The 61,330-nt window shown below is 33.2% G+C and overlaps 2 protein-coding genes and 1 long non-coding RNA gene across 3 annotated transcripts; 1 reads left to right on the top strand and 2 right to left on the bottom strand.

Moving 5' to 3' along the window:
* The first annotated feature begins 6,646 nt into the window (after nucleotides 1–6,646).
* On the top strand, nucleotides 6,647–7,402 carry LOC127711879 (uncharacterized). Its single transcript, XM_052218042.1, has one exon. It carries the CDS (start codon nucleotides 6,647–6,649, stop codon nucleotides 7,400–7,402), a length of 756 nt encoding a protein of 251 aa, XP_052074002.1.
* Nucleotides 7,403–15,372: 7,970 nt separating this feature from the next.
* LOC127711880 (fat-like cadherin-related tumor suppressor homolog) lies at nucleotides 15,373–26,349 on the bottom strand. Its single transcript, XM_052218043.1, has 8 exons — nucleotides 26,196–26,349; nucleotides 22,435–22,575; nucleotides 21,601–21,723; nucleotides 20,971–21,153; nucleotides 19,036–19,223; nucleotides 17,923–18,289; nucleotides 16,895–17,250; nucleotides 15,373–15,555 (listed from the first exon to the last, which is right to left on the bottom strand). The coding sequence occupies exons 1-8, from the start codon at nucleotides 26,221–26,223 to the stop codon at nucleotides 15,505–15,507; spliced, it is 1,437 nt and encodes a 478-aa protein (XP_052074003.1). The 5' UTR covers nucleotides 26,224–26,349; the 3' UTR covers nucleotides 15,373–15,504.
* A 17,101-nt stretch (nucleotides 26,350–43,450) lies between these two features.
* On the bottom strand, nucleotides 43,451–53,625 carry LOC127712101 (uncharacterized). The gene is made up of 3 exons (XR_007986938.1): nucleotides 53,465–53,625; nucleotides 51,088–51,163; nucleotides 43,451–43,594 (listed from the first exon to the last, which is right to left on the bottom strand). It is a non-coding gene; the product is annotated as an uncharacterized LOC127712101 (long non-coding RNA).
* Nucleotides 53,626–61,330: the final 7,705 nt, after the last annotated feature.

Below are 61,330 nucleotides of genomic sequence, written 5' to 3' on the forward strand. Positions count from 1 at the left end.
AAAACCCAATTGAAACACCTGATAAAAGTCACACCTGAGCGAATCTGAAATTTACACTCCGTATAATTTAACTATGCAATAATATAATACTACAGTATTAATTATAATATCTTCTGAAATAATAAAGTTAGATTAAAAATATAGAAATAATCAAACTTAAATATAAAATACAAATATCCTAAAATACCACTTTACCACACACTCCCCCCAGCTGTAAAATGACGTCCCGTCATTTCCAGCTAGTGGTGGTTGACAATGTCTAATATGGTCCTTGCTGCATCTCTCTCTAATCCAGTTGCTTTAAATAATGGCGTCTGGGCCAAAGACGAGATGTAATCAGCTTTCTGTCGCCATTCTGGAATACTAGTTGATCTAGCAACAGCCATACTTGTCTCGAACTGTCCGGATTTATTCAAACATAGTTTTGTAATTAGACTTGAACATTTTGTGTTCGTTGTGATCCCATACACCTGTATCCCTACCCCCCGGGAAAGGTCATAGAGGTCAACCGGAAGTACTAGTTATTGACATCTTTGTTTACATTAGTAACTACATGTCAGTAGTTAGTAGTAAGATACACTGATTTAAAATTTACTTTTGGTTTTTGTGCATACACACATACACTTAGTTGTACATTGAAAATAGTTTACAAATTTATTTGTCCTACTTGGATTTAGTAAAATTACCAGTGAGATATCAACATACACTGATTGATTTATAGTTACATAGTTATACACATAGTCCATTCCACCTTGACTTAGTATTTCACATTGTAATTTATATTGTTTATTTTTGTACATTGTCATGTGTATGTTTATTGTTTGTGTATTGTAATTGACATTGTTCATTGTTATTTACATTGTCATATGTATGTTTGCTGTGTATATGTATTGTGAAATTGATTTGTTTGCGTACAATTGTCATTGATATTTGTTACATTTAACATTTGATAAAGTAGTTAAACTTTTCTAGAGACTAAATTTTGAATTAAAAGTTTAAACTTTAAAAGTTTAATTGAGATCAGTGAGCTTGAGTAGTACAATAAACACTTGATTATTTAACCTTCATACTTACCATCCTTACTTATCCACCATAGTACACCATACCTAGGAAAAGGCACTTATACTATATTTAACTTTGCTATTACTATTTCTTGGACTTAGTGTTTAGTGGAGAGATATTTAGGTTGGTTTAGGTTAGCTTGGTATAGTTTGTTGTTAGTTTAGTTGTATTTTGACTTGAGTAGATTGGAACAGTGATACAGTAGATTCATCTTGTGATTATCTTGTCCTAGTTGTATATATATAGTTGTCTGTTTATTATTTTGTGTATATTTAACTTGCATATTTATTTACATATTATTTTTTTTTCTTTGATTTGATATTATACTTGTCTGACATGGGTTTGTAGACGTACAAGCTTTGCAACCCATACACAAGTTAAGGTGTTTTGCATATAGTTGGTAAGTCATTGTGTTTACATATATATATTCCTTCTATTGATTTGTGTTATTCTCTTGAGTATTGTTTATATATATAGTGATTATCTTGAATTGCTTTTCATTTATTAATACATTAATTTTCTTTGTAGTTATTAATATCTTTATTTTTTTTATTTTCAGCTATTCATACTTTGATTTTTTTATTAGGAATTTCTGATTGTCATTGGTACATTTAGTGATTGATATTTAGCATTACACTATACTTTAAATTTTGTATTTCAGATAGTGTACACTAGTAAGCAGATTTGATTTTTGATTGGTATATTACCTGATTAATTTTTTGTTTTTCTCCAGCAGATTATATTTTCTTTGGTGATATTTGAGATTATTTAGTTGATATTTTGTATTCATATCTGATATACTATTTTTGTTTAGAGCCTTTACTGTGTGATTTTGATTGACTTATACTTTATTCAGTTTCAGAAATATATTTATTTACTTGTATTTTCTTTTGTATTTATTGTTTATTGCTATTTACATTTGACTTCTTTGGATTAATTTATACATTTTCTTTTCAGATAATTTGAATTTTGATTTTCATATTCTTTACTTAAGCACTTATTAGTGAATTTACTTAAGCACTTATCAGTGAAACTTATTTAGTCACTTCTTAGTGAAAATTATCTTAGTTTATTCTTCATTATTTACATTTTGGTTATTGCTTACTTTACTTATCATTTTCTTTTCAGAATATTTAGTTTATTATTATCACCTTTGAGTAAAACTTTATTTCATTTTCTCACTATTGAGTAAATTTTTGTTTTCCTATATCACTTTTGAGTGAAATTTTGTTTTCTTTATTCATTTTTTAGTGAAATTTTGTTTTCTTTATTCATTTTTTAGTGAATTTTTATTTATAAATCACTTATAAGTGAAACACATATCAACATGGCGGAACCAGAAGCAATTGCACCTGAAGATATTGCTCTGTTGAAATTATTGAAGAAAGAGGTGGGAGAACACCCAGAAGATATTAAAGAATGGATGATGAAATGTTTGGCTGCAAAAGGTGAGGAGGCTAAAGCTAAAGTGAAAGATGAACCATCCAAACATACCAAGTACACAGATCCACCCAGGATATCCAACTTCTCTGGAAACAACACCAAAGGTGAAACCAGCTATGAACTTTGGAGATATGAAGTTACTGGATTGATGGCTGATAAATTGTACGACCAAGAGAACATCAATTATGCTGTTAGACGATCACTGAAAGGAGATGCAGGAATGGTTGCCATGCACCTTGGAGCAAAAGCCAGCATACCAGATATCTTGCACAAGCTTGACAGTATATATGGAGATGTGGAGAAAAAGGAAGATTTACAAGCTCAATTCTACAGAGCCAGACAAGATGATACTGAGACAGTTTCTAAATGGAGTTGTAGATTGGAAAACATCATTGGTCGAGTAGTAGATAGAGGATTAGAACAACAAAAAGAAAGAAATGGCATGCTACATTCTATGCTATGGACTGGTTTGAAGACAAAATTAAAGGATATATCAGGCCACAAGTTTGACACCATAAAGGATTTTGATGAGCTCAGAGTTGTACTCAGACAGATAGAAACAGATCATGAGGAGAGGAAGTTATCAGCTCATAAGCCACAACCAACCAAGGCAACTGCAATTTCTGATACCACAATGCAGGAATCACAGATGAATGAATTTAGAGGATTGATTAATCAACTTACTACCAGGATGGATAGATGGGAAACAGATTTTAGAGGAAGAGGATCAGGTAGAGGTCGAGGTTATAGGAACAATAGAGGATATTTCAACAGAAACCAAGGACAGAACAACAGAGGAGGAGGATAAGGACAACAACAGGGATATCATGATTCATCTACACCACAAGCTACTTCAGATTATCAACACAAGGAAGAAAAGAAATGCTTTAGATGTGGATTACCAGGACACTATAAGATTGGTTGTACAGCAATACTAGATGGAAAGAAGAATTTAAACTACAAGAAGTCTATGGGTCAGGACCACCATTAGGCTTATGTGAGTCAACTACGACAGGTCCCACAACACAAGTACCACCAGGATTATTTGGAAGCCCTACAGAAACTGAGGTTATACTACATGGTAAAACAGTTAGAGTCTTCTTGACACTGGATCAACAGTTTCAACAGTCAGCCACACATATTACAACAACAACTTGATTGATTTGCCACTTCAACAGCTTAACACCTTATTAGACATAGAGTGTGCAGATGGACAGCAACTGTCATATGAAGGATATATAGAAACAGAACTTCAGCTACTACTTCAGACTGAAAAATATCCATGCATTATATTGGTTGTTCCAGATAGTAGCTACAACATCCACGTACCACTACTTATTGGCACCAACATCCTTCAACACATCATGAACTTATTACAACACCAACATGGCAACAGGTATTTACAGACATCTAAACTCAGCACTTCATGGTACCTTACCTTTAGAACTATCACACTAAGAGAAAAGGAACTTCAACGTCACAACAACACATTGGCTGTTATCAAGAATGCTATTGGCAAACCAGTTACCATCAATCCAAATTCAACGGTTCAGATACCCGGTTACATCGATAAAGAACTACCATATAGTACAACACCAGCTATGCTCCTCCCATCAACTTTACAACCCAACTGCAACGATCTTGAAGTAGAACCATCACTTATAGAATTCAAGTACAGAAGTAATGGACAGATAGACGTACAACTTGCCAATGTAACATCACGCACCATTATTATTCAACCAAGAGCAGTATTATGCGAAATACAACCAGTCTGTATTGAACACCAAACAGAAGATACTGAAGCAAAGATACCCATTATTGATCAAGTGGAAATCAACACCATTGACTTAACAGAAGAGCATTTGAAGATAGGGAAAGATTTTATAGAGTCATATGCAGACATCTTTGCTAAGAATGATCAAGACATCGGCAACACTTCAGTGAAACATCGAATATACTTTTTAGAGGAACACCCGTTTAAACAACGATACAGGCGTATACCACCAGCCATGTATGATGAAGTGAAGGCACATCTCAAACAGTTATTAGGTAACGGAACTATCAGACCATCACATAACCCTTATGCTTCGAATGTAGTTCTGGTAAGAAAGAAGAATGGCAAGCTGCGCCTATGTACAGAGTCTCGTCAACTTAACAGAATCACGAAAAAAGACAGCTATGTTTTGCCTAGGATAGAAGATCTCTTTGATGCTCTTGCAGGCAGTTCATACTTTACATGCGTTGATATGAAGAGCGGGTATCACCAAGTCGAGATCCTAGAGCAGCATAAAGAAAGAACCGCCTTCACAGTGGGTCCACTCGGGTTCTAAGAGTACAACAGAATGCCGTTTGGTTTGGCCAATTCGCCAGCAACCTACAAAAGAATGATTGAGGAATGTTTATCAGATTTGCACCTTAAGATCTGCTGCATTTTTATAGACGACGTCATCATCTTTGGCAGAACATATGAAGAACATTTGGACAATCTCCGCCTAGTATTTGACAGGATCCGAAAACACAACATGAAGCTTGCACCAGACAAGTGAAGTACGTCGGCCATGTTGTTTCAGCGGAAGGTGTAGAGGTTGACCCAGACAAGACAGATAAGGTTGTGAATTGGTCAAAGCCCACCAGTCCTGAAGATGTAAGACGATTTCTTGGATTCGTCGGATATTATCGTCGCTTCATTCGACACTTCAGCAAGATCAGTAAGCCACTTACAGAATTGATGCCGAATCCAATGAAGAAGAAAGTAAAGAAGCACGAACAGAAACCATAGCACTGGGGTCCAGACCAAGAAAAAGCGTTTGAAGCACTGAAGGAACGGCTTGTGTCAGCACCTATATGCCATTAGCAATCTTCCATACGAGCTACATACAGATGCATCAGGATTTGCACTTGGAGCTGTATTGTACCAGAAGCAGGGAGAGCATTTGAGGGTTGTCAGCTACGCCAGCAGAAGCTTATCTAAATCTGAGAAGAGATATCCACCACACAAGTTGGAATTCCTCGCTTTGAAGTGGGCTGTTTGTGAGAAGTTCAGGGATTACCTCTTAGGCAGCAACTTTACAGTCATGACAGACAACAACCCCATGACATATGTTTTGACCACAGCTAAACTCGATGCCACCGGTCACAGATGGTTGAACAGCCTTGCAGACTTCAACTTCAATATCTTGTACCGACCTGGAAAGAAAAATGGAGACGCAGATGGACTCAGCCGAATTCCAGATGCACAAAGTACAGAATCCGATAGTGGAGGAATCATATTGATAGAGTCCGTACAGGCTATCTGTAACTCACAGCTTCCGAACACATTCATCGAGAGTTTAGCTGTTAACCCAGATGTTGTGCAATCTGATGATGATGAAGATGAATACAAAGATGAAGATATCATCGATTGGAAACAAGCACAAGCCATGGATTCACAGATAGCGCCGTTTGTGAGATATGTTAGAGAAGGAAGGAAACCTACAACAGCAGATGTCGGATCATCACTACTCTTGCGACGGTTTCAACACCTTATTCTCAAAGATGGCGTTTTATACAGAGACGTGGTGATTAATGATGACAGGAAATCACAGCTGGTATTACCATCTGCCCATATAAAGATCGTCCTTGAGGCACTGCATGATGATATGGGCCATCCAGGCAAGGATAGAACACTATCACTACTGCGTGACAGATTCTACTGGCCAGGAATGGACAAGGCAGTTGATGATTGGATAGGACAGTGCAGTAGATGGTTAAAAAAGGAACACCAGCTAGCAGTCAAGTTGCACCCTTGGTCAGCATTACTACTAAATTTCCACTAGAGCTAGTTTGCATTGATTTCCTGAAACTTGAGCGTTCTAAAGGAGGATACGAAGATGTACTTATTATCATAGACCACTTTACTAGATACGCCCAGGCTATACCAACGCGGAATCAAACAGCTAGAACTACTGCCCAAGCACTCTTTGACAACTACATCGTTCACTATGGAATTCCGCTACGTATCCACTCTGACAGAGGAGCGAATTCTGAAAGCAAAGTGATCAAAGAGTTATGTACCTTGACTGGGATGAAGAAATCCAGAACAACGCCGTACCATCCTATGAGAAATGGTATGCCAGAGAGGTTTAATCGCACCTTGATGGGGATGCTTGGTACATTAGACCGACAGCAGAAGTCTAATTGTAAAGCTTACGTTGCACCCATGGTTCACCCCTACAACTGCACTCGTCACGAGTCAACAGGAGTTGCACCGTATTTCCTCATGTTTGGACGACAGCCACGTCTTCCGATTGATTTAGCTTTTGGACTTCACAAAGACACCAAGATGCCAGCCACAAAGTACATCCAAGGTCTTCGTGATAGACTTGCCTGTGCCTACCAACTGGCAACAGAAGCATCCAAGAAAGCACAAGCAACTCAGAAGGAAGCATACGATCTTCGAGTCAGAGGAGCCTCTATACAGAAGGGTGACCGTGTGTTGGTGAAGATCGTATACTTCGATGGCAGACACAAGTTGGCTGAAAAATGGAAAGATGTACCATACGATTTATTGGATCAGCCAAATCAAGACATTCCTGTATTTACCGTCATCCGTGAAGATGGAGAGGGAAAAATAAAGAAATTCCATAGAAATCTACTTCTTCCAGTTGGCTACATCAGAGACCAGGAACCAGTAGAGTTACAAACTACCAAACAGAGACCAACTCCACGCCCACGTGCTAGTAAACAACAGAAAATACCAGTGGTTCAGGCAACCAAGGAGGATTCAGCTGATGACACAGCATCAACTATTTCAGAGGACTGCGAGGTTGGATTTGTGTTGACAGTGGACAGCGAATCATCTCTTGCTGAAGACTCCAATGCCAACATAGATATCATTGATGAGGATACCGGTCTGTGACGTAGAATTATCGATGACGCGCACACATGTAAAACACAGGTGACATCAGCTGATTTGATCTGTGACAAAATACTACGTTGGGCGCCAAACATGTAATCTTGTTTCTGGGCAATAAACACACAAGAAACAATCTAAAGGGTTACGGATTCTTTATTTCGTAGTTGATACTATAATCCAAAATAAATACCCTGTAATAACAATACATTATATTAATGGATGTAATATAATTAAGTAACTATATAAAAGCTTTAAAACATTATGTTAACAATTATGAACAAGGAAACTGTTTACTTTTCCAAGCATTTCAATAATAAAAGAATACTAGTATATAATTTCATTAAGTCAAAAATAGTGATCTCCAATTCTATTGTCTCATAAACACATCTAAATACCAAATCTAATCATAATGTCGGTGCATTAGTAACACATTATAACAGTAATGCAATGAACTGTTAAATACCAAATTTAAATAAGCATATTTAAAAAAACATATACATGCAAAGCAAGAACATACGTGCAAACAAAGCATAAATCACTTTCTAAAGCAGACAATACAATAAGCATAACGCACATAGATTCAACATAACATAACCTACCTCACAGGTATTTGTGAAGGCTTGAAATACAATATTCAAATCACATCAGGTTGATGCCAATATGGTGCATCATCAATATGGTAGATACCTGCAGTACAAATATTAAATTCATAACTAACCTTTTCTGCATATCAAAATGAGATAGTTAATATCCTAATGAATTTATGACTTTATTTAATATCTGAAATTATTATAAAACATTCATTCTATAAGATTCAATAGTTTAATCCCATTTACTGAAATTTAGCTGTTTTATGTAATTTACCGTATTTAACCATAAAAGCACAATTATTAAAGAGATTTAAAGTTCTTTTAAGTTTTCTATAATTACACTTACATATCACATCTACACATCATTCAAACATGCATTTCTTCATAACATTCATAAATCATGCATACATATAATTATAAGTATAGATAATTAATATATATTAGTATAAGAAGAATAACTGACCTTAGAAATATGAAAACCAAACTCCAAACAGAATATAATCAGAATTTACTGAACACAGAAAATGGTGTCCATCACACAAAGTGACCATATAGAAATGTAAAACTTCCCGCTAAAGAATTGAAAATTAATCAATACAAATAAAACCCAATTGAAACACCTGATAAAAGTCACACCTGAGCGAATCTGAAATTTACACTCTGTATGAATTTACTATGCAATAATATAATACTACAGTATTAATTATAATATCTTCTGAAATAATAAAGTTAGATGATTAAAAATATAGAAATAATCAAACTTAAATATAAAATACAAATATCCTAAAATACCACTTTACCACAAGACAATAACCTGAGTTTAAGTGTATGAATCTCTTTCAAACTGTACCACAAGGTTCCATACTACAAAATGAAGTTTGGGATTGATTTTTGAGGTTATTGTCTGAACTGTTTAGGAACTAGGGACCAAAAAGGGACTAAAACAAGAATTTTTCTTGTTTCATGACAATCGATTGTGTATGGATCTCTATGAAATTGTACAGCGAGGTTCAATACCAAAAAAGAGGGATCAATTTTGGGGGTTATGGACTTAGCTATTAAGGAATTAGGAGCCAAAAACAGTACTTTTCTATTACTCTACAAATTGCTTATTTCTTCACCAATTTTAATGGGGTTTAATTCAAAGTCTTGAACTGTTGGGGTCCTTTAATATGCTAAATCTAACCGTGTAAATAGATTGTTGATTTTGGGCCCCGTTGGGATCGAATTTGAGGTCCAAAGGGTCCAAAATTAATCTTTGAAAATGAAATATTTGGGTTCTTTGATATGCCGTTTAATCGTGTATTTATTTTTTTTTTATTTTGACCCCCGTTTTGAAAAAGGTCTACATTATGGTTCAAAGGGTCATAATTAAACATTGTTTGATTTCATCAAAAATTTAATTATTCTGGTTCTTTGATATACCGAATATAACCGTGTATTTAGATTTTTTTATTTTGGGCCTGGTTTTCAAATTGGTTCACGTTTTGAAAAAGGTCCTCATTAATGTCAAAAAGGTTCAAATTAAACTTTATTTAATTTCAACAAAAAATGAATTCTTGTGGTTTTTTGATATGCTGAATCTAACCATATATCTACATTTCGGATATTGGACCATTTAAAAGGTAAATGTCCAATTTCAACTTTTTAATATCTTAGAACACATTCGTTCTGTGTCAGAAACCTATGATGTTTCAAGTATTTAATCATAACAAAATGCAGAGCTGTATCAAGCCTGAATGGTGTCCATATTTGCCCCAGCTGTTCATAGTTCGACCCTCATCCTACACTCCCCCAACAGTAAAAAAATAGTTTTGACTCGAAAGACATAATTTATTTACGCCTCGCTCAACTCGCCTCAATTGTTTAAACCTAAATCCTAAGTTTCAGCATGTTCTTCCAGCAGAATATTTTTCATCTGAAGGTAATTTTGAATGAAGGTGGGGTAAATATCAATGAAACCATAACCGACATATCCAAATTAATTTCCCTGAAGTCTCAAACAACTTCCACACTTGAGGTTCTAGATCCACTACTGACGCCTTATTTTAAACTTATAATAGCAATAGAAAATTAATGCAGTTTTTTTGTAATTACGAATAAAGGTATTGAAGAAAAGTGTGTGTTTGTGGTGGTTGTTGGGTGTGTGTGTGTGTGTGAAATGTTTATGTCTATGGAAAGGGTGGTCTTAGATTTAATTTCCTTCTTCAAGGTGGGAACTTACCCATGTTTCCTCCTACGTCCACGTCCACCATCCCAATGAAAGATAATGATCCTTAGAAGTTGATTGATAATTTCAGTCACGTTTAATTATTTATATTTTAATCTGTTCTTGTCTATACCATTTTGCAAGGAAAGGTTTCTCTATAAATATGTTATCAAGATGATAGGCAATAAAACAACAAAACTGATAATAGCACAACTTGCCCAAATGAGACCTTTACTATAGAGCATATTCAGACTATTCTCATTGCACTATTCTTTTTGTTTAATCTATTGTAGTTCTAAAGATAAACACGAAACATTAAAAGCTGCCGCCGCAAACTAAATCTTCCCGACCTGAACCTTAATCGGAAAAAAAATTATTCAAGGGTTCACAATTTTAGAATGCTTGGAGGGACAAATATTTACAAAACATTATTTTTTACTTGAACAAATGTGTTAAAATTTAAAATAAGATACTTGGGTCCATATCCAAAATCGATATGAAAGGTAGGGCTAACTATTTGGACATTGCTCTAGATTGTGCATTGCTCACCATTAGAACTGTTTCTACTCAAAAACTATTATTTAAATAAATTTGGAGGATAAAGAAAGAAAGTTCATGTAGGTATAGATCTTGACATTTTGCACAAATTTTTAATGAAAAAGTTGTTTAATAATACTATTTCCCGTGGTTTTTCAATGGAAACTATGTGCCACTGTGACCAGTATCAGCAACCTATCAATAGTAAATGGTAATCGTTGAAAGGGGCTACTGAACTGTCAAATTCAAAGATTAACTCTGGTGGTATTATTTTTTACCAATCGGGAACTAAATAAAGGTCTTTTGTAAAAGACTTTCAATACATTATTCTTGCAAAGATTTATTGCAATTGGCTGTGTAGTTTCAATAAGAAGGTGAAAATATGAAAGTTTACAGACAACGTATGCTTAAATAATCAATCCTCAATCTTTAATAATTCTGGAGCCTTGTTGGTCTTGAGATGTAAAGGACACATAATCTACAGCGCTGGACATTATATATACAGCGCTTGACTTTAAAACTTTCGCGATTGATTTTACTTCTGCAGCGCTTCATTTAAAAAAAAACTACTCGCTATCTGTATGAGACTAACAGGCCTTAGTAAACAATAAATTAATGCAGGTTTGTTTATGTTCATTTAGACACCAATCGGATTAAAATACAGATATTGTGTATCCAACCTTTGCTTACAAGGATACGAAAACACTTCATTCTATTTTCTGTTTTAAAGATCGTTTGGGATTCTCTGGTTTTGTCGGATTGATACACACCTTCAAAAAATTAAAGGCTGAAATTTCATTTGCTGATGTAATAATTACCAGAAAAGAAAGTAAAATGGAGTGGTGTCAGATCCTTGTAACCAAAGCTTGGACACAGGAACTGTATCTTAATCAAATTGGATTCATCATTTGAGGGCAGGATCATGTTTATTTCCTTGAGCTCAGGACAAACGTATTTTTCGACTTTGATTAAAAATAAACTTTTTATTTCAATAACATGGTTAATTTTTTCAATTTCATTATTGGTTTATTTTTTCCCTAAATGTCCCCCGCGTAAATCGTTGCTGGGGACATGAAAATACCAGGCGTCCGTCCGGTCTTGTTAGCGCTCTCACAGGTACAATTCTTGCCAGATTTATATAAAACTTATACAATAAGTTAATATCAGAAATATCTCGAACAAGTTTTATAATGGTGGCCGATCGACTTTTTAAAAAAGAGTTATGCCCGTTGGAAATATTAAATGTATGGAAAATGGCCTCGTTAGTGCTCTCACGGGTACAATTCTTGCCTGATTTTTATAAAACTTGTACTATAAGTTAATATCAGCAATATCTCGGACAAGTTCTATAACGGTGGCCGATCGACTTTTTTAAAAGAGTTATGACCCTTGGAAATATTTAATTTATGAAAAATGACCTCGTTAGCGCTTACATGGGTACAATTCTTGCCAGATTTTTATAAAACTTATTCTATAGGTTAATATCAGCAATATCTCGGACAAGTTCTATAATGGTGGCCGATCGACTTTTTTCTTGGAAATATAAAATATGTGCAACGCGGGGGACATTGAAAATCTGTTCTTTTATTTTCATAGAAACAAACTATTTTTTCGCTTCCTTTTTTCAAGAAATTTGGAATCAAACATTTATAGAAAAACAAGCCCCCATTAAAAAAAAAGATCAATTGTCGATACCTTAGCCATGTTTCCTTGAGTCTGGAGGTGTATATATATGAGCGGCTTCCAACGAAACCTTTTATATAGCGGGTTACTGTCTAGTTGAAGCACCGCCTCGGTGGTTTCTTGGTAACGTATACACCTCGAGTGCGGGAGGTCATTGGTTCGAACCCGGCCAGGTCAAACCAAAGACTTTAAAATTGGTATTTGCTGCTTCCCAGCTAAGCAGGCGGCAGTAACCCCTTCACGTCCCCGTCGGTACTCTGGTACCGATGGGCTAAGTTTTCGGGCAATTAGTTTGCGCTAAGTCTTGAATCTTTGACATTTTCTTTTACGTAAAACAGTGGTTGAGGGCTCAAATTAATACACAACTTTGGGATTCATTGTGCCTCAAACTTCTATCAAGTACTGTTTGATATCAAATGCCTCTTACTGACAAGATTTTCTCCCGTGAAAATCTTTTTTTTTTAAAATAATTTGAACACAGTATTTCCATAGAGTATGGGAAAGTATACTATTGATTTCGGGGGCAATATGACTTTTTTTATTGACTGTGCCATATATTTTGGAAGGATACTATTAAAATTATGATTAAAACTTGTACAGAAGTTAAATAAGTGATCCAAAGTGTACCAACGTAATCATAACTTGAAATGCACTCAAAATCTGTGGTCATTTTTTGTCAAATGTATTGAAAAAGAGACAAAATCCCCCAAAAATTTAATGATTTTTTTTTTTGGCAAAGTTGAAAAAGATTTAACAAAACATTATTTTAAAGTTGTAATTTTCAATTTCCAAAAACAGTTAAACTTACATTCTGTTGATGTGAATGAGCTTTTGATTTTGCCATTTGATAAGGGACTTTCCGATTTGAATTTTCCTTGGAGTTCGGTATTTTTGTTATTTTACTTTTTACATTGAATTTAAAATTAAGTTTTAATTTTACACACGAAAAAAGAATACCATTATTTGTCCGTTTATATATAGATATAAGAATATGTGGTATGATTGCCAATGAGACAACTCTCCATCCAAGTCAAAATTTATAAAAGTAAACCATTATAGGTCAAAGTACGGTCTTCAATACGGAGCCTTGGCTCACACCGAACAGTAAGCTATAAAGGGCCCCAAAGTTACTAGTGTAAAACCATTCAAACGGGAAAACCAACGGTCTAATCTATATAAAAAACGAGAAACGAGAAACAAACGACAACATCAGATTCCTGACTCATGACAAGTGCAAACAATTGCAGCGGGTTTAAACGTATTAATGGTACCAAACCTTCACCCTTATCTGAAACAATAGTGTAACATCACAACATAGAAAGACACACTGTAAAATATCAATTGAAATTGTTTAACTCAATCAAAAGACATATTAACACCAGTGAACATACACTGAACAAATAAATTTGATCTATGATACAATGTAAATACAAAATAAATAAACTAAGGAAGAATAATTAAAGTAACATGTTATACCGCTGTGAAATGTTAAACAATTTATGAAAAACAATATGCTTGAACAAAAATATCAGCCATTTGCAATGAAAGAACCTTAGTGAGCGCGCTCACATACCCCACGTCCCCACATTGTCATTGGAGAAATAAAATAAGTGTAAGAAAAAAAACTTGTATGAGAAAAAAAAATTGAATCATAATTTCCTGTCAATATGCACATCTACATAGTATATCCTTATTATCTACACAGTTTCATGAAATTCTGTTGTGTGGTTTGATACGAGTTGCGATGACAAAAGGTTGCAGTAGTACATTAAAGTAAATAAGTTGAAAGGGGCGTAACTCCTAGAAAAAGAATTGAATCGTAATTTCCTGTTGATATGCACGCACAACTACATAGTATGTCCTTATTATCCTAAAAGGTTTCGTGAAATTCTGTTGTGTGGTTTGAGAGGAGTTGCGATGACAAGAAACAGGACTGACGGACTGACGGACGGACGGACGGACGGACGGACGGGTCAAAAACATTATACCCTCCGCAACTCGTTGCGTGGGGTATAATTACTTTAAACACAGGTAAATGAAAATAATTTTGTTGTTAGGTATACATATACCTGGACTTGTGATATATTTATTGTCATAGATGTGCTAACATCAAGTTTTACAGAAGTTTGTATCACAGTTTGAAACCTGATCAGCTTAGTAGAAAAGTTAATGAATATATTTGTTATCAAATGAATCAGAATTGCAGTTTTCGAATTATTTCCAAATTTGAATTTTTGTTGACAGGCGGATGCTTACTTGAATTATTTCACATCACATTTAGTTTTTATATACTCGGATTCTTTAGCAGATAACTTTTAACATGAAACTAGCTCATCGCAAAATACCCTTTTCTTATAAAACAAGAGAACAATTTCTCCCGTCTAAGATACCTATGGATTATAATAATATGTACATATCTCTATTCTAAAATAGATGTTCCAGACTTTATACTATATGTGTATATTAAGAGGTTCCTTGATAATCTGAAAAATCACTAAACTATCGTTTTCTCTCAACTTTAGATATCAATGTAAACAAAAATAATTTTGATGTTTTTTATGAAGTGAAAAACGAGACAACATGTCAATAATCAATAGGCTGTTATCCTGTACAAGTGACTAATAGACAAAATCTTTTATTGCATGCATACATGTATAATATTCATTTAAACACTTAATATTTTTAGATACTCTTAATATTTCTTGTGTATTACCTGTGAGTTATTTCAGAATCGTGTAAAGGCAAGAATGGGGTAATATATTTTTGCTTTGCTTATTGGTAGAGCACAATACCGTGTGACAATTTAGTATTCATCTTTATGACAAGTGGTATTTGGGATTATGAAAATGAAGAAAATATTACACAACGTGTCACAGATTACATTTATAATTTAACAATACCTTCCCATTGAGGTGCAATAGTTATCAATATAACTGATATACAATAGACGAAAACACTCAAAGTATTTTTAATGAACGCCTCTTTCCGTCTTACTAAAACATAGAGTATTCATGAATACATATTGTTCATTCAATATTTTATAATGATGTCATTGGTAATAAAACATAGATATTGTCTTTGTTCATTTAATATTTTATAATGATCTCATTGGTCTTTTCCGTTTCGTCTTGCTTATGCTACAAAAGAGAAATACTAGACATATTTTAGGTAATCACTGGGTTTCCTTATAACAATTATATTTACAATGGTAAGTTAATATCCAAACAGTTTTAAATGACACCACACAGCGGGACATCCTTGCAAACTTGACCTTTAAAATGCCGTGTGAAAAAAAAATCTGTGTCTGCTAGCCCTGCATTAATTTATCATTAATCGAAATTGTTGTCAGTGTAAAACAAGACCTGCTCTCATAATACAACTTCGGCTTTGAATATATAAAACGTGTTGTTTTCAGTTTTTTCATGAATGACTATGAATAGAAATTCCAAATTGAATGTCTTTGCAAGTATTATGATGCAACAATAAAAGTTTTATATCTGTTGATATACAATCAGCATATTCTACATTAATTTATATATCTCATGCATGTTTAAACGAAGTATTATAAATCTTTCAAATAACCTCGTTCAGATGTTCAGTCTTTCGGATACCAGTATCTATATTTTTCTATTTTGTCTCACATATTAGCATTAAGGCTTCAAACTTCTTACATTTATTGCAAAACAGCAAATAAACTACCAAAATAGTCTCATTTTGATATCTTTCATAAATGTTTCGATATGAGCAACAGCTTTACCAACAAAGCTACAAAATGTATTTTACAAAGATGTTAATGTTTTAAATATCTTTTTGGGTAAATTTGTTGGAAATAACTTAAAATTAAAGACAAGATATCAAAATGAGGATATACTTAGTAATCAAAGGTACCAGGATTATAATTTAATACGCCAGACGCGCGTTTCGTCTACATAAGACTCATCAGTGACGCTCAGATCAAAATAGATACTGCCAGATTATTTGACCCAAAAACTATGGATGAAGTTGCAATTTAGGTCCAATACGTAGATTTGGACATCTTACCGACGTTATAGTGACATCACAAGTAACATGTCTGAATTAAATTGTCCAGATCATATTAATTTAATTTGTTCATTTATGAATAAAATTAACATAATTTTGAAAGGTTTGAAAAAGTTTCAATTTCAGGGGCTAAAAAATGGCTCTTATCATACCTTCTCTTTAATCGTATGACAACAAACAGTTTTATCACGGATGAGCATATGATAAGCCTGTCAGATTATTCTAATGAAATTAACGAAGGAAAGATAAAAAAAGTAAACAAAAACAAATAGTAAAGTAATACAATCAAAAAGTATGTTTGAAATCATTGCCAGATTCTATTCCATGTGGTTAAACATTTTCAGAGTTATCACATAAAGCTAATTTGACTTATTGACAGAAATGTTTATGGTCATACGGAGACTATGAAGTGGATATAGAAAACGTATTACTTACTTTTTTCAAATTTGTACAGTTAGTTGTGTATATTGTGTTTGTAACAACACAGACGGTGACGAAAAGCACAAACATTAAAGGAACAAACCAAGCCATATTTGGAGAATATCGGAAGAATGTTAAGTACTGTATATCATTTCCTTGGGGAACACGAGTTACATAACTTGTTGGAAATACAATATCAACCAACGTTGAAGCCTGTCTGCTTCCAATATCCACAGCATAAATCGTTAGATTTAAAACGGAGCCTTCGGTATACTGAGTCAAACTTTTGCTGACAAATATCGAACCATTTTCGTCTACACGAAATAAACCATAGTTGAAGTCTGTAAGCGCAATATGGTAAAAGATATTTCCTGAAATTAAATAAACAATGCATTACATTAATTCATTTATTGGTGCATGCCAAACAACAAATATGTCATGCCAAACTAGGACTTTAATTTGCAGTGAGAGTGGCATTTTTCAAACAGGACAATTATCGACAGCTCCAGGGTTTTCAGGCTAAAACACTGAGGGTTTTTTACCCCAGGCATGCTGCCTTACTCGTGTTTCAGAATTTTCAGTTCTTAATCCACTTCAACTTCAACTTCGTTTTGATTTTGCTTTCAAACTGGTTTTATGGAGTGCCACTGATGAGTCTTAAGTAGACTAATCGGGAGATAAGGCAAGACAGCGCTAGCTCTATGTGTGAGCTATTTGAAATAACAACAAGAACTGTATGATTGTTAACTGACACATACAGTGCAGTTAATATAGAAATAAGAAGGTGTAAAGTGCAATGTACTTTTTAGACTAATGACAAATTAAAAATGCATGCCTGTATGTAACATTGCAATACGACTGAAATACTAAGCTCGGATAAACAGAACGCGAGATCGTTTTGAAATAGAAAACTTTGTTTTTTTTTTTATCAGTTGATATATAAAGATGAGAAAATGTTTAGTTAAACAAGACAAATACACACAGGAAAAGAAGAATTTAACCCAAAACATATTCATATTACGTCTGGTAATCATCAAACTTACCATAACTTCCAATGTCATTATCAATTGCTTGTACCTGTCCGACAAATGACCCAACACTTGAAGTAACTGGTATATAGAACGTGTATCTACTATAGGTAAATACTGGTGCATTGTCATTGTCATTCGATATAGTTATATTAATGTAGGCCATATCTGTATATTCATTATCACTGATAGAAACATTACAGTTCACCTGAGATGCTGTACCGACCATGTCCAGATCATAGTCTGCTGAATACGACAGGAGACCTGTGGAAGAATCAATATCAAATCGGCCTGTGTCAACACCACAGTCAAGGGAAAATTTTACAGCGTCACCATCTTCTTCTGTATACTGATAAAACGGACCATAAAGAGCGGTACCATCCTAATTAAACAAACAGAACTTTAACATTTTTTAAAAGTTATCGCCTTTGTAAAACCTGCTATTAATATCATAAATGGGAGTAACATAGTAAAACAAAAACAGTTCTAGCTGTACAATTATGCTTCCTAGCGACAATTTACCTACCTATAGGTTCAAACATTTTTTGTATTCCATTGCTTTAAAAATAATCAAACATGGTGTTAAAAAATCATAAGGTCGAATATTTATAAAAGGAATGATAGTTAGGCGCTTGCAGATTAAGGCAAAACCGAGACAAAAGAAAAAAAAAAGAAACTCGAGACAGACGTACAATTAATACATCGGAAAAAAAATTGGAACGTGTTTCTGGGTAAAACCCCGAAATATAAATTGATAAAACGTTATTTTAAGCCAATTTAAAACATAGTCTTACATTTCATTCGGTGTATGACAGGAATCATTAAACGACGTTAAAATTCATTCCCCAATTCCACCATTTTTTAAATCTTTTTTTCAAGAATCTGATTGAATAATGAAGGTTTTATAAAGCATATTGGAAGCTTATTATAAAATTGTTGCATCACTATTTTAAACTATAAACATTAAAAGGAGACACATCTTACCAATTGACAGTCATGCCAATTAATGGACCTTTCACCATTATGGTTCTGAAATGCCTTGCAGGATCTGGTACGATATTTGAAATACAAATTTTGAATAAAATTAAAACAAGCTTGCGCTGGTCGTTGGTTTAATTATTAACTTACAGTGTTTTCTGAAGGTGTAAGTGAGTAATTCGTCTTTGTAAACACTGGAGGCTCGTTGACGTTCTGTATATTCAAAGTTATGTTGGTAGTATCTTCCAACAACGAATCGGAACCACTAATTATCAACAAAAATGACTTGAATGAAATCGTCTCGTAATCAATGTCATATACAGATCTTATTAATCCGGCTGAAATATAATAAATAACATTTACCATACAGCTAATCCACTTCAACAGAAGCATTAATAGAGAGGAGCTGTTTATCGGAAAGGACAAAACAATAGCCAAATAGTTATCAAAGGTACCAGGATTATAATTGTATACGCCAGACGCGCGTTTCGTCTACATAAGACTCATCAGTGACCTCAGATCAAGATAATTATAAAGCCAAACAAGTACAAAGTTGAAGAGCATTGAGGATCCAAAATTCCAAAAAGTTGTGCCAAATACAGTCACCCTTAATTGATTTCATTTTACTAATTCTGTTACCACAACAACAAGTTGAACAAAAACAATTTCAAATAAAATAAATATCAGGTGATTTGTCAAGCTGCTCTATGATATATTAGTTTGATTGTCACATTTGTAAGAATATTGAATCTAAAGAAATGTACATTGACATTTTTTTTTAAGTAGTGCCAATTTAGTCAGAATTTATTTCTAAAAAGGCTATTCTATGAAGGTTTTAAAATCTTACTAAAATACACAGCTTTATATAACCAATTATATACTTTGATTTTTAAAAACAATGCTTTGAACATGTGACCACATTACAAATACCTAAAGGTAGCCCAAAACTGAATTTTGTGTATTTTCAGTTAAAAAGAATAATCAGGTAATTCATAATAAAACCAATAATTCGAATACCGGTATTGAAAGTAAAGCTATGTATTGCACTTTAGATACAAATTGTTTTTAAGATTTATCTTGTCTGTCGATGCAAGCTTTTACCGAAGCGTGTAAGATTTGCATTCTAGGACTAGGAGAAGGGCTAAATAGCATCTTGATTTTATGGATATATTTAAAATTAAAATGAAAAGCTTTTAAATACAATATATAATATATATACTCTTTGATATTGAAGTTCTATTGGATTTCCACTGAAGGTCAAACAAATACATATTTTGAAACAACATATAATTTATGTGTGGTACAATACTTTATGTTCATGCCAGAACGGAATTTGTTTCCACAAAATTAACAAATTGCAGATGTTTAGAAGCAATAGTATTCTTCAAAAAGGTTGATAACATCGACGAGGCTTAACACGATAAAAGTACAGTTCGAGATATAAATTTTGTTCGGAGGCAGTCATTTTCATATAAAGATGGATGTTTCGTCCCCGATTGTACCAACAGCCTAGTAGTTAGCACTTCTGTCCTGACATGAAATATCATAGATGGGACAATTATTTTTAAAAATCCACTGTCAACCTGGTAAAACACATGAAACACTACGATTTTTAAAACTAGGTTTTATCAACTTTTGATAGTACAATCGGCGGAGAGGATGAATTTTCCTCCCTTTCATTTATAGGAACAATCTTTTCATTTGTAGGGAAAATCTTAAGCAATTCATGCTAACGATGAATGACATGAGCAACACGACGGGTGCTACATGGGAAGCAGGATCTGCTTACCCTTCCGGAAACATTAGATCAGCCCCAGTTTTTGGTAGGTTTCGTGTTGCTCAGTCTTTGTGTTTTGTGTACTGTTGTTTGTCTGTTGGTCTTTTTTTCTTTTTTTGCCATGGCGTTATCAGTTTGTTTTTAATTTATGAGTTTGAATGTCCCTTTGGTACCCTTCGCCTTTCTTTTTCAGAAAATGAAGTCACAGTATGTTGAATAACACAGATATTGATCCCTTGAGGATATAATATAACATACCAATTGTATTCATGAATTGGAAAAATAAAAATCATAGAATACTATCTTACTTGATTTATCAACATTAAAATAAACAGCGCCCTCTGGTGGAGAATATATGACAGAAAACGTGTGATTGTCCAACAAGTCTTCATCTGTAATTGTCGGTTGAAATATGGACGATCCAGAATGTATACCTTCGAAGACAGTTATTATCTGCGATGGAGCTTGGAATGAAGGAGGAAAATTAATATCTACAAATAGAAGAAACAAGTCCTGAGACCAAATATGATACAATTGTAAGCCAGAACGCTATCCAACGAAGATCATGCAAAAGTATTTGATAGCAAATTAGACAAAATAGCAAACAAAAATAAATCGTACAAAATCGTAGAATTTGTGTTGTCAAATTGAAAGCAAAAATATTCATTTCTTTTAAATAATTTTATTCATTTTTGACAAGTAGATCTTGATTGTTTCAGTAACAAACTTTAAAAAAAGTACCGGAATGTATTTCTATTATAACGAATACTTGAATTATATTTCATTATTGAATTTAAATGAAAATCACATATAAGCAGAAAAGCGCTGCGGATGAACGAAATTTATAAAGTGATTAATTCATCAACTACGTGTTATTAATTTAGTACAAAGAATTATACGTTTTATCTCTCATATTATTGAACAATTTAATAACTTACCTGTAATACGAACTGTTAATGATCGAGCAGCAACCATATTTCGTCCATCTGATACACTTATGTACAAATCATATCCTGCTACAAGTTCAGTATTTATAGAGCGTGTAAGAGATATCTCACCAGCTGAAATATCAGTCATAGAATCATAAGAATGTAATAAAAGGAGCAGACCATAAATACACATAATACAAAATACTTCGATTTAACAATGAATGCATATGGAAGAAAAGTATTTAAGACAAATTACGATGACAGTTTGTATCAATCAACAAGTTTGTTCAGTTTAATGTCGAGTTCGAAAATCAACACAAATCCTGTATGTAATCTGCCTAAAAATGAAAATATCACTTAATATTTCCAAATTAACCTTGCGAATGGCATCCACTGGAAATCGTTGCAATTGTTCCGTCACTGCAATACATATTTTGATAAGCAATGCTAGATACGTATAGCGTTTTGCCAATCTTTTCGGTATTATATTCGGAGTGTTTCATTATATTATTGGAGAAACACGTTCTGCCACTCTGTCTCCTTAATTGTGATGTTCATCGACAATAGCTCATAGTTGTAATCTATAAGTTAGTTATAAAGTTTAATTATAATCACGAGGCGACAAAAGCAGTTTTCAACTTAAAGATCGTCGCAGTTGTCTTGGAAAAATCAAGGTAGTTAGAAATAGTTCAATTTGCACATATTCTACATTTTAACATCTCGAGTGAATGAAGTATTAAAACAAATTAGTGTGGTATAATCGATATGTATTTGCATATAGACATAGGGACTACAACAATTATAAATAGTAGTTGGGCGAAACCACATACATATATTACTTACTATTTTGATCGATTGTAAAAGGCGTATTTGTAGTGTTAGATGACCAAGAATATTGTACATTATCACTCTCTGGATCCACACTTTGTACAGTATAAATGATCTGACCAGCAGCTGATGTCTGTGACGAAACAGTAGTTTTATCTATAGTCATACAAAAACATCATCAAATGAAGATGCATACTCGTAGATAAATAAAAGAAGATGTTGGTAAAACGTCCATAAGACAGCAACCAAACAATACCAAAATGAAAAAAACACTTTTGTTTGAATATTATTATATTATTTTAAGAAGTCTTTTTGTGTTCTACCGAATATCAAGTATATCTCTTCGTCTCAATTAATTCAACTAAAATAATTCAGTGTGTTTTTGTGTTCGTTTCTAATTTGTATATAGGATTAACGAAGGCATAGTTTACTTCATATCTGATTGATGTTATGCTTATTTTCTACATTGGGTCTTCACAGATATATGACTTCTAGACTGTGGTATCTAGTCAAATGCGTTTTGCTAAAATATACTTTTTCACTCATTTGGTCTTTTGAAAAATGTTGTTTGTGCTGTATTTAGACCCCTCTACCAAGAAATTTGTTTTGCATGCACACGTAAAAATGCGGTTTTTATCCAACACAATCAAAGGTATGAACGTTGATTTCAATTTAGAATTGTTTATATTTTTTCGTTTGGGCTTGTATTATATTTGTCTTCGGGTTAATATGATCCGTTCATCCTATTTTGACTCTTCAAATTTCAATTGAACGTTGTTTTCAATTTAGACTTCTACATAAATATATATATATATATGTATATAAACAAGGCATATATAATACAAGCCCAAACGAAAAAATATAAACAATTCTAAATTGAAAACAACGTTCAAACCTATAATTGCGTTGGATAAAAACCGCAATTTTTATACGTGTGCATGCCAAACAAATTTCTTGGTAGAGGGGTTTAAATACAGCACAAACAACATTGTCCAAAAGACCAAAAAAGAGAAAAAGTATATTTTAACAAAACGCATTTGACTAGCAGGTCGAACAACGGATGTTCTTAAACCCTGCTGACTGCCATGGCGATTGCCAAATAAACAGATCACCAGATCTAACAAAATGGATCTTTATTATTAATTTAATACCAAACAGAAAACAATAAACTTGCGGAAAAGATGGTATACCGCAAACATGAGGTGCAAAAATTTGTACACCATATCCGGATTTCGACAATTAATGTCTCTTCAGGGATGTTAGGAATCGAAACGGTATTTAGAAGGCCATATAATTTATCTCAATCTAGGATTGACTCTTGAATTTTGAAGAGTCGAAATAGGATGAACGGATTATTTAAACCCGAAGACAAATATAATACAAGCCCAAACGAAAAAATATAAACAAGTCTAAATTGAAAACAACGTTCAAACCTATGATTGCGTTGGATAAAAATCGCAATTTTTATACGTGTGCATGCAAAACAAGTTTCTTAGTAGAGGGGTTTAAATACAGCACAAAAAACATTTTCTAAAAGACCAAAAGAGTGAAAAAGTATATTTTAACAAAACGCATTTGACTAGCAGGTCGAACAACGGATGTTCTTAAACCCTGCTGACTGCCATTGGCGATTGCCAAATAAACGGATCACAGATTTAACAAAATGGATCTTTATTAATTTAATACCAAACAGAAAACAATAAAATTGCAGAAAAGATGGTATATCGCAAACATGAGGTGCAAAAATGTGTACTGCTTCATACCTGATCTTTTCCTCAATATTGACACAGATGGACGACTTCACACGAAAATCTATGATAAACGAGACGATTTCAACTTCCCAATTATCAATTTCCCATTTCTCAGCAGTAACATACCCTCTGCCCCTTCGTATGGTGTTTACATATCTCAATTGATACGTTATTCTCGTGCTTGTTCACACTATACGGACTTCATATACAGGAGTGTGCTCCTTGCGCAGAAACTGCTCCAACAAAGTTATGAGGAGGACAGATTAAAAATGACACTCCGTAAATTTTACGGACACCATCACCAATTGGTTGATCCATACGATGTGTCTTTGTCAAAACTAACTATGGACATTTTTACCACGTGTTAGATTGTGGTTTGTCATTACGTCGTCTGATCTTCTAATTACCGAACGTGACTTATTCCCGATTGTGACTGTTTTGCTGAGTGTGAAACCGCATTGCTATAAGACGTGTCACGGTACCTTTCTATCCCAAATTCATGTATTTAATTTTGATGTTATATTTGTTGTTCTCGTCGGATTTTGTCAAATGTCTAAACGTATTTTCTGTTATATTCGTGTGTTATGGTATAGATAATTAATCACCCCCTTCATTTATTAGATTTTAGTTTGGTTCAAAGAAATTTATACGATATATTTGGTTTACAGTTTGATTCAGAAGAAACACCGACATAGCTAGATAATACAATTAATTATCTAATTACTACCACAATTTGATATTAATAAGTATTGTAATTTTCATTGTTATTAATAAATGTAATGGCAGTATTACAAATCTAATCTTGAATCAATCCTAATCCTATCTTATTTTTGGGAAATATTTTTACAAATTCATATGTGACGTCACTTTGTGTGTTTTTTTAGAATTTCAAATGTGACGTCACTTTGTGCGTTGAGGCTTTAGCTAACTCGGCTGTGTATTTTTATATGTTGGATTAAGTTGTTTTATGTAATGTATCCGTTTTTATTCTGTAGTTAGTCCCCACTTTGGTTTTATCATGTATATCTATCATATAGTCATTTTATAAAATTTACTGTTTGCAAAATTATAAATTATTCTAAATAATAAGGATGTTCTTGTCCAAGGCAGAAAATCCTGGCCGTGTTAGGCGCAACTTTTTGGAAGTTTTGGTCCTCGGTGCTCTTCAGCTTTGTACTTGTTTTGATTTCAAACTTTTTTTATCTGAGCGTCACTGGTTGGTCTTGTGTGGACGAGACGCACGTCTGGCGTATTGAATTTTAAGCCTAGTACCTTCTGCTAGCTATTATTCGTGTGTTTTTTTTGTCCTATATGTTCTCCCATTTATTTGTATTGTGGTCCTGTCATGTGATGTTGTCGTTTTGGTGTTGTGTTTGACGTTGCCATAAAAGCGGGAGGTTTGGCATGCCACAAAACAAGGTTCAACGCACCATTTTTTTCTTAAAATGTCCTGTACCAAGTCAGGAAAATGGCCATTGTTATATTATAGTTCGTTTCTGTGTGTGTTACATTTTAATGTTGTGTTTTTGTTGTGTCGTTGTTCTCCTCTTATATTTGATGCGTTTCCCTCAGTTTTAGTTTGTAACCCGGATTTGTTTTTATCTCTATGGATTTATGAGTTTCGAACAGAGGTATACTATTGTTGCCTTTATTTATGTACACCATATCCGGATTTAGACAATTAATGTCTCTTCAGTGATGTTAGGAATCGAAACGGTATTAGGAAGGCCATATAATTTGGATATGTATATGTATACAAAAGATTTTAGTGCCAACTGCATATATCAATACAAAATTAACATTCCATGTCCTCATATTGAAAATGTATATGATTAGAAAACCAAAGTCTGTATACACTCCGATATTTTGCTCAATATATGATGTATGGCTGTTAAACAGTTAGATAAAATTCATACTGTCCTAAGGACATTAAGAATTATTTTCTTACATAATTATTTGGTTATTTGAATTGTTGACCGATAACTGGACACCGAATGTTCAAACTAATGACTACAATACAGTTACCTTGAAGATTAGAGAAGTATGGAGGCATGTTTCGAAGAATGTAAACGTAAAACTCTCCCGAATCACTTCTTCGCTGGTCAGCACACTCTATGTTTAACGTATATTGTCTTTGAGTGTCGTAAACAAATCCTTGATTACCTAGGACCCATATCTCAGTTTCTGTAAATAAAAATTTTAATTGTTTAAAAATGACATAAACTTATTATCTAAAAAATTTTTATAAATCGAAGGTATAAAACTCACAAAAGATATTATGTCTATAATAAGAACACTTGACGTGCACTTCGTCTACATAAAACTCATCAGTGGCGCTCAAATCAATACAGTTGGAAGACAAATCGATAATGATATTGTAGTTGTGTTTTGTTAACATGGTTTGTCTTTTCAACGTCTTTTGCTTTTTTGTCATGATGTTATCAATTTCTCATCACTTTATGGGTCTTGAATGTCCCCTTTGTATATTCCGCCTCCTTTGTTGTATCGCAAAAAAGAAGTCACAAAAACATTGTTCCAAATTTAGCAAGAAAATTCTTTGCCTGGGGTAGTGTTTCGAACGATTTGTTTTGTTTTTTTTAACACTAAATTCACAAAACAAATTATAAATAATTGTTTCTAAATACCAAAATTATAAGACATTATAATAGATCACACCCAACAACAAAACACGATTACTCCAAAAAATAGACATATCCTAAAGATTTCTCTTTGTATTTTTTGTCGCTGGGTTGATGTCTCATTAACGTATACTCACATACCTTTTGGGTCATAAAGACAAACTATAATGAATTACCAATGATTTAGAAGACCTTACTGGGTATATACTGGCACACAATGTACGTGCATACCGGAGCTCCCTTTTTGCCAATTTAGCAAATATGTCGTAAAAGTAAATCATATTTAAAGAAAAACTGCCAAATGCAGCTACCATCATGAGACCACTATTTTGAACAAGGAAATAAAAGACGGCACATCATTCGGAAAGCAGGGTTATAATGTGCTCACTAATAAAAGAAGTTAGCTTAGACGGTCATCGCGATTGATTCGTTTGATATGTTTGAGCTTTTGATTTTGCCATTTGATTAGGGACTTTCCGTTTTGAATTTTCCTCGGAGTTCGGTATTTTTATGATTTTACTTTGTTTTTGAATAATGACACCTAGTATCATTACATGATTGGTTGGAGTTTTTTATTGCATTTTTATATTTAGATATAACCGTTTATGCCTATACATCTATCTCGTTGGTTTGATCGGTCTGGTTTTGTCTCGTTAGTTTTGATTAGTTGTCTTCGTTTTGTTCATAATGAGCATTTTTATTCTCATTGAGTTCATCTCAGTTTTTTTTATGGTTCGTGTCGCTCGATCTTTAGTTTTCTATTAAGTGCTTTGGGAAACTTGTTCGTCCTATCGTCGTTATTCGTTTTTTGCCATGACGTTGTCAGTTTTGATTCGACTTATGAGTTTTGAAAGTTCACTTGTTATCTTCCACCTCTTTTTGTTTTAGGTAGTTGTTTGATATCTTCTACCTATTAGATGGTGTCTCAGATTGGATTTTACAGCACAAACAATATGACCAATGACCACCCGCCTCCTCCACAATAAATACATAAACATTCAAACAAAATCAAAAGCTACATATACAAAGCTGCAATTTTTACTTCCTGATTACACCAGGCATATAATGCCTAAGACATTTTTGGTTGTTTTTTCAATTTCAATGCACTTCAACTTCTTCATATTGGTTTTGCCTGTCAGGTGTTGTGATTCGATTCCAGCTGATGAGTCTTGTGTAGACGAAACTAGCGTCTGGCGTTAAATATATACGCCAGGTATACTAGGTGAGTTTTTACAACCACTAGATGGATGATAAAATTGAGAATGGAAATGGGGAATGTGTCAAAGAGACAACAACTCGACCATAGAGCAGACAACAGCCGAAGGCTATCAATGGGTCTTCAGTGCAGCGAGAAACTCCCGCACCCGGAGGCGTCCTTCAGCTGGCCCCTAAACAAATATGTATACTAGTTCAGTGATAATGGACGTCATACTAAACTCCAAATTATACACAAGAAACTAAAATTAAAAATTATACAAGACTAACAAAGGCCAGAGGCTCCTGACTTGGGACAGCCGTTTGAGATCACAACCCTCCCCCTATACCTCTAGCCAATGTAGAAAAAACAAACGTACAACAGTACGCACGGTAAAACTCAGTTTAAGAGAAGTCCGAGTCCGATGTCAGAATAGGAAACAAAAGAAAATAAACAAAATGACAATAATACATAAATGAACAAAGGACTACTAGCAGTTACTGACATGCCAGCTCCAGACCTCAATTAAACTGATTGAAAGATTATGTCTTCATCATATGAAAATCAAGTACAATCCCTCCCGTTAGGGGTTTAGTATCATACCATCATAAAATATATGAGAAGAACATAACCCGTATCATGCCAACAACTGGTTTTAGAATTAATGTGTTTAATTCCGATGCAAAGACCCTCTAAGTGAATCAATATTAAAGCCAAAATATGCAATCTTTAATGACCTGACAACAGTATCGTAACTATATCCCTTCTTAATAAGTCTGTTTAAAGGTTTTGTTAGCTTTTGAGGTGAATACTGACATTTTTTGACACTGTTTGTGGAAGATTCTTCTCCAAATGAATCACTAGCCCAGTAGTCATCACTTCTCTGTTGACATGAACTATCAATCATACAATCAATTTCTCTATAATTTATAATTAAGAAATTTTGTATGATTCGAAACAATTATCTTTTAATCCCAGGCGTAGATTGCAAAGCCACATTTAGCACAATGTTTCAGTATTTTTGGGTTTCCACGGTCTTCAATGACTACTTGGCCTTTTATCTGATTCGAGCGTCACTGATGAGTATAACATAGATAAAACGCGCGTATGGCTTAAAAACAATATTAGTCTGATATCTTTGATGAGTTTTAGCATCTACTGGTTGGAAGCAACTGCTGGTGGAAGTTGTGTCCTCGGAGGTATCAGCCAGTAGTCAGCACTTCAGCATTGACCATAAATATCAATGCTAAGCTTCTTTTCTGTAAATATTCTGTTAACGAAATTTTAAATTTTTCGAATCACTCAACTTTTTCTACTCCTATGCATGATGGTCTATGCTGTTATTCGCACAGTTTTGCGGTATTTTTGGTTTTCAACGCTATTTAACTTCGTATTTTGTGTGGGTTTTCAACTGTTTTGATATGAGCGACAATGACTTGACTTGTGTAGACGAAACACGCGTTTAGAGTAACAAAATTATATGCCTAGTATATTTGATTAGTTTTTACATCAGCCTTCTATGTGTGTTCTTCTAAATCATTCTATAGGCTCATTTGGCAGCTCTGAGGCAATCTGTTGAATTTTCATAAAAACTCATTATGTATAAAATTTGGTTAAAAGGAACAAAAAGATACACATGAAAACATGTATAAAACAAACACTGAAGTTGCTATCCTAAACAAGTTCATAAATTTTTTAAGCACTTTATATATTTGAACATGATAAAAACAATGCATTTCAAAATTGAACACTTAAATGATTATGATAAAAAAAACAAGCACATTTGCAAAGTGACAATTAAGATCCTAAACTTCTTGAAGGGTTCAAAAAACCTTGTTCAAAATGGTTTTTTTAAATAATGATAATAAATATTGAGTTAGATACTTTTTTGTTAAATCACACGCATGTACACATCATACCATAAGTTAACCATTACTACTTGAAATTACGTGTAACATTATCTATCTTGATCTATTCTTGATTTGTTTTTATTGTTAAATTGTTTATATTTTTTGTATATATATTTGTGTTGTCAACGGTTAACCAGTTAACCGGTTAACCGTCGAAAGGACCGTATATCGAATACCAAAAAAAACGCTAACCGGTTAACCGGACTTTTTTTCAATTTTAATAGATTTGATATAAATGTGTATTGAAATTATTAAATTAAATCAATTCTATTTAAAAATTATCGTCGTGGTAATTAATTTGACAGATCAATTGTCCAGTATATCGATTGCTATTATATTGTTAATCCAAAAAACATAAAATTAATTAGAACTTAGACAACTTGTCTATCAGCTCGGGGCAAGGTCTTAAGTAAACATAATTTGTATTCATATTTTTTTAAACAGTAACTTTAAATCAGTAATCCGATTAAATTTTACGATTTACTTCTTTATTGTATTTTTGATCTAATATTGCGTAGACCAACATCTGAATGTGCAACCTCCATCGTGCAAGGCTTTGTCATACTTTAAACGAAATGCCAACTCACAAATTGTGAAATGCAATTCAACATGAATGTTATTAATGTATACTTGATTGTACGAGTAACAGGCTTAATCATTTCAAATTGAAACAATCCACATTATTTTCTAAGATATCAAGAGAAAATGAAAGAATCTTCGGTTTCAGACATTTTAGAGATAACTGTATTGTATTTGAAGCTTCTCGGACGTCCATCGGTAGTTTTACTATCTCAAATTTAGTTTACCTGGCGACGCTTAGCGGAGACAGGTAAACGGATATTTGCGACAGTAAAACTACCGATGGACGTCCGCAAAGCTTCAAATACGATACAGTTATCTCTATTCTAATGCAAAATAAACAAATCATTCAATTTTAGTCATTATTTTAGTGTTAACTTTCATTAAACAAAAATTCCGCGAAATTGGCGCCTTAATTAGGTGACGTCATAGGTATGCTTCCGGCATCAAACGTAAACACCGGGTGTTTTCTGGCTTCTTGTCCGCTTCAGAATGTAATAAAATTTGATAAAAAGAAGATTTCTTGGTGCAAAATGTAAGTTGTTTTGCTTATCATTGGAGAAATTACTTGTCAATACATTCCGGAATTCAAAATGTCGGCTTCCTTAGTTACAGACAGGGAGATTGAGAATATTACGCTGATTGTTATCCAATCAGAACCATTGATACAAAATAATTGCATTAGAATTTCAATTCGACGAGATCAAGAAGGTTTTTATATTTTCAATCTGAAGTTATTACAAACGCCATAGTAGATACGGTGTAATGGATTATTAACAGTCAAATTCGCCAGAAATCCTCACAGACAACCCTTATAATGCCATAGGACAAACTTAAATTCATCGTATTGTAAAAACGTACATTTGTATGTTACTATAGATAAGGCCTTCAAACATCAACTTAAACTACCGGTTAACCGGTAAATCGGTCGAACGATTATCCGATTAACCGGTTGGGCAAAATTGTACGATTTGACAACACTAGTATATATACTACTAGTTATTGACAAAGGTTATACCAGAACTATCTAATCGATTCTAGGTCAAATAGGTAAAAAAGCAACGACGAATTGCATTTCATTAAAGAAAAACACAGGTTTTCACACAACACTAAGCTATACCAAATTGTACTGATCCAGGCTGAAGGTAGTATATAGTAGATGGAATTGTTAGAGCACATGTAACTGTATCATTGGTTGGATCTGTCACTGATATGGTATACAATAAACTCTCTGCAGTTAAACTTTCCGGTATCTCTGAACTCATTGGTAGGTTAACAATTGTAGGTGGCTGAAGCAAATAACACAGATGTTACCATATCATACAAGTTAATATATACTTACTGTATTTAAACTTTTTTCATTCTGTTTTCAAAATCTTAAAGTGCCTGACTGTGCAGTCAGAGTGAATAACTTTATGACATCAATTTTTCCTGTTGCACTTCGTTTCAAACAAGGCTGTGTTTCATCGCCGACTTTATTTTCAATCTTTGTAAATGATTTAGTTTCAGATATTAAAGAAGCAAATTGTGCTATTCAAATCGATGACATAATGGTTTCAATATTATTATGCGCTGAGGACATTGCGCTGATAACACATGATGCAGAGAAAATACAAAAACAGTTGGATATTTAAAACAAGTGGTGTGAAAAGTTGAGATTTACTTAAAATAAAAACAAAACCAAAATTCAAAATTGTTCATTTTAGTACTAAATCTATGCAAAGAATAAATTTTTCGTTTAAATGTGTTGAATTGATTTTGCATCTTTTTACTTTATCTTGGTTTTACTTTTGAATGAATTTTCTGATTATTCAATAACTGCCAAAGAATTGTATGAATCAGCTAATAGAGCTCTTTGTGTTATTAAAGCAATATTTTGTAAAACTGGTGGTATGAATTCTTATGTATTTACAAAACTGTATGTCTCTTTAGTAAAACTCATTTTACTTATGATTCTGGTGTATGGGAAATCAATATACACAATTGTATAAATAGTTTGCAAAGCAATGCTTGTAAATTTTTCTTAGGCTTAAGCAAGAGAAGCAGCAATTTAGCTCCTAGAGTTGACATGGGTTTTTTATCAGGTGATGCTCTATTAAAAGTTGAAGTTTTTGAATTATGGCATTGTCTTTAATGTGACAATACCAGTATAATATGTAAAAAAGGTTCATACCTGGGCGATTTGAAGAAAATCGTCATGGGATTTAACAGTGTTACAGTTAGCTCATTAATATAAGTTGATTGAAAATGTAGAAGATGACATCAATACGAGTAATTTTTCAAATTCTATACAAACTTTTGAAAAAAAGAATCTTGGATTCAGGAGTTAAGGAATGATAACAGTAATGTCAATGGTAATAAATTAAGATTTTATAGATTGTTTAAAACTTGTATTGGTACGGAGGCTCATGTAATGTTTGTTTATAATAGATGCCACCGACGTATTTTGTCTCTATTCATAGCTGATTCGTTATAATTAAAAGTTGAAACAGGTCAATATACTAGACAACCAGAACCTCTATAAGATCGTTTGTGTCATTTATGGAATAGTGGCCAAATTGAAGATAAGAAGTACTTTCTTTTTAACTATTGTTTTTACTCTGATGTCAGACATGAATTATATGCCAAAGCCTGTCTTTTAAATGTTGATTTTGATTATTTATGCGATATTGAAAACTTCATTATTTTGTGTGTAATGAGAAAGTAGGTCCTCTTTTAGCTAGATCCCTTTATTCTATGTTTTTGTTGCAGTTCAGTGTTTCTGTTAGTTTCCTCTTCTAGTTTGTGTTTCCCTCGGTTTTAAATTGTAACCCAGATTTGTTTTTTTTTTACTGTGATAATTGATTTAGTGGTCTAAAGATTTGTTTTCTCTTTATCGATTTATGACTTTTGAACTGTTGTCTTTATTTACCGACGAAAACATGTTGTATTAAAAAATCAATGTATTTTTTGTTTTATCTTCAAAATATTTTTTACATGTAAAAAGGTTGTCTTTTTATGCAGGTATTTAATGTTTTTCTTAATGATAGTGACCTATAAGTCGTTTTCAGCTTGCAGCCTTATACCAAATGTTAGGTTCTTATGACTTTGTGTGTATATTTATAGATTTTTTAAAATATACTTTTTCACTTTTTTGGTCTTTTGGAAAATGTTGTTTATGCTGTACTTAGACCCCTCTACTAAGAAATTTGTTTTGCATGCACACGTATAAAAATTACGGTTTTTATCCAACGCAATCATAGGTTTGAACGTTGTTTTCAATTTAGACTTGTTTATATTTTTTCGTTTGGGCTTGTTTTATATATGACTTCGGGTTTATATGATCCGTTCATCCTATTTCGACTCTATTAAATTTAAGAGTCTATCCTAAATTGAGGTAAATTATATGGCCTTCCAAATACCGTTTCGATTCCTAACATCACTGAAGAGACATTAATTGTCGAAATCCGGATATGGTGTACTAATTTTTGCACCTTTTGTTTGCGGTATACTATCTTTTCCGCAAGTTTATTGTTTTCTTTTTGGTATTAAATTATTAGATAAGATCCATTTTGTTACATCTGGTGATCCGTTTATTTGGCAATCGCCAATGGCAGTCAGCAGGGTTTAAGAACATCCGTTGTTCGACCTGCTAGTCAAATTCGTTTTGTTAAAATAGACTTTTTCACTTTTTTGGTCTTTTGGAAAATGTTGTTTGTATTGTATTTAGACCCCTCTACCAAGAAATTTGTTTTGCATGCACACGTATAAAAATTGCGGTTTTACCCAACGCAATCATAGGTTTGAACGTTGTTTTCAATTTAGACTTGTTTATAGATATATAGATAAATGGTGACACTTTAATGAAATATGTTACTAGTATCTTAAATCATCTTACTTAGAATTCGTTCGGATTAGATAGAATGTATTCTTATAGAAAATGTTGGGAAAACCTTTTGGTATTGTTAGCCTTAAATGCTCTTCAACAACGTATTTATTTTGGTCTAAATCAGAATAACATCACTTCACTCCATAAGATATAAATGTTTAGGGTTATATATTTGCCTCATTTTGAATCAGGTTTATTGTCAACACAGCTTCCACTTTATCATGTCCGTCGTCACATTCTACTGTAACTGTATATGAAGCAGTGGTATCCGAGTTGAGTAAGACTCCTGCGTCCTTATATACTCCATAATCTTCAAAAGAAAAGAATAAACATTTCTAATAGAAAAAAAGTTCCTTCCAATAAACCTTCTAGGAACTTTATGTTTTCGCTTTCCTGAATCAACACCAGTCGTCAGTCTAGATGTATAGCAAAGGAGCAGGTTCACGAAAGGCTATGATTCACCCTAAGATTCTAATTAGGGTTTTTTTCCAAAAAGAAATATTTAAGATATTACTATTAAAACAAAATTACTTGTTTTTAGGGACATCCCATTATAAATCACGAAGTTACAGTCCTTAACATGAGGTCAATGTTTTCCGTACGCAATTAAATGCGAACAAAAGCAAAACAGAATTAATGATGGTATTTTGACAACATCACTAAAATGTACTGACATTGGTGCCTGTTATGTACTCTTTTGAAAAGATTTGTGCTACCTAATAGACTTTTTTCAACAATTGTCTACATCTACAGTTGAGAACGACTACGACAGGTGAAATATGAGGGGTCGTCTCAAAAATAAAATCGATAACATTTATTATTGATTGCATATGATTAGTACATTTTGATTTTGATGACGTGTATTTAAGCAATTGTTTGTACCGTACCTTATTTTTTTTTATTATGTCTTTGCTTATTAAAATTGAACTTATTTGTGAATTGACTACACGAAGGTCATTTTACAGGAACAGGGAAAGGAATCTCATGAATCTACGACAAAGGGACAAGGTATGTTGTCTTTCGGGACACGGACAATCTATAAGGGTCAATCAGTTCAGCACTGTCCAAAAAGACACTGCAATGACATTAGTTCTGTTGAGATATAAATATCATACGCAGGTACTGCAGGATTATTGTCAAATATTGTCAAATATTTTGGTCTCGAGCATCACTGAAGAGACATTAATTGTTAAAATGCGCTTGTGGTTCAGAAAAAAGTGTCGTTGATGTTTCCAGTTCATTAGGGAAACATCTCAACTTTTATTGTATCTTGAAGCAGAGTAGTCCCTCGTAACTCAATTATCGATGTGCCCTTTCCCTTTGACCTTAAAAACCCCTTCAAAAATTTAATGTGTACAATAAATGACATGAAGATCGGTTGAGAAACTCAAACTCTACCGGACGGCTACAGTACTGTTACAATGTTCCTTCCGCTAATTTCATTAGCAGCATAACAAAAACGAATTAATCGCTATTGGCATGTGGCACAATCTACGGTGACACACTCTCTTATCTAAATACTCATAATCATAAGATTTGAAAAGAAAAAAAGCAAATTACGATGTGAAATGATTGCAGTAATTATTAACTTGAAGGTTTAATAAATTCAACTTGAATGTCGTAAAAATACATGTAATCAGAATGTTATATAAAAGAGAGAGATATTCATATTTGTTTGAAATATGTTCTTTTGTAAAAATAGTGTAAAATGGATAAATCGAAGGTGTGAACGTAATACTATTCATGGATGATGTTTAATTTTGAGACGATCCCTTCATTTAACCTGTAAACTATAGGTGTCATTAGTCGGTGTTGATAGTTGTTAAAAAGGTCTATTATGAACTAAGTTGTGGCCTTCATTTGATAAAGTTGAAATTCATTGATTCTTGTTTTTCAGGCAACAATAGTTTATCGATGATGACAAAATATCATAAATAGATTCATATGAATATCAACTCCGCATTAAATAATGTTTACCCGTTGAAGAGGGTATTTGGGCGACAGAAAATGGCACAGTTCCCCCTCCTTTCTTTGAGCAAGATACCGGGTCTGTTACTGTATCTGTGGCATCAATTGTAAATATCAAAGTATTGTCTGCAGTATCCTCTGATATTGATACAGAATCGGGAAGGTTATTGATAACAGGAAGCTGAAAAGATATTCAGTTTTAGTATACAATGTCAGCTAGGTGCAACTTTAAGTTTGGTAAGATTAGCAACATTTATCAGTTAATGAATTTATCAAAATGTATGTCATAAATCATAGTAAATATGATTATGATGATACATTTAGGAACCAACAGTCCAACATAAATCAATTCGCAAAAACTGGTCGTTTATAATTCAAAATTTGTTAATTCACGAATAGGAATTTTTTTCCCCTAATGTGTTTTATACGGACAATCAACTGTTTTGAAAATAAGTTTCTTTAATAAAACGAAATAAATCAATGTATGTGAGATGTAGATAACTTAAATAGGTGATTCGCTAGTGCGGGGTTTGTTTTTTTGTGTTTTGTTTTGCTAAGGCAGTGACTTTATTAAGAAATTATCAATATATACTTTTTAATTCTTAAATAATGAATTGGAAACTTATTCTTCTAAAACTACTATAAGTCTTATTTTCTTATAGAACAACTATCAAATAATAGAAATTTGTATAACTAATATAACATTTATATCTAAAAGATTATCAAAGTTACAAATTATACAATGTATGAAATTGTATATCAATGAAAGTCAAGTGTAATTATGCTAGACCAAGACAATTGAATAGGGATTATCAACAATTGCTTAAACAACACAACGATCAGAGAATTTTTACATCAGAAAACAACATCCTAAGGCTTGGTCAATATAACCCGTCCATTAAAAAAAAGAATAACATTTAACGTTCAAGTTGTAACACAAGTAATTCGGTCCTTGTCTTAAAGAACATACCGGAAAGTAGTATATATTTAAAACAAAATAGTTCCTACGCATAAAAAGTGAAATAACAAAAATACCGAACTCCATGTAAAATTCAAAACGGAAAGTCCCTTATCTGTCACATTCATGACTTGGTACAGACATTTTTTCATGTAGAAGATAGTGGATTCAATCTGCATAAGTGTAACTTTCAAAATACGTTGAATATGTTGATTTATTTCAGTACAGGACATCATTAGTTGTTGCTTTGACATGCAATGATTGTCACTTTATTAAACTTAAAACAAATAAGCTGTGATTGCTTGAAATTGAGGAATTTAACATAGAAATCAATTGGGCGAAGAAATAGTGGTGTTCCACTTGAAGACGCGTAAGCATTACAACCCTCGTATAACCACTATAGCAATTAGATAATTCAGTACTATTATCTACGATAAAAATGTCAAAATTGGTTGTAAAATGATATCACAGGGACCCCAAAAAGAAAGGAAATCAGCTGCGTTGACAGGATTGCAAAATATCGTTTATAATAGGGATGATTTTCGTGATAATCCTTCTCTACTAATGTTTATATTTATAACATGTACTTCTTGTATTAAGTCATTTATTGAGGGTTAATACAAACATTTAGAGTGTCAGATATAATGATGGAAATAAATATATCTCAGTCATTTATTGACCTACTCTCCCCTTCCTAAACCTCATAATAAACAATTGGTTGCTCCCTATTTTATACAGTTTCCCAGTGTCTAGTAAGGTGACCCTGTCATTAATACTGATTTTCAGAACCCGAAAAGACATTTACAGCTTTTCAATTTGAACTAAAGTTCTTAAACTTACTCTATTAATTATCTCAATAGTTTCTGTTCCGGTTGATGACACAGTGCATGGATCCTCTACTTTCATTTGTAGATCATATGTATTCAGGGGAGGAGTCGCTTTTATTCGAATTTCGTCTAAAATCAATAATATCAAATGTGATATTAAATATGTGGCTGATTATAGTTGACCTTAATACGGTACTTGATGATAATTGCATCCATGTACCCAAAATATTCCGTTGAGACTCAGCATTATATAAAACACTTTCACTGATTCTATTAAGAGCAATGGGCAATGCCGCCTCATTTTGAGTATAAATTACAGTGAGTTTAGTCGGAGTTGAAGGTCAATACTAAAAAAAAATAATGAGGAACTTTGTGTTAATTAAGACCGACCTCTTTCGGCAAACCCGAAGACCCGGCAGACTATGCTTAATACATCTAACCTCGGATGTATGACGGTATGTGATATGTAGATACGCCTATACATTGTGTTGCAGTTAGATCGTTAGGTGTTGCGAATGCTTTTTCAACACTCCTCTTGAATTGACAACATTATCATGCTGGCCCGGGAAGCATTTACTCTGTAATTCAACATTCCATTGAGACATGTGAGACTCGGCATTATATAAAACACTTTCACTATGTTCTATAAAATGTTATTATTACACATATTTGAAATAGGTCCGTTTTTAGAACTAAATTCAGAAAAAATCAAAAATGCAATAGATAAAACGCACATATATATATTATTTGAACCATTTGAGTTTTAAATGGCTGTCAATATAAACATGATTTATAATTACCAATTAGACAACTATTCCAAAAAGCAATGATGACGAGGAATTAGTAAACAGCTTTTGTTTTTTTATAACTCTTGTGTTGAATGGATACAGTTGAAATTGAAACCGTGTTTGTGTTGTTTTGTATTTATTGTTAACTGTTAAGCCGTTGTATTGACCCTTTTATATTCTTGTCGATTTAACCTGCTATTTAATATGAAGATGATATTAAAAAAAATAAAGAATTCATCTGTTTTCATTGCCTAATATATACTGGTATATATGATGAGTTTATTATTAATATATAGAGACAATCGGTATTCCAATCGGTACTGATTTTGTACTCATATGAAGTAGATTTCACACAAATCTTCGCAAAAGAAAAAAAAAAACAAATCCTCCAAAGTTATTTTACTTCACGTTCAGATACATTGTCACTACATGACCTGCGATAAAGAAGATTATTGCATTTCATTTATAACTTGCAATAAAGTTAGAAAATGAAACTAGAAGGTATTTTTTATCTCTACATACCTTACGTGAAATTGACACAGATAGACGACTTCAACATAAGATATCGCCGCGATATAGCCTTGTTGTGCTAATGCGGCGTAAAGCAACCAACAATCAATCAATCAATCAACATAAGATCTGTGACAAACGAGATTATTATGACTCACGTATCAGTTTTTATTGATAAGTTGTACATGACTGACCTCTTTTGATTAGAGATCCTTGACCATCAACGTTGAAATATCAGTCAATGGCTCATAATGATTTTCACATTTTCAGAAAAAGACCAACAGACAAACAATAGTACACAAAACACAACATAGAAAACTACAGACTGAGCAACACGAACCCCACCAAAAACTGGGTGTGATCTCAGTTGCTCCAGAAGGGTATGTAGATCCTGATAACCTGAATAAAAGGGATATGGGATATTTGTCAATTAGACAGCAAAGAAAAAACATAAAAAAGCCAGAAACATTTAGAGTCCTAAAAAATATTCAGGTTCTATGCAGTATGTGAATCTCTATTATCTAGAGATTCGCTGACTGGTGTACATGTAGTTTCTGCAAGTTTCTTTGTTAAATACACATTTTTGACAGCAGTTATCTTCCCAGTACATATGATAATGGGGTTTACCAATGAACACTTCTACAAAGTCGATTTATTGTGATGCAAGAGTTTGAAAAAGGTTTATTTAAATATGCTGAAGACCTATAAATACATCTTATGTGAATAGCTGAATTTCGTGTTTTATCATTTTTATTACCGTTCAAATATACATGATCTCAAGAACAGATTATCGTAAAGAACCATTTAATTTTGGTATTGAGGTTTCATCCATTGCTCTTTGTTTCAGATTATTGATTGACGGGACTAACAGTGTAAAGATGTAATTTAAAGCTGACAGGATTAATTTTTTTGTAATGTAGGCAAAGTATGAGTATATGCAAATAAAGAAATAAGAAGATTTGGTATAATTGCCAATGAGACAATTCTCCACAAGAGCCTAAATGACATATAAATTAACAGGTATAGGTCACAGTACGGCCTTCAACAATGAGCAAAATCATTACCGCATAGTCAGCTATAAAAGGCCCGAAATGACAAATATAAAACAATTCAAACGATAAAAATAACGGCCTGATTTATGTAAAAAACAAAAAACGAAATACATATATGATATACAGCAACAAACGACAACCATAGGCACATACAGAATGTGGCGGGGTTAAACATATTAGCAGCCGCCAACCCTCTCTCTAACCTGGGACAGTAGTGTAACAGTGCAAAGCTCCTTCTTACTTACTTGCAACAAGCTCAAAATAACTTGTACCACTGTTGGTAGCTGATTCCAATGTCAAAGTGAGGCTTCCAATATCCTCTTGATCACTATCAGTATATGTTATTGTAGCTAAAACCTTTCCTATCGAGACGTCATCGTTATAAACTGTAACTGTACCTAGGCTAGTCAACTGTGGAGCTTCACCTTTAGCAAAAATTTATTCAAACCATGTTAAAATTTAACTAAGGTTTCACCTTTCTTAGCCAAAGATGACCTTGGATGGATTTGACTCTTTGTTATATTTCCATTTTGGTCATATAGCTCTTATATATATCAAATATTCCGCTTTGAGCGCTGCTGATGAAAATAAATCGAGAAAAGCGCTTCGGACGCATGAAATTTATAAATATTGGAATCAAATCATAGGTTTCTTTATACTGATTCAATAAATATAAGGTTTCTATACACTATTGTCTGAAATAAGGGAGATAATTTGCTACATCCGGCTTAGAATATGTCACTACCGGTCTCATACGATAGCTTTATTCAAACCGATTTTAAAGATATATGGTTTCTATATACTTTTGCTTGAAATTAGGGAGATAATTGCCAACTTTCGGTTAAGAAAATGTAACTTCCGGATTCATATGAAAGCTGTATTTACACTGATTCCAAAACAATATGGTTTCCATATACTTTTGCCTGTAATAAGGGAGACAATTAGCTACTTCTTGTTTATTGGAGGTCACTTCCGGTCTCAAATGATAGGTTTATGTATGCCTATTTATGAAATATATTATTTATAGGTACTTTACATGAAATACGTGCAAATCTGGCTACTACTAGTTTACTTAAGGTCACTCCCGGTTGACATTTATCAAGGTAATATGTCACCCAAAATTTTGTAAAAAGACTCTATGGCTTAATCATGTACCAAGTTGAAGTAATAATCAATTAACCTTACATTAAAACATTTCAGGAGCAGTAACTCATATAAGATGTCATCATAGTTTTTAGAACAAGTACGAATTTGGGTGGGCTAAAAAAGGATTGAATTTCCTTACACATGAGCCCTTAAAAGATTCTAAAGGTATATAGCTTTAGAACGAATGTACAATTTCTTCCCCTCAATAACCCAAACTTTTTGCATCAGTTCTTTTGTATCTACTTTTTATAGTTTGAGAAGAGATGCGCACACAAGCAAAGTACAAAATTTAGAACATGACCTTAACCTAATTTTCTTTTTGTTGGACTTAGGACCTCATTTTTGTTAAAATTGTCCGAAGCATCCTGAGGAATTAGTAAGCAATTAGGAAAAATAAATTTGCTGATTTCTTTTATGGTTGCGAAGGAAATGCACACACAAGATAAACAGTGTCTGGGGAGAAAACTTTTACAATAAACAGTGCGGTTAAACACGGTCAGGTTCAAAAGCGCAATAAATGTTCGATATCATATGCAAAAAATCTAAGCGACATCTTGCAAAACTACTGTATACCACCAGAAAAGGGTTTGGTGGAAAAAGAACAAAATAATAATCAGAACAAATACAATGTGTCTTTCCACAGAATGTGGAAAGGCCTAATAATAAAACGCATTACTGCATGTCTTTCATTGTTGGGCTAAACAGATGACGTTATGTGGATACTGAAATACCTAATTCTAATGCAACATCGTTTGTAACGTTCATTTTGATTGGATAAAGTCACTAATTTTCATGGCATCAATTCACAATTGATGCTATGAAAACGTTCGCGTAAGCGCACACGACGTATGACAGATTTTAAATGTATGTTTAAACGTTGTTTTCTATCAGTTTCATTAGAATGGAGATAACAATATTGTGTTTTAAGCTCCGACGACATCAATTGGTGATTTAATGGTCGCAAATACCCGTTTATTGGCTCCGCTAACGCGTCGCCAGTAAACTTAGTTTGCGACCATCAATTAAATCACGAATTGATGCCGTCGGAGCTTACAAAACAATACAGTTATCTTCTAAATAGTTGTTCGTTTGGCTATCCAATAAAAAAATAACCATACCATCCAATTTATATAAAAAAGAGGTGGAAGAAATCACAAGGAGAATTGAAACTTTTCATTCGGAATAAGACCGACAAAATCATGGCAAAAATAATGAAAAACGACTAAGAGACAAAGAACAGTCTACAAAACATTACATAAAAATCTAAAGACAAAGTAATGCGAATCACAGTAAAATCAGGTTGTAATCGCAGGTGATGTACAAAGGTTAGCAGATCTAGCTCCACATGTGCAATGCATATCTATATATGAAAACAGATAACTACTATAATAAGTTTATACTTTTGAAAACAAAAATATAAGCAAAAATGAGAAACACATTGATGGAAATCCTTCTCTGTCTTACATGCATTTTTAATGTAAGAAAAATATAGATTCCACCACTGCATCAAGTGTGTTACCATATCTCTCTATTCGAGACAGTTAAATTTTAAAATTTAAAACGCGAGGCTTGCCGAAAAATTAGCAGAAAGTTGTGTTCTTTATATATAACGTTATCAGATATGGTCGCCTTTTTTCATGACGTCACAATAGGAGATTTAGAAGAAATCAAAAAAAGTTTACGTCATAATTGAATTTCAACCAATCATTTGCCGAGAACAAAATTTTCTCTAGAGATGAACAATATTTTTCTCACACCGTTCGAGAAATATGAAGATAGCGTGAAAATTATAAAACATATTTTGATAGTATAGTACTTACTTGGTGTATAATACGACCTAATGGCATAGTCTGAGTTCGATACTGCTGCACCGGAAGTATCAAGTGTAGTCGACACACCGATTGCTGTTATTATATTATTTAGCCTCCTAATGGTTTCTGTTCCTTCGTTTACATAAGTAACGACAGATCCTCCAGTTGAATGTCTGAAAAAGAAGTTATTTACCAGGTAAAATGATATTTTATGGAATTTAATGTATTGGCAGATTAACGATCGAGTGGATCTTTACTTCTTTAAAAAATTACAAAATGTGATGATTTTGTATCATAGGTTCGATAGTTTACATTAGTTACAGTTCGGCAGAAGCCTTATACTTTAATAAACATAGAAAAGAATAAGATGTGTAGCGGGTAAACCTTGGGTCGGGTTAAATGTGAAGGGGTGTTCCAAAGGAAACTCTAATACGAGTACTGAGGCACTTTGGAAGAACACACCTCCTTTAAGAATGGTACGACTACCATTGGGGTATATAAACAGGAGCGATTCTTTGCTCAAGGTCGATTATCATGAGTTTAAGAAGACGAAGACCTGAAATTACGGTACGTTGATATTTGAGATCGTTGTCTCTTATAATAGTTACTATTACTAAAGTGTAATAAAGAACAGGTTGTTGCCTGTTAGAAATACGGACTTGTACAAGTTTAGAGTTTACAAGCTGAACCGTATTGTTGTACCGTATTAGACAAGTTTGTAACTTGTAGGGTACATAATTGTACCAAGACAACAAGGACAAGTGTGTAAACTTGTAGGGTACATAATTTTACCAGGAGGACAAGTTTGTTCCTGACCCAGGACAAATTTGTAATAGTACAAATTTGTACCAGTTGTATATATTTTAAGTAGAATAGTTATAGATAGTTTATATTAGAGAACGCAAATAGCAGTTGTACATATTTTGGTTCATTGGTGTCACTTTATGAATAAAGTTTACTTGTTTATATATTTTGTAAACAGAACAATTTGGATCCAGTATCAAACTGGTAACAAACCCAATCTAAAATAGAAATAGACACGCTTACCCTGTGTACACGTTACATAATTTGGTGGCTAGCGCTGGGATCTAAATTGTTCATTTTTGAATCCATTGTGAAAGTTAATATCCAAATTGATCATCTCATAAATTTATGTCCAAACGGTGTTGTGAGAATTTATAAGTTCAAATTATTCACTTTTGCACAGATCAAAATTGTCCTGTTTACGTTTTAATTTTCACACAGTTAAGTTGCATGTATTATTTACATTAGGGATTAACGATCGATAGTGGTACAGGCAATACTTTGATTGACATTTATTATATTGTACATGCTTGCTTAAATCGTAAATTAAAGTACCAAAATTTCTTTTGATGATAAAATTGGCGAGTTGACAAAACAAATACAAGACATGGAAGGAACGATGTACAAAAGGAGTTTTATTTCGTCAACACCAAAAGATCAAGGTGTTTGTCCAAAAGACGTTTTTTTTTGCAAGAAATGATTCGGGTTTGGGATGAAAAGGGTCGTCAACAAGGGAGATACTAAAAAAAGGCGATTTGCCAACATACACCAACCCGAATACGCACAAAACTGTTAAATTTGCACACATTGATTTAGAGGAAGGGGATACTTTGCCGTTACCTATAGATTATAGTTATGTAAGGGAAAAAGACAAAAATGACAAATCAAAGAACCGACATACTGATCACACAGATAATTCTGGTGTAAAAATTAAACCATGTAAATATGACGGTAGCACACCATAGATGGACTGTTTGTCCCATTTTGAAAGATGTGCACTTGTAAATAATTGGTCGGAAAGTCCAAAAGGGTTATATTTGGCGGTATCCTTAATGGGACAAGCACAGGCGGTACTTGGAGATTTTCCAAGTGAGAAAAGACAAAACTTTTCTGATTTAGTCAGTGCACTTGAAGAGCGATTCATGCCTTCTAACCAAACTGAGTTGTACAGAGTTCAGTTTAAAGAAAGACGTCAAAAAGCCAGCGAATCACTACCCGAATTAGGTCAGTCAATTCGGAGATTGTCTAACTTAGCATATCCTACTGCCCCGTTGGACGTACGCAAAACTCTCGGGAAAGAGCAGTTTATTGACGCGTTCGTAGATTCGGAAATGCGACTTAGAATAAAACAAACGCGACCAAAAGGTTTAAATGATGCCGTGAGACTTGCCGTTGAATTAGAGGCGTACAATAAAGCCGAAAATAAAGTTAGAGAGGGACGAGGTTATTTACGGCAGACTACAAATGATGACGAGTTAGATAGTGAAGAAAAGATTACAAATAGTGACTCGACAACGAAAGACATTGCATCATGGATGCAAACAATGGAGAAAAGTCTAAGTACCCTTACGACTGAAGTTGAAAAGTTAAAACTATTGGGACAAATGAGGGGTCTTCTTATAATAAAACGAGATATACCCAAAGTAAGAGGATAAATAAGAATTGTTACAATTGTGGCAAATTTTGTCATTTAGCAAGAAACTGTCGCCTACCCCGCAGAAATATAACTCATCAGAACAATTATAATGGAAATAAGGGGGATGGGTCTGTTAAAAGGAGCAACTTTGACATTGGTTTCTTCTAAGTTATATGATATGTTGACTTCATTAGATAAATCATATCTAAACGAAGTTAAGACAACTGTTAAGTCGGTATGTGGTAATAAGCTAGAGCTTCGAGGAAAAGGCAGTTTCAATCTGCGTTTCGGTCTAAATAAGTTGCATTCTGAAGATGTTGTGACTGATCTGCAAGTTGATGGTATATTTGTTTTGGACTTCATGACACGACATAATTAATTAATTGATGTTAAAAATGGGCTCTTTTGTATTGGGGATTTTAAGGTAAATTTGTGTTTTCAGGGATCAATAGGCTGTTACCGAGTGGTTGCTTCAGAAGCGGTTGTCATACCGTCAAGGTCAGAAATTGTCATTAATGGCACGTTTTGTTTAGCAGAAGGTCAAAAATTACCTGCAGACAATGCTTTGTTAGAAGCAAATGAATATGCAGGAAAAGTCTACATTTTGACTGCTAGAACGTTGGTAAGGTCAGGCGAAAAAGTCCCTGTTGGGTTAATGAACACAGAGCAAGATCCTAAGACAATCTATCCTGGTACTACTATAGCCCAAATGTCTGAGGTTGACCAAATATTAGACGGAAATATTTGTTCAAATGAACAGAAACGTGACGGACTTAGATCAGATCTACAAGATCTTTTGGACAGGACATCAGACGAATTGACTTCGAAAGACAAACAAAAAGTCAGATCTTTGCTGATAGAAAATCAAGACTTGTTTGCTTCTTCTGATGTCGACTTAGGAAGGACCAATCTTGTAAAACACGAAATCAATACGGGAAACGCAAGGCCATTTAAAGAACCGCCTCGTCGAACACCTTATCATTTGAACAAGGTAGTAAAGGACAACCTTGACAAAATGTTACAAAAAGGGATTATTAAACCCTCCCACAGTCCCTGGGCGGCAGGGATAGTCTTAGTAAAGGAAAAGGACGACAGCTATCGCTTTTGCATTGATTATAGACGTTTAATTAGTGTGACACTTAATAAAGACGCGTATCCTTTACCGAGGATTGACGATTCGTTAGACCATTTAGCTTGAAATAAATGGTTTAGTACTTTGGACTGTTGTTCGGAATATTGGCAGGTGGAGCTGGCCGAAAATGACAAGCACAAAACAGCTTTTGCAACGAAAAAGGGTTTATTTCAATTTCGGGTCATGTCATTTGGGTTGTGTTGCACTGCACAGACATTTGAGCGATTGATGGAAACCATACTAGCTGGTTTACAGTGGGAGACATGTCTGGTATACCATTGTATACATTGACGATATAATCGTTTTTGGAAAAACACTAGATTGGGTGCTTGACAATTCAACCTACGACAAGTTTTTGATAGCCTTAAATCGGCTGGTTTAAAGCTGAAGGCAAAGAAGTGCACCTTGTGTATTACAAAGGTTCGTTTCTTAGGACATATTGTCTCTGAGGAAGGAATTTCTACCGACCCCGACAAGATTAAGGTTGTGAAAGAGTGGCCCACCCCTACAAATATAACTGAAGTTTGGTCCTTTTTAGGTCTTTGTAAAAACTTTTCCCACATTGCTAAACCATTACATAAAATAACAGAGAAAGAAACAAGGTTGGTTTGGAATTGAGAATGTCAAGAATCTTTTTACCAATTGAAAGGTAAATTAATCAACGCACCAGTTCTTAAATATCCAGATTATAACAAAGAATTTATTTTGGATACTGGTGCAAGCAATTTAGCAATCGGAGCTGTCCTATCTCAAAAATTTGATGAAGGGCTAGAACATGTTGTGGCATACGCTAGGCGTACTCTTTCAAAATCAGAACGAAAGTACTGTGTGACACGCAAGCAGTGGCTTGCTGTGGTTTGTTTTGTTAAACATTTCAAACCATACTTATACGGTTGAAAGTTCATAATAAGAACTGATCACGGATCATTAAAGTGGTTACTTAACTTTATAAACCAAGAAGGACAGATAGATAGATGGATAGAGACCCTAGGTTCATTTAAGATGCAAATTCAACATCGACCAGGAACTCAACATACGAATGCAGACGCACTTAGTCTGTCTTTAAAAGAAATTCAGAATAATGATCATGACCTGCAAATAGTGACTGAATGAGTAGACAAAGATGAACGTCCCGATTACAAAGATATTTCCGATAAGGGATTTTTCTTAAGATCACTTTGGTGTCAATAGAACAACTTAGAGTTAAGAGACGGGCTTCTTTACAGACCGATTGAAGACCCTGAAACCAAAACTGTTAAAATGCAGGCTATCATTCCTTTATCAGAACGCAAGAAGGTTTTACAATTTCCCCATGATGATAAATGTTCTGCTCATTTGGGTATTCATAAAACTTTGGCAAAAAATTAGACAATCTTATTATTGGCCTGGGTTACAAAACGACGTCAGCACTTATATAAACGGATGTGACAAATGTGCAAAGCGAAAAAGTCCACAAAAGTCCAAAAGAGCGCCAATGGCTTTAGTAGAAGCTAATTGGCCAATGGAAAGGATAGCCAGAGATATCCTTGGTGAGTTGCCCCAAACAGAGAGTGGCAATAGATATATATTGGTAGTTTCTGACTACTATACGAAGTGGACGGAATCTTTTGCCATGCCAAACATAGAAGCTAAATCTGGCTTAGATTATAGTTGAAGAAGTCATTGTAGGTTTGGTGTTCCTCATTGGATACACTCAGATCAAGGCAGGCAATTTGAAAGTTTGTTAATTCGAGAGATGTGTCGTATTCTGAACATTAAGAAGACACGTACCATCCAATATCATCCGAAATCTGATGGTATGGTGGAAAGGTTTAATAAGATTCTTGCAACAATGTTAAGTTCATTTGTAGGACAGAATCAAAGAAACTGGGATGAATACATTCCTTTTGTCATGATGGCATATAGGGCATCAAAACACGACACGACTGGACAAACGCCAAATAGTCTTATGTGAGGTAGAGGACTATCAACTCCTTTAGATATCATGTATGAAATGCCACCATCCGTTAAAGATATCCTTGCACACAAGTGGGCGTGGGAGCTTTGGGAGAAGTTAGAAAATTCTCACAGGTTTTGTCAGAGGTAAAATCAAAGGGCAGATGCGGAGACAGAAACACTATCACGACCTCAAATTATCATACCAAAATTTCAGAAAAGATGACGATGTGTACGTGTATTTCCTAGTAAAGAAACCTGGGATGTCTTCAAAACTGACCAGTTTCTGGAGAGGTCCTTTCAAATCCTCGACAAATATGGTGACCTTACATATAACATGTATAAGGTTGACTGTTGACAAAGAGGGAAACCACAAGTTATACATGTTGACAGACTTAAGAAAAAGAACAAATAGACATTAAGGACAGAACCGAATAATAGCACTATTAGTCCCTTGGACACTGAAAACTATAGTGCTGAAGATGACTCAGTAGAGACTCCTTATTTACAAGACATTGCTGTTCACGAGTCAACGTTGCCTGATGAAGATACACAAGAAAGTAGTCCTGAAGGGCGCCGTACAAAGCGAAAACCAGTGTGGATGGCAAATTATATTGTTGAATGAATTTTTTACATTTAACTGAATTAAAATGTGTACTTCTATGTTTTATCCGTTGTAAAGTTAGGTTAACGCATGTATTTTTGAGGCGTGGATTATGTGATGATTTTGTATCATAGGTTCGATAGTTTACATTAGTTACAGTTCGGCACAAGCCGTATTTTATGTATTTTTATATATACTTTAATAAACATAGAAAAGAATAAGATGTTTTGCGGGTAAACTTTGGGTCAGGTCAAATGTGAAGGGGTGTTCCAAAGGAAACTCTAATACGAGTACTGAGGCACTTTAGAAGAACACACCTCCTTTTAGAATGGTACGACTACCATTGGGGTATATAAACAGGAGCGATTCTTTGCTCAAGGTCGATTATCATGAGTTTAAGAAGACGAAGACCTGAAATTACGGTACGTTGATATTTGAGATCGTTGTCTCTTATAATAGTTACTATTACTAAAGTGTAATAAAAAACAGGTTGTTGCCTGTTAGAAATACGGACATGTACAAGTTGAGAGTTTTCATGCTGAACCGTATTGTTGTACCGTATTAGACAAGTTTGTTAACTTGTAGGGTACATAATTGTACCAAGGGAACAAGGACAAGTGTGTAAACTTGTAGGGTACATAATTGTACCAGGAGGACAAGTTTGTTCCTGACCCAGGACAAATTTGTAATAGTATAAATTTGTACCAGTTGTATATATTTTAAGTAGAATAGTTATAGATAGTTTATTAGAGAACGCAAATAGCAGTTGTACATATTTTGGTTCATTGATGTCACTTCATGAATAAAGTTTACTTGTTTATATATTTTGTAAACAGAACAAATTGGATCCAGTATCAAACTGGTAACGAACCCAATCTAAAATAGAAATAGAGACGCTTACCCTGTGTACACGTTACAAAAATAAAATAAAAATAGAATACGAAATGTCAGTTGGAATAAGACCTACTTTGATATAGTACTCGCAGTCTGAAAAAAAATCTTAATGCATATAAAACAAAAAAAGCGTATAACACAGGACCAGTTACTAGCATACGCGGATCTATATTTAGACCAGGTAGAGGCAGTTAAGGGAATGCGATGCAATTTGGATCCCACGCTGATTTTTTGGCAAGAATTTTAAAACAAGTTATCTTTCACCTTGTCAATTTAAAATGTAATAAAAAATATATTTACATTTTTTTCTATTAGAGATTAATGGGGTCAATTGTATTTACTCAAAATTTGGATTTCTTGGAAATTTCTATCCTTTGGACAGTCATATCTTACTTTTTTGTTTCAAAAGAAAAACAGAAGCGGATTTTTGTAAAAGCATTCGTTAATCCCCCTTTTCCCCTGTAACTCGTATGCCCTAAGTACAAAAGACCAAATTATGACACATATGAAAAAAAACCAGTAAAAGAAATCCAAACAACCTACATAGATAAACCAGTCCAATTACACATTTACAAAAAAACGAGAGGCCTCTTTTGTTTTGAAAAGATCATTATTATGCTCCCTGGATCCGCTCCTTTTTGTTTGATCAGAGAAAACTTACATTCCAAGATAATCCTTTTTCATTACTCTGATTCTCTGTCCGTTGGTAATAGTACGAATTTCTTCTGTTCCAGGATCTAGGTAGAATACATTTTGTTATTGTTATTGTTTAAAATCAACCACCAAAATGTTGTTATTGTTTTGAATACGTAAAGAACGTGTATGCATCAACCACGAAACAAAATCTATTATTTCATTCTATTTTGCACAAAAGCATTTTTGTTCGTAAATTTTTTAAATGTAAATGAAGTTTATTGTATCTTACTATTTACAGAAATAAAGTTATTTAAAAAGTACGTTAAAACATGTATTTTAATCTATTGTTGAATAAAACCATTTTATATATCTTAAGAATGAGCAACATGAACCATGATCTCAGGTGTTCCAGAAGGGTAAGCAGATCATGTCCCACATGTGGCATCCGTCGTGTTGTTCATGCAAGTACAAATCCGGTGATAAGTTAATTTGGAGGGTAAAAGAGGACGGGATTGTTTCAGTTTGGTCAAAATTATGATTTAACAGTACAAAATAATCAGCACTATTGTACAAACTGTTGAATAACTTCCATAGTACTGGACAGCATGTACCAAAGTCCAAAAGTTATTTATGTTATATAGATACAATGGATAAGCGTGAATTCTTGAAAAAGAAATCATGAGCCCGGAGGGCGAATGGTTTGTTTTTCATGAATCTACGCTTATCCATTGTATCTATAACTTAAACTATTGTGTTAATTTCTTTTCAAAATTAAAGCCTTTTCTTAATTAGACGGTATTGTAAGTGAGTTTAAATAACCATGTTATCGTATCCAACGATGCATTGATAAATCTCAGATCACAATTAATTGGTTAACAAATACAAATATAACACTTCTACCTTTAAAGATCTGTATATTACCAGGCATATGAATATTATCTGTTTATACAAAATAAGACATATTCGAAATTATTTCTAATAAAATTGAAAATGGAAATGGGGAACGTGTCCAAGAGACAACAACCCGACCAAAAAGCATATAATAAGTATGTTATCGAAATTTTTCTAGCACTCTAGGCACATTACGATTTTCTCGCATAGGAATTTGCGAACAAACCTTAGTAAAATTATGTAGTAAAACAGATGAAATCAGACTATATTCATAAAACAAAAATTGACAAATAGAATGTAATAATTTTTGTTTCAAACATGTGAAATAGCCAATATTAATAAAAAAAAAAAAACCGGTAAAACTCGCTATTATTACAAAAATATCCACTATATATTGCAAAATTAGAAAAAAAAACAGGATAACTTAAGAATTGGAACAACAGAGAGAATACAGGGATTCGAACCTAAACCGACAAATCCCGATCTTTAGCTCATTGATTTTAACCATGCTAACCTCGCGGCTACCAACTCATACTATACGACTGCCTATTGTGTCTATATAAAGGTACAAGCCCTGTGTGTCCGATGAAACGATGTATATCAGATGTTCATTTAAATATATATAATAAACATCTATAGTGTATCCTATTGGTAGCCGAGAGGTTTCGTCGTTGTGTAGATGTCAGTCACACATAACAGATTTTAAGAAAGGGTTCGATTCCCAGTGAAGGCATATGAAAATTACAAAAATTAAAGGTAAGTTTTTAAATTAATTCCATTAGTGAACAGAAATCAGTAAATTAGCCAATTCAAACTTATAATGAAATTAGGCACACAAAGGAAACAATTGAATATAATTTGGTGAGTCAATTTCAGCGGCAGATTTAGGAAGCGTTGATTCTAGAAAAAGAATCCACGGTAAATGAATAGGCTGACGTCACCACAATGGTTTAATCATGCTAACTGACGCTCTCTAGAGGTGATTATTGTGGAATTTAATACATTTTTCTGAAGATTATTGATGTAAAAACTGGGTAAATGCACTCGCAGATTTAATATACGCCAGGGCGATGATTTTTTTGTAAAGTTTGTGAATTCTTTAGGGTAGTTTACATATAGACTGTAAGTCAGTGCATCAACCTATTTACACATAATAAACCTCGAGAGAGAAAAGAAATTGGTTTTTCCTTTAAATTCTCCAAACAACAATGTGTTGTTGATTTTTTTGCCATCATGTTCATCATTGTTCGCTATTGTTCACCATGTACACCATTGCAATATATTGGAATAAATTAAATTGTGTTATTAATATTTGAATGACTTTTGTTACATTGTAAATTTGAGAAATGGAAACAGGAAATATGTGAAAGAGATAACAACCCGACCAAAGAGTAAAAAACAGCCAAAGGCCACCAATGGGTCTTCAATACACTGAGAAAATTTTACAGCCGGAGGCGGGCTTTAACTGTTTTGGATATAATTAATGTCTTGATAAGCAGTAGTTAACTCACTTGTCGATGTTAACGAATTAGATCCCACCAATAGGTAAACGTCGTTCGATTGACTTCTCCACACCTGCGCATCAAATGTTCCTGTTGAAGCGGTGTGAAACTTCCACTCATACACAAAACCACAACAGTAATAACCAAATTCTCTTGTTTGAGTCAACACAACAACAACTCCTAAAAAAATATTGAAAGGAATTTTAATATGAGTTTCCTTTATTTTTATATATCTATCAATCATCTGTTTGTTCGCCTATGTTTCTCTGTTTTTATTTCTCAAGTTCTGTGTTCTGACTTCAAATGATGAATGACAAATTTACGTCCCCAAGCTGTACTGTTTCACAATTTATTTATAAAAGAATCATTACTGAAAAATTGCTTCTTTTGTGCTAATCAAATTTTCTGTCCATTTTATATTGTATTGTTAAATATGTTAAAAAATAATAAAAGTCTGTTATACTTGTGTCAATCCAATTTGTGTTTATGCAAATAAAATATGTTTTTACTAAACTTCGCTTAAATTATAAGTACAGCATCTTTTTATGTGTACTCTGATGGCATTTTTGTTCTGTTATACACGGTTTAAAAAACTTCAATTTAGATTCACTTTGGCTTTTTTTTGTTCGTATTCTTCGAATAAGAATGAATGTGTACACAAATGAATGTGTACACAAATGAATGTGTACACAAATGTACACAAAGTTCTTCTTATAGTTATGTTTTGTATTTTCTTTTTTTATGCAAATTAATTACTTTTAATTCCGGAGGTTCTTCAAGGAAAATTTTACATAAAAAAATATGCAAAATGTGGAGTATTGTATACAAATTACTTTACCAGCGGTTTAAGACTGAGTTAAGTTTGAAAACAATAACAGTTAACGGATATATATTGAAAGGCTGATAAACGTTTTGAGTATATCAGTACTAGACTCTTCATCAGGGGTTTAATAAGCTTCGCGCATTGATTCACTTTGTGATAAATGGACATACTTTTTTATATGCAAATTATTTCTAACGGTTTTTATGCAACTTAGGTTAAAACAAATGTCCTCGTCTTTTAATTGGTCTTTAGTGGATAGTTGTCTCATACGCAACTATACCACATCGCATTATAGTGAACGTCTGTGACATAAACCCAACAATGGAGGGACGGGATAGAATACGCATGACGGTTCACAAACGTGTAAATCTAATCTTGGCATTATCAAAAATGAGAAAATGTTATGTTTTATTTATTTCATAGTCCATAAATAGCGGTACATATATACACTAACTATATTTCATAGTCCCTAAATAGCGGTATAATATACACTAACTATATTTCATAGTCCCTAAATAGCGGTACATATATACACTAACTATATTTCATAGTCCCTAAATAGCGGTACATATATACACTAACTATATTTCATAGTCCCTAAATAACGGTACATATATACACTAACTATATTTCATAGTCCCTAAATAATGGTACATATATACACTAACTATATTTCATAGTCCCTAGATAACGGTACATATATACACTAATTATATTTCATAGTCCCTAAATAACGGTACATATATACACTAACTATATTTCATAGTCCCTAAATAACGGTACATATATACACTAACTATATTTCATAGTCCCTAAATAACGGTACATATATACACTAACTATATTTCATAGCGAATCCAATACTACAATAATGTATATTTGTTTAAAATTCATGTTGTAATGAACAGCATTGAAAGTTTCCAATTCACTTTTATCATGCGCCCACTTCGACCAGTCCACCATTATTTTGTATATTAAGATCATGCGGAAACAATAAAACGGTTAACATATCAATTGATAAAATAACTCGACCATGGATGAGGGTCTGGATGGGGTTTACAGAATAGAGAATAACAAGCAAAATGTGCAGCATAAATGGTAAAAAAACAAAGAATAGAGAATAATAGGGTGCTTGAATATAAAGTATAGAGAAAATGGGCTAAAAAATTAAAGAATACAGAAATGATTTCAGGCATAGTCTTGACTTCCAACAAAAATAAGAACTGGTGAGATTTTTGTATAATTAGCTAAAGATTGGCAAATAACAAAAGAATTGATACTTTTGTCATTTTTTCGGACAACCATTTCTTCAAGGTAACGACAATGTCCTGAAGAAAAGGCGCAATAATCCTTTTTGTTAATGCGGAAGAGTTATAAAATCATGAAATATATATTTATGAATACTTTGCATGAATATTTCATTAGATCTGAATAATTGATTTTACTTTGTTAATTTAAGAATAAAAAATGTCATTCAATTTTTTCTTAAAAGTAAGATTCTTTATTTACAAAATATGATATTCATTTTTGAAGAAGAATTTATACTAAGACCACCTTTTCAGCCCTTTGATTTTCAAAAATAAAAAAAGTATCATAAATCTATCACCAAATACGTCTCAGATTTTCACTAGATATAAATCTGTCAGATACAAATATATTGGGTATGTGTCTTACCTATTTGGTATAGGGCTTTATAAAATTGAATGCAATTTGTTAATATATGTCTTATATATAGATGCTAATTTGTAATATAAAATATGGGGTAAGGTCTTGGCTTATATGTAAAATTCCCATTCAATCAAATATCTCAATTTAAACATGTTTGACTTTATAATAATAGGGTCATCACAACAAGGATTTGTGTACTTAAATGTCAAATTCTATCGACCTTTTCTATTATCAAAAGAACTAGCATATTTGTTGAACGATTGACAAACGATCTCTACTATTGAATTTCATAGGGCAAATAATAACTCATCCATTCTTTGTATATCTATATTTTTAAATTTTTCCTTGTTGATTAGTTTGATATTTATCCTTTATTCCAATACTATGTTGATACATTGTAGTTTTTCAAGTAAAGCATGTTGTCGTAGGTTACCTGTTTGAGCGTCAGTCATATTTTTGTTGGTAAGTCCGTTTTTCTCTCCAGTAGCTTCGTCTTTCGTACATACAGTTATAGCACTAACAACTACAAAGAACAATCACAGGTTATTTATGAGGGTCGCAAAGGGGGTAAAGTCATAGAAGAACAAGAAATAAAATGGCAAATTCACGACGAACTAAAAATAAAAAAAAAAAAAAAAATCCACGACGCTTTTTTTGCCAATTTGCATGAATTTGATTTAAGCACAAAAACACGAAAAATAAAAATATGGAAACACGTTGGATAAAAATTAACCTTCAGCACTCGCATTTATAATCAATATCTTACACTGGGGAGAACATGATTAAAAAATCCACAACTACGCTTTGGAAAAAGTAACTTAAGAATTTTGTTACGTGTAGTGCAAAATTGTGATTTTGGTTGATATTAAAAAAAAATATGTGTTTTGTCATGATATTGTTTCTAATAGAATACATTCGAAAATTAACTATATGTATACATGAATACACTAAGTATATTCTTTTCCCATCGTTTAGGTCTCGTGCTCATCGGATGAAAGGTTACCCCCGAAACTTGTCAAGTACACGTAAATCGGTATGTTTGAAACTATTCGTATATTTTACGATGACGAATTGTTGTCCGTGTTGCTTTTGTCATAGTTTGACCTAATACAAATGTTTTAGATAAGCGTTTTAACTGTTGCCTCTAATAAAAGTGCTAATTTATCTGTTGATTTTTGGGATGGGGAGGGGGTTCACAATCGTGATAAGAATATGTATATTGTTATAACTTTCAACGTCTTCATCAATGAGCAACGCATTTTTTTCTTATTTTTTTTTTCTAAATTGTTTCTTTTGAATAATGATTGGAAAACAACTTTGAAATAACAATAATGACAACTTTTTTTAAGATATTAACGTATTATTACAAATTTCAAACTTAAAACCTCCAAGAAGGACATGCAAAATTTACAAATCACAATTGTGATAAGAGCACAATAAACGTACTATGTGCCATGTACCAAAATTAAGCAAAAATGAATAGTGATAATAATACAAAAATTAATACAAAATATGAAAAAAGTTTTTTTTTATTAATTTAAGTCTTACCATATATTTTCCATAACAGGACAAGTGCTGCAAATACGATGTTGTTTTTGATATACATTCTGATAAAATATGATAATTTTCTACGCGTAATAAAGGATTTTGTGTGAACGCGTCTATACGTCTCTTATTCTCTCATAAGGTTGACACCTTCTTTCATTCATATTCATATTGTTAAATATGAAATTAAATAATTTAAATTTCAATATTGTTATAATAAACAAAACTTGTTTGCCCTTTTTGAATGTACAAATAATAATCAAATCAGATTTATTATATGAATTTTTACACTTGTTCCGTTATCGTCAGCACATATCAAAATTTGCGTCATGATATTTTGTTATTGTTTTCACTGAATGATAATTTATTCAACGTTTTACTTTAGTAATTCACTCACTTTGTTTGCTTATTTTTCTCCGTTATGTCAAGTAAAAACAATAATCATTTGAAGGCTTACACAATCTAGTTATAGTAGAGGAATTTTTTGAACCATTTATCAGTGGCATTCCAGAAAGTTATGCGGCGTTTCTATACTGTTATTGACTTTTGATGAGGTTGATAGTATCAGATTAATACATGCCATTTTTCATATCAGATGTATTATCAGCCCAAGAGCCGAAGGCTAGAGGTCTGATATTGACCGAGGGCTGATAATACATCTGATATGAAAAATGACGACTATTTGATATTATGGAGAGAGGGCGGGTGCAGGAGGAATTTTTGCGGATTTATTATTCATTTTAATCTGCCGCTAATCATGTCTATTTTTTCAGCTCTTACCTGGTCATCATATCCTCTTGTCCCCCAACCCACCACAAAAAAAAATATTTCAAATGTTTTTACCCTTATTTAACACAATTTTAAATTGATTGATTGTTGGTTGCTTATTTTTAACGTCCAGTGACAAATATTTCATGCATGTTCAGGAAAACACGAGTTTAAAAGTCAGGTATTGTATAATTTGAAAATAAGGAGATGTAGTATGATTGCCAATGAGGCAACTATCCACCCAATTTCAAATGAAGTGAATGTAAACAATTATAGGCAACCGTACGGCCTTCAACAATGACAAAAACCCATACCTTATAGTCGGCTATAAAAGGCCCCGACATAAAAAAATGTGAAATAATTCAAACAAAAAAACTAACGACCTAATTATATGTAATAAAACTATTTACAAAAAATCAAATATGAGTCGACAGACAACCACTGAACTACTTGCTCCTGACTTAGGACAGGCACATAAAGAATATGGCAGGGTTAAACATGTTTGTGAGCGCTTAACCATCCCCTAAACTGGGACAGTGGTGTAACAGTTCAATATAAGAACAAACTGTAAAAATCAGTTGCAATTAGATTAACCAAAAAGATCGGTACGCGACACAAAAAACAACTAGACACAAAGCACCGAAATAAGAGTATTTGCAGTAAATTACAGTTTGTTCAAAGCTATAATTACAATTAACACTGAAATAAATCTTGATCTCCCAGACTAAAGTATCAATCAGTATACAACCAACGGATTATGTCATAAACAGTATGAGAAACGCCGTGACTTTGTATACCTTGTGGTGGTCTGAAGGGTTTGACCATCGAGAGTTAGGACTAGCAGATTTTCCTCAAGGACCACCAGGGAAAAACGATTTTGAAAACTCTGCGATATCTTTTATATACAAAAATAATCCAGTTTGGTTACTTCAAAAATGTTTGATAGACAAGATGTCCTTTTCGAGTATATACCAGACAAACATTGACAAATTTTTGTACAGTTTAAGATTATTCCTGAAAATTAAATGGTCGGAGCTTTAAGCCGGATTTGTTTACCCAAATTGAGTTAGGAAAGCATAAAGAAAAAATGTGACCAACACGGCCGATTTCTTCCAACTAATTTTCTTTGTTTTTACACTTTTTGTATAAGTACATCAATGCCAAAACAGAGAACACTATTACAGTCATGTCTACCGACTGAAGTGACGTATTTTCTAAATAAATCATCTTAAACTTCATTTATGTGATTGTCATCCAACATATAAAAAAAAATCTGCTATATTCGACGGCAAATTGAATTTTTGTTCTATTGCTTCTTCTACAGAATATCTCCAGAAGAGATCCAGATTCATTTTTTTTTTACTCTTCACCAGAAGACATGCTGGAGATGTACAGAAGAGACCAATAAAACACGCCCCAGTATGATATATTTTTATACTGAAGATAAAAAAAATCAACAAAACATAATGAAAACTGTTTGGAAATGTCAACATTTGTAAAGTAAGTTGCTGAATTATGCTGGAAACTTTGAAAAAGGCATTTATTGTATCATTTGTTTTGCATTTTACATATTATATTTTCCTGTTTTCTTATATTTGTTTTGTACCCTACTTTGTTATGTTTTTCACTGAAAACGTACCATTTATATTCACCGCGGAAAAAATCACGAGAGGTTAATATACGATTTGGAACAGCGTCCATGTACCTAAATATAGATATTCCAATGCACAACGTCAAGACGCAGGTTTACGACGTCGTGGAAATTCTCGTTTTTTCTTTTTCTTCTTGTTTTCGGTGATTTTTTCCTCTTCTTCTTGTTTTCGGTATATTTTTTTTAGTAAACTTTATTGACTGTTTCAACTTATGAAAGTTAGCAACTGCGAAAGCAGATGATATATTTAGTATAAAAACAGGGAGCAGTTTTAAAAGTATCTTGAGCAAATACAAGAAAATTGGAGAAGGACAAAAAGTCATATAATAAAACAATTGTTGAATTTTGATATCAGTTGATACAATGATTTCTCTAATTCTTCGTCAATTTATCCCTTTCTGCACCCATTGTATAAAAAAGATTTAATCAACGTGTGGTTCGTTTGATCTCAGTTCTTCATTGGCTAAAATCCGATTATGACGTCGAATTTTCTTGCTTTCCTCTGAATTTCCTATTGTGACGGCATGAAAAAAGGCGACCATGCCTGATGACGTCACATAGAAAGAACACATCTTTTTGCAGATCATTCGAAAAGAAGGAATAAATTTGCCTGCGTATTGTTTGAAAATCATTAGAGAAACAGATTCCACCACCAAATCTCGTGTAATACGATATTTATCCACTCTCGACAGTTAAATTTTAAATATTTAAAACGCTCGGCGAGCCCCGCGTTTTAAATTTGAAAATTTAACTGTCTCGAGTGGATAAATATCGTATCACACTCGATGCAGTGGTAGAATCTATATTTATCAACCCCAGAGATGACATTCACCCTCGGCCGTTGGCCTCGGTGAATTTCATCTCTCTGGGGCTGATAAGTCATTGTATCAACCTCATCAAAAGTCAATAGTTGTATAGTAACAACTGATATCAAAAGTCAACAATTATTACAGTACAACCGTGGCACTATGTATACCATTGTTATGAAATTGAAGTAGAAAATAAGCAAGTCTTTTTTATATAATTACAGGCACCCGACATGGGACAGACACATATTGAATGTGGTGGGGTTAACATGTTTTTGAGAGCTCATCCCTCTCCCAAACCTGATACCGTGGTGTATCAGCACAACATAAGAAAAAACTATAAAAGTCAGTTGGAAGTGACTTAACTTAATTTATAGTTTACTCTATGGGGTACAGTTTTCGTTTATCACATCAAAAGACAGCTACAACGTATATGAGAGATACAAGAATAAGGAGATGTGGTATGATTGCCAATGATATAGCTATCCATCAAAGTTCAAATGAAGTGGATGTAAGCAATTATAGGCAACCGTAAGACCTTCAACAATGAGAAAAACCCATACCGGTTAGTTGGCTATAAAAGGCCCCGACATGGAAAACATGAAACAATTCAA

This window comes from Mytilus californianus, unplaced genomic scaffold (genome assembly GCF_021869535.1).
Source record: "Mytilus californianus isolate M0D057914Y unplaced genomic scaffold, xbMytCali1.0.p SCAF_8, whole genome shotgun sequence".
In the NCBI taxonomy this organism is placed as follows: Eukaryota; Metazoa; Mollusca; class Bivalvia; order Mytilida; family Mytilidae; genus Mytilus; species Mytilus californianus.

Excerpts from the sequence above, each read along its gene's own strand:
- LOC127711879 (XM_052218042.1), top strand. The coding sequence starts at position 6,647 with ATGCTTGGTACATTAGACCGACAGCAGAAGTCTAATTGTAAAGCTTAC.
- LOC127711880 (XM_052218043.1), bottom strand. The coding sequence starts at position 26,223 with ATGCCTCCATACTTCTCTAATCTTCAAG. Across the intron at positions 22,576-26,195 it reads ATACTTCTCTAATCTTCAAG|ATAAAACTACTGTTTCGTCA; the intron begins GTAACTGTATTG and ends GTATGACTATAG. Across the intron at positions 15,556-16,894 it reads ACTGTACAAATTTGAAAAAA|CATAAGCAAGACGAAACGGA; the intron begins GTAAGTAATACG and ends TCTCTTTTGTAG.